Below are 71,830 nucleotides of genomic sequence, written 5' to 3' on the forward strand. Positions count from 1 at the left end.
CTGTCCTCGCGTTTAAACCGCTACCTAAATGCTAGATTATTTGCAAAACAAACAAAACATACAGATTTGCTTTTTTGTTGCAAACTTTCGCCCACGAAAATCACTTCCTCCCGACTAGCTGCCCCTGGGTCTCCGAGGATTCTCGTATAAGCTGCATTCTTAGCTTTAAACCCTGTGCCATATGTACATGTAGTTTTTGTTCAAATTCGCATGGCGTAACCGCGTGAGAAAATACGATAATGATCCTTCTTGCGCTTTTTAAAGTAAAATTACTTTCTCTACCTCTACTTGCATTGCTTGCTCAATTACAGATGTGATAATCCTTGTTGCTTGCTTGAATTTGACGTCTGAAATTTCCTTGGCGGATCCTTTATAGAAAGAAAACAAAAATGTTTCAATCACCAAATGTAATGAGACAAGGACAACATTGTAATAAAAGACTTAATTAACTGTTTTGAGATGTGATGGGTTAGCAATTTAAATGTGTCTCAGTTTTATACGTCCTGTCTACGATGTCAGATCTATAATTTGGTTATTTCGTGTGCTAGTTTTAAAAAGAACTGGTTATTGTGTCAAATGAACAGGGCAATGGCAAAGCCTTTCTGCTCCTTCTTGCTTTTTTGTCTAAGGTCGCGTTAGATTGATCACATTCCGGATTAAACGTAATAACCTCTTTGTTTCTCTCATTGAGTAACCTTTTAAACGTCTTCTTGCGCACGATATTCAAGGCCATTTTGTATCCCGGTAATTCCAAAACTTCTTATGAACGGTTTTTTCCAATCATTGTATGTATTGCTATCGTAGAATAGGGCCAATCGATCGCATACTAAGCTAAGGTTGCGTTGGATTAATCCTTTTCCGGAATAAGAATAAGCCGAATAGATGTTAGGTTTTTCTTTTAAAATAAATCTGGGAAGACATTATTGCAAACTTTCGCTAATAAACAATAACTTAGACGCCATTTTGTATCCCAGTAACTCCAAAAACTTCTTATGGGGGATTTCTAGAAATCATTGTATACCTATTTCTGAATAGGACCAAGCGAACGCACAATAACTGATTTGGCTTAAATACCCCAATAATGACTCACCAAAGAGTAGTTATAGATTCATCTATTATAAATAACCAACTCACCTCTAGTAATATCTAGGTTAAGACGCCTTTCGTGACTTCTCATCCCTCGTCTGAAATTTACCGCTGAAGATATAGAGTTAAATAGAGGATCAGTGACTGGAAGTGAAGTTAAGGGACAGTTCTGGAACACATGGTTCTCGTTACTCTCCTTTGGAGGTAAAGTTGAAGTCGTGGGCAGTCAGGCCAAAATTAAAAGCAAAATCTGGTTTTCATGACACACAAAAAATAGAAGTATTGCTACACCCCCTGGATGAGATTAGATTCTATAGCAGACTTATCCCATACATTTTGTTTGATTTCAGGTAACGCTTTGCTGACCTGGTACCAATTTATATACCTGGGACAGACGATGTGGAGAAAAGGAACGACCGCGACAATAAAGAACCCCTAAAAGGTACCAGAATTCTGTTTTGTGGGCGTGGTCCGAACAATTTTTTTACCCATAAGAAGTACCAACGCTAAGACAATACACTAATTGACAGTTGACTGACGTTAACTACTCTCATATTTTTCGGTTCAATACCCTAAAAGGTACCACCATACCTCTAGCGGAAGTCATTATACATTTTCAGAACCCTAAGGGGAACCAAACCGTCACTTTTATATGGAGTCCCTTCCCAGCCCAGCCCCTTCCCCCCCAAGCCTCCGCACACGCCAACTACAAGGTCGGGTCTAAGAAAGAGGGTGTGCCAAAATGTTATTCCATAATATAATACTCCTCTAACATATTTTATTTTATTTTATAAGTCTCACCTCTTTAACTTTAATGGTCAGGCTTGATCATTCCTTGTCAAAGACTTGACTTTAAGACGCACTGGAGATAAATAAGACAGTTACGTTAAGATATGCTGGGTAACTGCCTTTTAAATTTAGATACATCAGAGAAGATAGGAAAACTTCAAATCTGATCAGAAACTCCCCCTCCCCCTTCAGCAATGGCAAAAACATCATCATCATCAACAACAACAACAACAATAACAACATTAACATAATAATATTTAAGCGGGGAGCCCATTTCATTTAAGTACTCTACAATGGGTCCAACAACAGATCGGCAGACAACTTGATACAGAAATTACTACGATTCTGCTATCACTATGCAGATGCTAAAAAAGCTCACCTTCGGCTGTAAATTAGTCTGTTTTCATGGTCGTTGCGTTGAAGTTCTGTTAAATCTTCGGTCCATTGCATTCATATCGGTAGTTCTAGAGTTTGTCATCGAGATAAGCGGTACTCATTGCTGCAATAAAATATAGCCCACCACAAACGTCTTGCTTAGCAAGAAATCAGTGAACAACACTACTGTAGTAGGGACAAACTATAGTTTCGTAATGTGGTTCCGACTGTTTAAATTGTGAATCCTTCACTGAAAACCCAATGATCATGCTGTATTAAGCTCTTTCTTGTGGTACTCTTTAACATGCTACAAATGTGGTTTTGTCACAGTCTTATATAATACTTTCATTCGCTTTGCTGCTGGGTAAATACGCAAACATTAACTAGTTCCGAGCTCTGGATGGCTCTTAATTATCAGAGCTACATTTAGTAGAACATCATCTTGCATCACAATTAAGTTCTATAAATTCTAAGTTAGGAAAATAGACTGATAACATAAATTACCTGGAGACTCGCTGGAGTAGGAGGAGGTTGTTTTCAAAATTAAATTTCAAAGGCGACGAGGATTCTTCAGCGACCACAACCCAGCCTCCACGTGTTCAAATTTTTAGAGTTTCTTCGATGTACGACGAAGATTTTGTCCTTACGTACTTTTCTCGGTGTTTTCTGCCACCACACGGGACATTATCAGCCATTTAGCGTGGTAAAAACTCCGAAGAAAAGGCAGGAAAACTCCCTTCACTGAGAAATATTTCGTTCTTCGCATAAACGGTCACCGGATTAAGTCGAAGGTGAGAGATACATTTTAGCATATAATTTGCAATTCAGATCAACTTCCAATAATTTTCGCCTTGGTTTCCGAGATATTATTTATCAAATTTCAAAAATGTGCGGAAAGGTACAATTGGAAAATTTCTGTACCTCACGATAAATTATATTTGCAGTAAATTAAGACTGTCTCAACTCAGGCAGCTGAATATTAATCCCTGGAAAATAAAAGAAATTCAACGTTTAAAATGTCAAATAAATACTGTCTCCTTGCCGAGACAAGGAAGCATCGTTGCGAAATTACAATTCACCAAATTATTCCTGTTTGCTGTTAAGCTTCTTGAAACACAACAGTGTGGATCATCAACGCATTTGCTCACAAATGCCTGGAAAATAGTTTCCGAAGCATTGAAGTTCTCGAGCCTTAAATTTCGCAGCGATATTCTCAAAGCAACGATCGACAGTTAGAATTTCTCAGTAAGGATATTAGAGGATATAGAATCAGTCCCTCTAGTCAACTGAAGGCAGGCTCCAATTAAAGGCCTGATCAAAAGATTCAACAGAATGCGTCTTGCAATGAAGGCAATACACGTTCACGGCGGAGTTGATACCCCCTCGGGGCGGGGGGAGGGGTGGTGGGGGGTACTTGACTCATGTTTGGGTACTTGGTGCCACTGGAGGTTTGAAACCCTGACCCTGTTCAGGACAAAAATAACCTTAAATACCCACCCTGTGTAGAACAACCTACGGCCTTTATTTTAAGACCCTTTTTAAATACTGAAAGTAATAGCGCTAATATCGTGTCCTGCAAATGATCTAATGTTGACTGATGGCCTGCAAAATAATACGGAAGAACGTCTCCCATTTTGGATCGCTAAATACCCGACGACAGTCTTACAGCCATGACCTGTCTAGACCCTTATTAGGATAGACTCGCTTGAAATTATATACCCTGTTCAGGGCAGAAGGACCAAAACCCATACCCCATCCAGCGGCACGTCCCCGTATAGGCCATATAGGGGAGTTCCCCCACGGGAGCTGATGGGGACCTGGATCTAATCTGAGGCGAGGCACAGGATGTTGGCCAATACAGGGGAAAAGGGTTCGAATCCCCACATGGGACGAAAAGGAATAAGCCACACTTCACAGTAAAAATTAGTTGCCCACAAAGAGTGGGAGCCTGTGTCCATTCTTGATAATACTCTGTCTTTTTTCTTCAGAATTGTTGTGCGATTTTTATCAAAATAACGACGTGGAATTTAGGTGAAGTTTAAAAGTTGCATGCTTGCCATTGTGCATGCGATGTTTCAACTTTAACGTTCAGTGCCTACGTGTTTCCACATTTGCAAACGCAGACAAAAAGACTCAAGACAATTGTTTGCAAGCTTAGGTTTGCTTTGAGAAGGCTCCATATGCGAAAGATAAGTTTGTAAACTGCAAAAACGGTTTGCTGTTATATTGTGAAATAGAGCTAATACTTTGACAAACTGTTTTCTTATCTCTTAACCCACGCGAAAATGTACTTGCTCAAGTAGTATCACAATTATTTAATGAAAAACGCAAACTGCAATTTATCAACAAGAGTTTGTAACGTTAGTTTGCTGCCTCATGGCACTTTTACATCATCTTTACTTTAGTCCATTAGAAATTATTAAAAAGCAACTTGAGTTCGACATACCTCAGTTTTAACTTCCACTTTCTTCTTCTCTTTCCCCTTGAAAGAATAGAAAACGCTCCTCTCTTCTCTGTTATGCTTCTTCTCTCTTCTTCCCTCTTCGGAAAAATACAGCTGAATCAAGTGAGTTTTGCTTTGCAACTGAAACCTTCCTTTGTGACGTAACAAAGGAAGAGAAACGTACGCGCGTAAATCAGCCAATCAGATTCTTTTGTTGCCACGTGATGTGAGCGCGCGTGCTGTAGTTTGAATTTGCGCCCACGTCGTTGACAAATATACAACCTTTTGACAAACTTTTTTACCATGTTTGCACAAAACAAGCAACAAGGCGCTTCCAAACTGTAAGGTGATGTTACACTGATGACCACATTTAAGGTTTTTATATAGAGCTAGAACGCATGATGATTGAATTTCATTTTTCTTCCTGGACTTTAAACCCAACAGTACGGCGTCAGTTTCTGGATAGTTCGGCCAGATTACACACACTAAATGAACAGAAATCATTGCGAATTTATTTAAAAAACGCGAACTGTCATTTTTAAGTTTCGTTTTCGTTGGCGACGTTGTCGTCGTCGTCGTCATCTCTACTTAACGTCCCAGTATTGTTACATAGCACGCGGATAATTTTTAACGAAGCACTTTGTTACGGTAAGAATTGCAAGCTTTGCAACGCGTTGCCACAATAAAATCTTGTATGAAAAGTTATGGGCGTGTTATGTTATAGTACATTACTTTAAGTTTGTTTTGTAAGGGCGTATTAAAGGAGTCACGACGTGGAAAACTCAAGTTTTCAAATTCGTCCACGTTAACTTACAGTTACACTAGATATGCGATGATTCTGTAACATGTGGTACCAAAACAATTTACACATTGCTAAGGTGATTCTGACGAACAAACGTTTTACACCACTATACGTTGTTATGGAGATCCTGAAAAAAACATACGATATTTATACCCTAAATATTGATATGTTGCTATGGTGATCGTGGCAGGCAAGCATTTTACACCATAAATATTTTCGTGTTGCTATGGTAAGCGGCATAAAAGAAAAGACTAAAGCCTTACGCCATAAACATAATGTCAAGGTTACTTCGTCTGGAACAATCAATTTGCTTAGCAACTATTTTTTTATTTAATACGAAAGAGTCTGTTGCTAGGGCTAAAGCACAAATAGCAGTCTTGCTGTTGCTAGGCGTTTCCTAGTTAAAAGGGACCGCTGACATTAAATTCAGGTAAGAAGACAAATGAGATTTCAGAGGACAACTATTAGGAGTTGCTTCAGATCGAAATTTCGTCCCTTGGTTGGAGGTGAAGGGCCTTGAAATGGTTCTCGAGAACTTCATTTTACGGAAGCGAAGGAAGATTTGCCCTCACCTGCTATTTGAAAGTTGTGCATCAAACCAAAATACTTTTGAATCGGAGCCCGGGGTTAGAGGACAACGTGAAACACGAACAACTGCGAATGAACCGGCACAGAAATTTAACGAAAGCCACTTGGTACTTCTGGAACAGATCAAAGTAAGCAGTGCTTTAGCAAAGGCAAACGCAGCAGCAACCTCGAAAAAGCGAAGAAGAACCCCTACAGTGGAGGAGATGAAGATTCGAAGGGGGAAGGTTGTACGCACTCTGAATCAGAGGAGGGACGCCATTTGCAAAGAAATTGAGAGGAGCTGGTTTGTTGAAGGAGCGTATCTGGAGAAACATCGACATAATCTACAAGTGACTCACAAACTTGAACAACAGGGACTAATGTGGCTGTAATCGAAATACAAATTCGAATTTAGCAAGAAATTCAGCGGAATCGATTGGTCTTTGTGAGTATTAGCGAGCGCAGCGCTTTTTCTTGGAAATGATGCGAGTGCTGATTTTATTTTTAGTTAATTAATTTTGTATTAATTGCCATCTATGGTAACTAGCCTACGTTGCCATCCGTTTAGAGAAGAAGTATCACAGCTTACATCAAATAGCCAGCGAACGCTTTACTCTGATGCTGTTTACCAGTCTCGCAGAGTATGGCACGTGCGCTCGTGAGTATCGTTCGTTCGCGCACGTTTTGTGTGCAGGCCAAACTTTCCATGGTGAACGTCAAATTTAGTTTACTGAAGGCCCTTGCTGGAAAATATCCCTTACTGCATACCTTTCAGAATGTTAAATTTCCACTCTACATAAGTATATGTTGAACTAGAAATACGCTAATCGCAAAACCTCGCGAAGCTAGGGCTGGGTGGACAGTTGATTCGAAGTGATGTTGTCTTTTGTCTTTGCTCTGTGGTTTCCTCTTGTTTCCTTTTTCTTTGCTGCTCGCGCTGAGTTTCGTTGTTTGATCTCCCTGAGCGAATCTGTCTTGTCCCTTGTGCGTCCTACTGAGGCTCATTTGCATCACAGTTTGGTCGTGTTTCACCAATAGTAAACATTTTTCACTGCTCGACGAATAAACACGTTCAAATACTCAATGAATAAACATGAGTTGCGTCTGATGCCAGCCTGTCTTCCAACCTGCCGCTGCCTAGCAACCTTCCCTTTGTCTGACGTCATTCAAACTTTGTTTATACTGTTGCCAGGCAACTGCACGGACACTTTCAACGATACATAGAAATATATTTTTCGCTCGAATTCGCGTAGCTTAGCTCCACTCAGGCCCGACAAATTTATTATACTCGCTACGCTTGGACCTTCGGCCCTCGCTAAGCGAAGAAAAAGGTTGTCCTACATTACAAAGAAAATGATTAGAATAAAACTTTAAATAAAAAATGCATTTTTTTTACGTTACATGTAAACGAAAATATAAATATCGTTCTATCGCAGGGACTAAGAATCTTCAGATGCGATTTAATACAGTAGTTTAGCAACCCGCAAGTTTCAGTGCACGCGGGTAACTTCGACGATCATCCTGCACGCTGTGCACGTGAGTAAAATGTCTTTGCACGCGTGAAATATCGTCAAGCCCTGCCATACTCTGAAGACTGGGCTGTTAATTTTTATTTTAATTTATTTTAATTTAATTTTTCCTCCGTTTCCTTATTATATAAGAATTTTGACGATTACAAGAATACAAGACTAAGAACCACAGGGGGGGGGGGGGGGGATAGAGAAGGGCAAAAATAAATGTAAACTAATTATGTGCCCTTTGGGTTAATTACAGTTCTTAATATAGAAGGGAAAAACCTACATAAGAGAGGAAACGAGAAAACCAAAAGATAAAAAGTATTATAAGATGTGTAAGGCAGATCTTAAGATAATACTCAAAGAGTGCTCGTTTGAATAAATCTTTAGTTGGAATTTTACGAATAGATAGAGGAATATCATTCCAATAATTATTAACAATTATTCACCGAAGTGGAAGTGAATAATGATGGATATTTACCTCGCCGCTTCGCGGCTCGGTTAATTGTTTTAGTATATACCACACAAGCTGAATAACTAGTGGACCAAAAAATTATTTTACTTCTGACAATATACCGACAAATGGTATGAAATTGTCAAATCTCGCTCGCCACGCGGTAAGTGATTTCTTATTGTAGAAAGTTCCATCTCGCTTTCTTGCAGACAAACAAACCTTTTGGAGACACTTGTTTAGTTCACACAGTTTCATTTCCTCAATTTTTCTGTAAAATTCGTTTTGTTGTTGAAACCATGCTGAAAATATTAGATGTTTTATTGTTTTCATTGTAATTTTAGTGCTCGGCAGTTTCCGTAAACAAGGGATTATAGAATATGAGGTTCAAGATTAAATAACTTACCATTTAATGCCGCCAACCAAACTTTGTTGCCATTAATGTCTTTTATTTTTAACAGCCGCCTTGTTTATCGTGATAATTTCCTCTTAAGTAACCGTGGCGAAACGGGAAGCCATCTTGTTTCTCTTCTGCTGCTCGAAGGTGAATAGTACTTGGCTAATCACCTCCGAGCTAGCCAATCAGCGCGCTTGAAAAGTAGTATTCACTTGTGCGGTATATATGTACTAACATCCAATAACTGTTGAGAAGAATTTCGTTATATTTATTTTGTAAGAACTAGGATTTAAGTGCTGCAAGGAAGTACGAGGAAGACGACTGGGCTGTTGCTCAAAACAAGCCTCGCTACTGAAACAATAGACATTTTACTAACAAACAAGAGACATTTAACTAACAATAGACCCAAGGACTTTTGACTAACAAAAGACGGATCGAAACGCACCAATCACTTTTTACAGTCTTCACAGCCAATAACATCACGGCTTACTGACAAATGACCAATAACATCTCGACTTCGTTGACCAATCAGGTTAACAACCAAGGACATATGTACCACCTACTAACGTTCCACAATTCACTTGACTCTGAAGATGACTGTCGAAACGTCAGTCAATGTCACCTCAAACAGTCCTTCTCAGGACTACACTCACCTGGATGATCATAATTTACGTACTTATGAAATGACTCCTGGGTTCAAACCAGTTACAGTTTTGAAACATATCTACAGGCAAATCGGAAAGGTTATTTTCAGATGCCTGTTCACCGTTTTGCTACAGTTTAAAACGATATTTTACCTTTATTGAGTATCATGAAATGTTCGGGTTTTACAAATTTCGAATAGTTAGTTTTTAAAGGAACTGCGGTGGTGTTTCCTTGGGGAGGAGAAACGAATGTTTGTTTTATCAACAGAGTTGATAACTGAAGCTAAATCGGCCACCGTAAAGAAATTCGAGTGCTGACGTTTCGAGCCTTGGGCCTTTCGTCAGAGCGAATCAAGGAATGGTGGGTTGATTGTGTTCAGTGAGTATTAGCGCTGCGCTATTGGTGTAAGCATGGAAACGTGGAAAACAAGAATAAAGCATTCGTTGATTTAGTGGGGATTAAGAGCGCCGATTTGGAAGATGAATTTTTAGTACTGTGTCAAAAAGCTTCAAATGTGAGATGCAGAATTGCAAAATGCAATTTATTTTTCGGGGAAAAGACGCTTTTTTGTTTTTTTCTTTTGTTGTTGTTCGTTTTGTACGTGTAAGTTGAAGTTGATGATAGGAAACCTGTCAAACCGGTTTGTGGAGTTCAAATACTGTGAAATATTAGTACTAATTATTGCCTGTTATTTGTACTGTATTGATTGACGTTGAATGACAAAAAGAGGTTATTCAAATACAATCTAGATTACTGCTGTATATATTCTTAAACAGTCCCTCTTACTTTAGTAGTTTTTTACTTAGATTTACCAAACCTTTTACCTTGTGTATATTACTGATGTACTTGTATTTCTACCTAGCTGACGATTTTGAGAAGATGAGAGCATGATAGCCATAAGCCCCATGTTACATTTTCAGGCGGCCCTGCCACTACTTCATTCTTGTAAATATTTGACAATTATCGCGCGGAATATCGCTTGATACTTAGCCGACGAGGCCGTAGGCCGGTTGACTAACATCAGGGGATATTCCGAAAGATTTGAGCAAGATTGAACAGGATAATTGTTTTATTATTCAACGCATTGATAATAAAGTACAATATTATTTCAGAAAAGCTGGAAATATTTTTTTGCCATTTTTCTCCCCAACACACGAAATTCCCCGGTTTCGATAACTCTGAGAGAATAAAAGTTATGAAACTATGATGATAACACTTGGATGGATCACGGTACGTCCAAAGATCTTTCCTTTGAGATCCGCATCAGATAATGATCCCGCCATATGACCTGGGAAGTACGACATTTTTTCCAACGGCGGCCATCTTGAATCCACCATCTTGGATTTCCCCAAAACTTCAGGGAACCAGCAAAATTGACCGAAACATAAGCAAGAGTAAAAGAAAAACACTGTAATTATCAAAAACACGAAAACTCTTGTAAGAAAGCTCATTTATCTTCATTGAAGATTAACAGAAAGGTTCCTATTTCTGAAAAAACTGCTTGTCCAGATTTGGGCACCATGGTAACATCAAACTCACTGAGCATTGATTTTCAACCAACACCAAATTGGTGCCAGGCAAATTTCTGAAAATGTCACGAAGTTTGGTGGCGATTGCTAAAATATTAGAAAAAGTTTTAAACGTTCAAAGTCGGCGAGGGCATAATCCGCCCCTGCCTGGTCTAGAGGGGGTTAAAGAGTTGTAAAAATTGACAGTGAAACGAAAGGAGAGCAATTGTTCTGAAAGATCAGCAATAAAAACTGAGCAGAAATTCCTCTCATATTTTATATGTGAAAATTGTTTTCAGTGAAAGGATAAGGACTTGAATTTTCTGGAGGTTCTTCCTGTGTGTCGCTTTCATTGAGTTTCTTAAGTCTGGCCAACTGCTGTAAAATGGAAGGGCATTTTCCGGTCAAACCGGGCCGACTACCAAGAATAACATAACATAACACAACTTTTTTTATTTAGATAGCGCAAAATACATGGGTATATGATCTAATGCGCTTTACATTACAATGCCTATAATACTACAATGTTACATCTTATAAATAGTAAATAGTTCCTTTTCCCAATTTCCCACACGAGTGAAAATCTACTTAAGAGAAGTAGGTCAACAAACCCGTTTGTCAAAATGGAACGGCAAATTTCGGACTGACTGGTCTGACCAGTCAAAGTGGACCTCGTTCAAAAGTGGTCTCTTTTTTCCAGAAGTTTCCCAGCTGGACCGAACAGTTCCATTTGATTTCTAACTGAAATTTCCGGAATTTTTGGTATAAGGGAAAGCACCCTTCAATTTCGGAAATACTGGTCTTGGGCGATGTAGACTAACCCTAAACCCTAACCCTTATGCAACTCGCGCCAAACTGCCCTGTATTTCTTTACAAATCGTTATAACTTAACAGTCGACTGTAACGATTCGAATTTACCAAGTTCATCATAGGAACGATCTATGGTCGGATTGGGTGCAACCTCTGGCTCAATATGGCGCTACCGAAAGAGTACTGCTATTCATTCATTGGTCGAAGCAACAAGCTAACATTCAGTTGATCCATAAAAGGGTAAGGGTGATTTCACGGTTAGCGAAATATGTTTTTCCAATATTTCGAAAGGCACGGCCTTTCTTCTTCAGGGTATTCCAGAAACGGCCCTTGCTACGGAAAACATTACCATATCGACAAGTACATCGTAAAGGTTATTTTCAGATTCCTGTACGCGGATTTTACCTTTATTAAGTATCATGCAATGTTCGGATGTTACAATAATACAATAGCCCCAAGAAAGAAAATGAAATTTGAGAATGATGTATTATTCAGAGAGACAGGCATACTCGGAAAAAATGCGAGTGCTCCTATCGGAAATCGAATTTAAGAGCTTCCGATTACTAGTTCGGATGCCATACCACTGCTCCATGTTCTAACCTAGTTAAATTTAAAATAATATAAAAGTTGCCTATTAAAAGTTGGCGATAAAAGTTGCGTATTCCTTTACCGTTATCGACAAGTATACGTAAATTCAGCCTTTGGGCTGCAATGTATTTATTTAATAAACTATCTATCTATCTATCTATCTAGGTTATTTTCAGATTCCTGCACGCGGATTTTACCTTTATTAAGTATCATGCAATGTTCGGATGTTACAATAATACAATAGCCCCAAAATCGGGCGTTCACGCCAAGAAAGAAAATGAAATTTGAGAATGATGTATTATTCAGAGAGACAGGCATACTCGGAAAAAAATCCGAGTGCTCCTATCGGAAGTCGAATTTAAGAACTTCCGATTACTAGTTCGGATGCCATACCACTGCTCCACGTTCTAACCTAGTTAAATTTAAAATAATATAAAAGTTGCCGATAAAAGTTGCGTATTCCTTTACCATTATGTACAAGTACATACGTAAATTCAGCCTTTGGGCTGCAATGTATTTATTTAATAAACCATCTATCTATCGATCTAGGTTATTTTCAGATTCCTGTTTACGGATTTTACCTTTATTAAGTATCATGCAATGTTCGGATGGTTGTTTGTATGTTGCTTGCTTTTTTGTGTGTGCTTTTTTTTTGTTGTTTTTTATTTATTTTTCTCTTTGTTCTTCTTTTATTAAGCTTGTCCTGTTTAGATCTCTTGCTTGGTTCAGTATATCTTTAACATCCCTTAATTTACACAAATGTAATTCTCTCCTGTACATTAATCCTAGGCTCTATAAACATCTCCTACATCTTCTAATATTCAATAAAGCTCAGTGTCATTTCCTTGTTTACTTTAAAGTAGGTGGTGGTCAACTAGAAAGCCTTTGCTACTTTGACCACCACACACATTTTATAATTTGTTCTGTATTTATTTTTATCTTGTAATTATCTGTTGTAATACTTTACTTTCTATGTTAATGTTGTGTAAATAGTGTGAAATAAATGAACCTTGAACCTTGAACCTTGTACGATAGCCCCAAAATTGCGCGTTCACGACAAGAAAGAAAATGAAATTTGAGAATGATGTATTATTCAGAGCGACTGGCATACACGAAAAAAAATCCAAGTGCTCCTATTGGAAGTCGAATCTAAGAACTTCTGATTACTAGTTCAGATGCTATACCACTGCTCCATGTTCTAACCCAGTTAAATTGCGATAAAAGTTGCGTATTTCTTTTTTGTTAGCAACTCTAATTTAGTAACATTGCCAATGTCGGTAGAACTGAGTTGAGTAACTTAAGATCGACCAGTGACTGAATAAGCAAGCAACACTGGTTCGTTTAATGACTCAGTTACAAATAATTTTGCCAACAAAAACGAAAGAACAACGAAGAAGTCACAAATATCACATGCAGATTCACATTCAACAACATACGTTTTTTCATTGTCTTAACTTAAACACCGTTCCTACCTATTCTGTTGGAGGATTGTTCGGCTACATTGTACAAATTGAACGAATTGGCCATGATTTGCACTTAGTGTAAAAATTAGTTCTGGCGCGAAAGTAAATGCACTAAAGGTCTGGAAACCATTGTTATGCAAATAGCTAGGCCTCAAGTATTTAAACACTCGCTTCTCAATCAAGCGGGACCACCTTAAGATGTGTCAAGAGTGTGGATAAGCCTACAGAATTTTAAGTCGTACATTTCCAGCGATCGTTTGCTAAAGTTTTTCATAACCATTTCAGTTTTCAAACAATATTGTCCTTTACCTTTCAGTTTGATTGTTGCTGTTAAGAGCAACCGGTGCAAGAATAAAACGCTATCCACATATCAATCACGCCCAGTAGCCATCTCATCAAGTAACGCTTCGCAATGAAAGCGCAAATCAGGCCACTTGGGAAGTTTGGAGAGCACTCAAGACAGTCAAGAAGCTAGAGGGTTACGTATCTTTCGCGCTGTCCAAACTTTCCGCGTGCTTCATATCTCGATGAACGCAAACTGACGCATGAACCAATTGTTAAAAATTTTCGCGACCGTCTAATCGCGCGATCATTACGCGATTTTAATTCAAATATAATGCGCGCAACACAGCGCTTGCGGAGATAAAATGTTCACGATGTAAATGTTCATCGGAACAGTCCCTATTGTTATCGAATGGACATGGAGCTCCAAACAAGGCTTAAAACATTTTAAAATGGAGAAACTCCAAAATTAAATTTCAGTATCAATAGATTTAGGAAAACTGGACCAATCGTTAATGTGCAGAATTACAGTATGCGCATCTATATTTATAACAGGTCTACTCGAGTTTGTAGGAAGAGTGAAGTCTGAAGAGTGGCTTTGACCTGTTGCAAGCATAGAATGGAAACCCTCCGGCTGGGAACTTGGCTGATTCCTATTCCATTGCCTTCTCCTTCTCACTATAGCCCGCCCTGGATGTTCTGTTGCTTCCTCTTTGGGTGGGGAGGGTAGGTGGCTTAAATCATCAGTTTGTCCTTCAGCGCATACCTCCGGCATTACATATTGGCTAGGCCTCTGCATTTCCTGGTGTTGCTGTTGCATTTGCAATGCATGTGTGTGGCGGGTTGTGCGTTCCCTTCGTTGTTGATAAGGCTAGGAAAGATAGGGACATGATGTCAGAGGAAAAAAAAGACTGTTTACACAAAGCTTGTTTAGAGTTAACCTGAGCTCATGGCCACCTTGATGTCATATTTTACCCACCCTAACCTAACTACTGACAGAAGTAAGAAGATTTTTCATGATACAGGAGTCTACTTCACAGCCGAACTGTTCGAAGTTTGTGATAGGATTGTTTTAAAATAATATTATTTTATCTTACCTGTTCTTGTGTCTGGTGCAAAAGTTGAGCGCGCCTTAAACGGGCAGGTTTCTTCATTGGTTGCTGCTCTTGGCCTGATATTGCTTTGGCTTTCAGTTGCATTTCTCCCTCAGATGTAGTTCCATTACTTTCCAGCTTTGCCTGATAAATGAAATGCTTGTTTTAACATAAACCCCAAACCTCGACTCTTCAGGGACCGGCACTAATTAAATTGGGAACTTTTCTTTCACTTTCCACATTTTGCAAGTGATTAAAGCGATTCCATAAATAAAAAGTCAATGAACCTTTTTTTTAACAGCTATGAGCTAAATATAACTTATAATTTAACAAATGGATTCCATTGGCTGTTCGTAAGTACTCTGATAACGAACCGATGATGTCAAAACGTGGTAAGAACAAAGAAGTACGCAACACACACTATCAAATGGTCGACAATAGTTTTGTGCAATCCGTCGTATAAAAACTAAAATAAAGGGGTACGTAGGGCTGTGGTTACTATTGACTGCTGGCCTGTGACAACAATATTAAAAAACGTAACCTTGGCTGAGAGGTATCTATTACTAACAGAAAGTTATTTCTAGAAATGAAATCTCTCATAGCACAATAATACTGACAGTAAAATGCCTTATGGTTGCTAAGAAATGAAACTCAGTAATGAAATGAAAGGGTAATTTAAACGTCTTCAGTCTTCCACCGAAACGCGTAACCAAAACCGTAATCTTCAGTAACAGTAAGTGTGTTAATTCTATCGTGCGCGCGCCAGTGACTCAAGAAGTTACGGTATATGTGATGAGTGATGAGGACAAACAGAGTTACCTTCAAATCCCTCAGCAGCTGAGCTAATTGTCTTTCGGTTTCTCTTATTTCCCTCTGAATTTCTTCTTGTTCGGCGGGAGTTAACACAAACTAGGGGCGAAAGAAAATAGAAATGGTTAGTCAAGAATGAGTAAAACGTTTGTAAAAACACCATTTATCTTTCCCATGCAAGTTCGCATACTAGTGTTTGCGGTTGAGGATCCTTTGGTGAAAAACTATAGGAAACTGGCTTGCAAAAATAATTTGACGTTAACAAACAGCCATCATCACCAACTTGGAAAAGACCTCAGAGTTGAGATCATCGAGCGTACTTTCCCAATTACACAGTAATTATTGTATAAAACTCAGCCACTGGATGATGATATTTGCGCGCTGAAACTATTGGTACTCAAACACCGGACAGTATTTGCTGTCTACCTTATCTTCTGACACTTTCCTGTGAAAAGCATTTTGTTGGCAAGCTCAGTGCTGCTCTTGTCTGCCTGAATGATTGTCTCATGTTCCTTATTCACTTTCCACATTTGGCAAGTGATTAAAGTGATTCCATGAACAAAAAGTCAATGAAACGTTTTTTTTTAACAGCTATGAGTTACGTGTAGTATATGATTTAACAAATGGATTCCATTAAATGTTCGTCAGTACTCTGATAACCCATCGATGATGTCAAAACGTGGTAAGAACAAGGAAGTACGCTACACACCTTATCAAAATAGTTTTATGCAGTGCGTCGTATAAAAACTAAAATAAAGGCGTACGTAAGGCTGAAATCTCTCATAGCACAATAACACTGACAGTAAAATGCCTTATGGTTGCTAAGAAATGAAACAGTAATGAAATGAAAGGGTAATTTAAACGTCTTCAGTCTTCTACCGAAACGCCTAAGCAAAACCGTAATCTTCAATAACAGTAAGTGCGTTATGTAGACCGGAAGTAGTTGTAAGCTCAACACCAGGTTGAGGCTATGTATTGCACCATATTGAGTTCTCACACGAGGCCATGTTGAGATGTGGAAGTTTTCGTCGTGTACGAATAAAAGTTGACTTCCAGTTGATGTATTCGATGTTTTAATCCACAGAAAAACATGGCCAAGCTCGCAACACCTTATTCACTTTCCACATTTTGGAAGTGATTAAAGTGATTCCATGAACAAAAAGTCAAGGAACCTTTTTTTTAACAGCTATGAGTTACATTTAGTATATGATTTAACAAATGGATTCCATTGGCTGTGAGTGTTGTCCAATACACACAAACCGAATCCAATGGAATGGATTGGCAGTCAGTATACCATTGGTGAAGTGCATCTCATTAAGGGGACCTAGGTTCGGTTTGAGTATAGCTTGGTTCCGGTCGTCCATTGGTACCAATGGTACGATTGGTACCAATGGAGTGAGTTGGCATTCCATTGGTACACCATTGGTGAAATGCATCTCATTAAGGGGACTTAGACTATTTTCCTAATGGATCGGTTTGAGTGCAGTGGGATTCCGTTTGTCCATTTGTACCAATGGTACGATTGGTACCAATAGAGTGACTTGGCATTCCATTGGTACACCATTGGTGAATTGCATCTCATTAAGGGGACTTAGACTATTTTCTCTACGGTTCGGTTTGAGTATAGCTGGGTTCCCGTCGTCCATTGGTACCAATGGTACGATTGGTACCAGTGGAGTGAGTTGGCATTCCATTGGTACACCATTGGTGAAATGCATCTCATTAGGGGAACTTACACTATTTTCCTAATGGATCAGGTTGAGTACGGTGGGATTCCCGTCGTCCATTGGTACCAATACGCATGAATATAACTCGTTCTTTAATCCATAAACCGAAACAAGCGCGATACGCATGAATACAACTCGTTCTTTAATCAATGAACCGTAACAAGCGTGCTACGCATGAATATTACCGGTACTCGTTCTTTAATCAATGAACCGAAACAAGCGCGCTACACATAAATCAAAATCGTTCTTTAATCCATGAACCGAAACAAGCGCGCTACACATAAATTTACCTCGTTCTTTAATCCCAGAGCCGAAACAAACGAGGAACACATGAATATAATTCGCCCTTTAATCCATGAACCCAAACAAGCGCGCTACGCATGAATATAACTCGTTCTTTAATCTATGAACCGAAACAAGCGCGCTACACATGATTATACTAAAGAAAGAGGTATATTCATGTGTAGCGCGCTTGTTTGGGTTCATGGATTAAAGAGCGAATTATTTTCATGTGTTGCTCGTTTGTTTCGGCTCTGGGATTAAAGAACGAGGTATATTCATGTGTAGCACGCTTGTTTCCGTTCATGGATTAAAGAACAAGTTATATTTATGCGTAGCGTGCTTGTTTCGGGTCATGGATTAAAGAACGAGTTATATTCATGCGTAGCGCGTTTGTTTTGGGTCATGGATTAAAAAACGAGGTATATTCATGTGTATCGCGCTTGTTTCGGCTCATGGATTATAGAACGAGGTATATTCATGTGTAGCGCGCTTGTTTCGGCTCATCGATTAAAGAACGAGGTATCTTCATGTGAAGCGCGCTTGTTTTGGCTCATGGATTAAAGAACAAGATATATTTATGTGTAGCATGCTTCTTTCGGCTCGTGGATTTAGGAACGAGCTATATTCATGTGTAGTGCGCTAATGTTTCATGTTGTTTCGGCTCATGCATTAAAGAATGAGGTATTTCGCTAATAGATCAAGGAAGATTCAAGCCATGACGTTCGTCTTGAGATGCAGATTCCAATGGTGAACCAATCGACTGACTACTTCTCCATTTATACCAATGGTACCAATCGACAATTCGTTTTCGTTCGGCAGTACACGTATTAATGAGATGCAGGTTACAAATGGTATACCGATCGACTGAGGAGCTTACCATCGTTCCAATGGTACGAATCGTAAGGCTTCTTTGACAAATCGTAATCTTTTACCAATGGTACGATTGGTGAGTGTCTTTTGACGAATCGTAACCTTTTGTGTATCCGACATGAGTGATTCCAATGGTTAACCAATCGACTGACTATTTTTCCATTTGTACCAATGGTGCCAATGGTACCAATCGACCATTCGTTTTCGCACGGCTTACAAGTGTTAATGAGATGCATTTCACCAATGGAATTCCGAGAAATCGTAATCTTTAACCAATGGTACAATGGTAAGGGTGTTTTGACGATTCGTATCCGTTTGTGTATATTGGACATGAGTGTTGGCTGTTCGTCAGTACTCTGATAACGGACCGTCGTGATGTCAAAACGTGGTAAGAACAAAGAAGTACGCTACACACAGTATCAAATGGTCGACAATAGTTTTATGCAGTCCGTCGTATAAAAACTAAAATAAAGGGGTACGTAGAGCTGTAGTTACTCTAATCACTTTCACTGCCGGCCTATGACAACAATATTAAAAAACCTGACCTTGGCTGAGAGGTATCTATAACTTACAGAAAGTTACTCCTAGAAATGAAATCTCACATAGCACAATAATACTGACAGTAAAATGCCATATGGTTGTTAAGAAATGAAACTCAGTAACGAAATGAAAGGGTAATTTAAACGTCTTCAGTCTTCCACCGAAACGCGTAACCAAAACCGTAATCTTCAGTAACAGTAAGTGTGTTAATTCTATCGTGCGCGCGCCAGTGACTCAAGAAGGTACAGTACATGTGATGAGGATAAATAGAGTCACCTTCAAATCCCTCAGCAGCTGAGCTAATTTTCTTATTTCCCTCTGAATTTCTTCTTGTTCGGCGGGAGTTAACACAAACTAGGGGCGAAAGAAAATAGAAATGGTTAGTCAAGAATGAGTAAAAAGTTTGTAAAAACACCATTTTGCTTTCCCTGTTAACGATAACGCAATATGCCGACGTTGAATGCAAGTTCGTATACTAGTGTTTGCGGTCGAGGAACCTTTGTTGAAATACTATAGGCACCTGGCTTGCAAAAACAATTTGACGTCAACAAGCTGACATCATTACCAACTTGGAAAAGAGCTCGGGATCGACACTATCGAGCGTACTTCCTAATCTCTGAGCCGATTATTACTAGTAAACATAGTAATTATTGTATAAAACTCAGCTAGTGGATGGTGATATTTGTGCGCTGAAACTATTGGTCACGCTTAAACACGGGACAGTATTTGCCATGCACCTACCTTATCTTCTGAAACTGTCGTGTGAAAAGCATTTTGTTGGTAGGTTGGTGCTGCTCTTGTCTTTCTGAATGGTTGTCGCACGTTTCTTTTAAGCCGCCGTGGAGACCGTCTGGCGTCTTTTTTTGGTGGAGTAGGTGCCTGCCCTTTAGAACTTTCGTTTGATCCGTCTGGGCGTGTCTCCAATCCACGTGTACAAACCTTTTGTTGTCGCGGTTGAACTTGTGATCCACAATCAGATTTCTTTGTTGTGTGCCTTCGGTTGGGCGATTTAGCCTAAGAAAATTAAAAACGTAAAAGGCATCAGTAGGTTGACAATTCAATGTGTTTGTTTTATCTAAGCGAAACAAACACTGGTCACAATACAATTGAAATTATTAGTATACTTGTTTGTCTGGGTCCAGTTGTTCAAAGGCCGGATAACTTTATCCCGTGGATTAGTCGCTATCCGTCAGTTTCAATCTGTGCAAAGATTTCAGTATTTCCTCTACTAGAAGCGAATATGCACACTCTAACCACAGTCGGAAAACCTTGGACAACGTTTTACGTGAAGTATATTTTAGACCCTGAATAGTGCCTTATCCAGCGGATAAAGTTATCCGGCCTTTGAACAATAGGGGCCTGGTTTTTAAAGTGCTACTGTGATCAAAACTTTACATTTCTTATTATCTTCGGTATTCCAAAGTATAGTAGGAAAGTACTACTCATACCAAAGCTTAAGTTGTAATTCCGTCGGGAAGCTCGATTATTTCAAGCACAGTTTTCATATTCGGTTTGCCGCCATTACTCAATTCAAAAATGTCCGCGAACTGCGAACCACACGGAGAGTTGGGCCGAGCAGAATGTGACGTCATCTTATCCCTTTACTTCGCTGATAATCATCTCCATTGTCTTCAAAACTACCACTCACGTTAGAACACAAATCCAAGCCATATTCGCAAAAAATAGACAAAGAACTTGAGCATTTCGACTGCTTTTTCTCGCTTTTCGATTCCGCGAAGATGATTCGATGACGTCACGAGAGGCAAGCGGCTGCACAAAAATTTGTCGGCTCAAGTACTTGCTGTTCGAGCAATGGCGGACGCATTTTCAGTCAGCATTTTGTTGGGATAATTTGGCAGGTTGGTCTGGATTATATTTTCCTTGCATTTAAGGTCTAAAGATTATCTTGAAGCCCAAATAGTTTGTTAAAAAATTATCGATTTTCGTCGCAGTAGCACTGAATGTGGGGAAACAGTTAGACTTAATTATGTTTCAAAATCTCTGTGGTCTTATAATCTTTAAAATTGACTGGGAAATGAGCCGGTTGCCTTCCTCTCCGGTCATTCCGTCGTAGTTAGCCGCAGTGCGGCAGAAGTCTTCAATTTCCGTTTACCTGTGATCGGACTAGTTGAAGTTGAATGCAAAAAAAGTTACCTTTGGTAACTGAAAACTTCTTTTTTAGTTCTAGCTTCCCTCCAGTTACTAAAAGTAAAATACTAAGAACTCGAAGAAAGTTGGTGTCCTACGTGTGTCTGAGTTGGTACATACTGCATCTGTTGTTGACCTGGCAAGGCCTGGCCGGCCTGGTTTGTCTCTTGTTCGACGCTCTCGGCGTTATTCTCACGGCCTGATAACTAAAAGTAAAAACATAAAACTTTAACCTCTCTCTCTCTCTCTCTCTCTCTCTCTCTCTCTCTCTCTCTCTCTCTCTCTGCCTTCTGATGCTTGACACTGTTCAAAGAAACGCGCTAAAACGTCTCACCGATCTGTTCAGGATACGATCGGTGGTGAGAAAAACTCCTGTGAAAATTTTAAACATAGACATGATAGACACTTATTGCTGAGTTGAAAGCATCGTTATGGACCCTATGCAAAAATGGCTGACACTTTAATATTCTTTTCTTTGTAAATGGTCTGGATGATAGCAGGCAAGTAAATATTTTTAAGAAATGGACAACAACTTTAAGTTTAAAACAAGACATGTTTCGATCGTTCAACGATCATCTTCAGTTGTGAATTCGTTTGCAAGTTCGGTTGAATTAATACAAGCAATGACATACAAGTTAAAAGATACAATTCAAAATTTCGAAAAAAGTAACGTACAAATTTAAGATGCGCGAGACATGGAATAACACTTGCGCGAGCTCTACACTAAATACAACGAAAAAAATTGTAAAACTTGAAATAATTACAATGGTTATAACACAAAATGTTATGAAAACAAAAATATAAATATATAGATAAAATAAACTTAAAGATTAATATCAGAACGAGAGAATTAAGTCAGCATGTTTCAGCTGCTTATTTAAAGTGGGATTCTCCCATTTGATGAGTATTGCCTCCTTAGCTTCAACATAAGTTGTAGTTTGTTGGGTGCAAAATCCACGATGGAAAAGCAAGTCTTGTTAGCATTCAAATTAGCCTTACTAAACTCGTTCTTGAGTTCAAAAATGAAAAGAATATTTCACTTTGAACGAGCCCAGTCAGGCAATTTGGATCCATACAAAAGAATATCCAAATAGTCAGCCATGTTTGCATAGGGTCTATAATTTGGTTGCACATCAATGAAAACTAATTTTCAAAATAATAATTTTTTACACTTAGTGTCGCTTTCATACAGTGAGTGTCAAAGCAACTCGGAAATGGCTTGTTGTGTGAAACGACATTCTCGATCCTTGGCTCGCTTTCACTGTCCAAGTAAACGTGTAAAAATATTTAGTGCGCGTTTCCACAAGAAAAGCACATTTTCGAAACTTACTGAGTAGGACCTGAAACTTACTCCATTTCCCCCTTTATTTCTGAGATGATCTTTTGCTTTTCTAGCGATTTGTTGTTTTCGATACTCCTGCAGTTTCTTTGGTGTAACTATTTCGTCTTGATTAGCAAGCAAGCGATGTGGTCCTGATAGATTAACCTGCTTCATTTTGTTTTCAAGTTCAAGCAGCGTGCAATGTTCTGATTTGAATTTTTGTTCTTCTTCTTTCTTTGGCAGCGGGAAATTCTTCTGCTTTTTCTCCAGAACCGGCAACCTATTCTTGGTTTGATCATTTCCTGCCTGTGCAGAATCATGCACTTCCTCTTGCTCTTTATGCTATGCCGGGTGGACCAACAAAGGAAAACAATTAGTCAATCATAAAATGACACGAGACGGCAATCAGTTCTTAAATGTGCTGCTGTGGTGTTACTGTTGTCAAACTGACATTTATTTTTCATCTCTTTGAGAAAATTCCTGTAAGAATATGCAGTGGATCATTTTTTTAGGCTAACTTAAAGTGAAATTGTCATGGGGATGTTGATCTCTTTGTTCTCAAACTCATTAATAATTCATCAAGAGAAAACAAAGAAAATCACTACCGTGACCCTGGTTTGAATATGTGATCCTAATTACCATAAAATTTTGCCAACTTAGCCTTGAATTTCTCCAAGAATTATTGACCAGTTGAGAAGCCAAATCAAACACTCGAAAGTTTGTTTCATCAGATATCGAAACACCTCGAAGTCGTTTAAAAAAACTCGGCTGCACCTCGTTTTTTCAACCTACTTCTCCGTGTTTGGATATCTGATGAAACACGCTTTCTCGTGTTTGATATATTACGTGAAAATGGCTTAACAATGCCTTCATTTACTTACAACAACAGCAAAACTTTATTATATCACCAAGAGAGAAAGAAATCAACTGAACTCTTAATAGGAGCAACTCAACATCTGTTCTTAAGCATTTCTGGAAATGAAAAATGTACGAGACGGTACAACTTGAATTAAATTAGCCTAACTTTTTTCAAGTGGTAACACATTCTGACGTAGTCTATCTACGGCCAGAGACACAGCAGAATTAGCTTTAAACCTCAAACTACAGGTAAGTCTTTGGTACTATTCAATTAGCTACCAGGCTTGCAAAAGACCGTGAGAAAAAGCGGGAGACTTCTGTTGTCGCCTTATGTGGCACTAAGCGATGATGATGATGATGATGATGGGGTACTCTATCGCTAAAAAAAGTACCCAGGGTTCCTTTCTAAATTATCGCTTAGTTTTCGCTTCACGGTCTTTGAATGTTGTGGGTCAGGCAATTCCAGCCGTGACCATCTTCCCCAGGCATTTATAATTTTGTTCATCCCCATGGTAAAGCATTTGTCATCAGAAGACTGACAGAGGGTGGAGTATTTTTGTCGTTTTTTCCTACAGTAGGAAATTGCAGAGTTTCTGCTCGTTAACATACTATGTTTACTTCATTTATGTTATAGTCGTAAAATGTTTACTGTGGTATTCCAAATTAAGATACCGTGTTGAAGTAAGGAAATATTAAGAGCTCTGTTTTGACGATTTTATACAATTAAATACTGATTCAATCAGTTACTTTCCTACTTGGAATTGAAATTTTTGGGGGCTTTGGACCTGACCCTCGCGTGGAGCATCTGTATCCTTTTCTAAGCTAAACTTTGTGTTTTTTTTGGCAAAACTGTGAAGTCTGTTTGACTATACCGTGGGGCATTTGCAGCTGTCCAAAGCGAAAATGACAGATGCCCGGGGAGGCTGGTCACGTATACTTTGATCGCCGTTAATTGCTGACGATCACCCGTTGCCTTTCCATACCACCACGCAGGTCTGGTAGGCAGTTGATGATCGTTAACGATTAGAGGTTTAAGTAGCTAAATTTGTACCTCCTTAGGATCTTCATTCTGATGATAGTCTTGATTGGCAACATTCGGAAGTGTTACTTGTTCCCCCGGCATTTTCTTCACCTCTCTTACTTTCCTGATTGTCCCATCAGACTGAAAATAAATTGGAGCATGCAGATAATTTAGGATCCAAGGACATTAGAAAACTGAAACTGTTTGTTTTTCCCATAGCTGTAGCCGTCGTGGTTTCTCACGGTACCTCTCTGAATTGGACGCTTTGTGAAAATCGTGATAAGTGGTTGCTTAAAACTTTGCAACATATCAAGACATCAAGTTCAAGTGTAGCAGCGTACGAGAAAAACGGTTCGGCATACCGAATACCGCACCCTAGATGACAAAACTGCTGGTATCGTAAAGAACGTGAAAAGAGGCACTTTAAATAATAACTGCTAAATGATTTCAATCCTACCAGGTCAAACTCTTCCGGTCCGAAATCTGCAGGCAGGTGCAAATTATATTGATTTCCTCTACTTGACTTTGCCATGTGGACTAATGGTGGGCGTCAGTTTTCCAAGATTGCTCAGCTTTCGCAAAGACTTTACCTAAATACGTAGAATGGACAATTAATGTGTATAACTTTTAAAACGTGATGGATTTATAAGCTTTTGTAACATTGTAGCGTTCATCAACCGCATTTTTATACGTAAATTGTAAACAATGGTCGACATTCATTATAAACAGTTACTTAACAATTATTGCACGAAGTTGAGCATGATAGCGAGAATTATTAAGGCTGAGGTTTGTATTATCTACCGAGGCCGAAAGCTTTGACAATTCTAGCTGTCGTGCAAAAAACGAATTCAAAAATTGTTTTATTATGCACACGCATGACCTTATGTTAACCAAAAAGGACACAAGAAACAAACATGCACTGAACGACACATCAACTTGCTGAAGAAAAGCCTTTTGTCAACTTAAGTACGCTCTAAAAGTTTCCAGACCAATCTTACTTTGTACGAGATCACCAGAAAGCTAAGTGGGAGATTCCAGAATACGTGTAAGCCAGTGAGAAACGAGGCAGGCGTGTTGCTTAGGACAGTAGAGAAGGAGATGCACCGGTAGGGGGAGCACTTCCAAAGAGTGCTTAACCATGAAGAGCCGCTCAACCCGCCAGAGGTGAAGCCAAGTGACGAACTTAACATCAGGACAGGTCACATCACACGTATTGAAATCAAGAATGCGATAAAGATGTTAAAAAACGGGAAGGCTGCAGGAGGTGACAATATTCCACCAGAGGCAATTAAGGCGGGAGGGAATACATTAGAGGAGGTTCTTCTGAACCTCTTCAACAGGATATGGAGCGAGGAGAAGATACCAGAGGAGTGGAGGAAAGGTCTGGTAATCAAGCTGCCCAAGAAAGGTGATCTGAGTTGCTGTAAAAACTGGCGTGGCATCGTGTTGCTGAACATGGCAAGTAAGGTGTTTTGCAGAGTGATCCTAGAGCGCATCAATACTGCGCTGGATGGAAAGCTGAGAGAGGAACAGGCGGGCTTCCGAGCGGGCCGAAGCTGTACGGATCAAATAGCAACACTGCGCATTATTGTAGAGCAGAGTATCGAGTGGCAGTCCTCCTTGTACATCATCTTTATAGATTTCGAAAAGGCCTTCGATATTATCAGCAGAGATGTTCTGTGGAGGTTGTTGCCGCATTATGGGATGCCTGACAAGATAGCCACCATCATCACAGTTCTCTATGAGGGTTTCTCCGCACAGGTGATACATAATGGCCAGAAGACTCAACCATTGAATATGAGGACTGGGGTAAGGCAAGGCTGCCTGCTATCTCCCTTGCTGTTTCTGGTCGCCCTGGATTGGGTGACGAGGACAGCCTTTGACAGGAAGAGAGGAATCCAGTGGACCTTTACGACATCGTTAGAAGACCTGGACTTTGCCGATGATCTGGCCCTACTGTCGCACAGAATACAGGATATGAGGGATAAGACACGGGCCTTGGAGGTACAAAGTGCGAAGGTAGGCCTGAAGATCAATGCCACCAAGACAAGGCTGATGCGTATTGGTACCAAACGTGGCGATGGTGTATCGGTCGCTGGGGTGCGGGTTGACGAATTGAAGTGGACGAGTTCACATACCTTGGGAGCATTGTAAGCAAGAAGGGAGGCATTAATGATGACATTCAGGCACGAATTGGAAAGGCAAGACAGGCATTTGCGATGCTAAGACCAATATGGCGATCCACGGCACTAACAACCAAGACGCCAAGCTGAGAGTCTTTGGGTCAAATGTAAAGGCGGTGCTCTTGTTTGGTTCTGAAACTTGGAGGCTGACGAAGGGACTGGAGCAGAAGCTGCAAGTGCTCATCAATAAGAGCCTGAGGAACATTTTGTGGATTTGGTGGCCTAGAAAATTCAGCAGCAAGGAGCTTTGGAGACAAACGACCGATAGAGGAAGAAATAAGACAGCGAGCTTGGTGTTGGATCGGCCACACACGCTGAGGAGACCAGATGGACATGTATTCAAGAGGGCACTGGAGTGGAACCCGTACAGGGGAATCGAAAGAGAGGAAGACCCCAGAACATCTGGAGACGCACAAGAATGGCAGAGTTGGCGGAGAAACATCTTACGTGTAACGAGGCAAAAGGCACTGCACAAAATAGGGTTAGGTGGCGCGCTAGTTGAGGACCTATGTTTCACATAGGAACAAAGAGGATTAAGTAAGTAAGTACAGGTGGAAACGTTTTTTTTCCCGTCGCCATGGAGCTAATGAAATAGTTTGAGTCACAAAAATAGCATGATGTCTTTTCGGCATCCCCTTGCGTTACCCTACTTATCGTCATACCGGGAAATATTTTACGATAACTGTAATAGCCACACACATTCAGGCCAGACTCACGTTTTCTATTCTGGTTATGTAATGTCAATAAGTGTAAGATTACATTTGAATTGTCCTCGTCTAATCAAGAAAAAATATGGAAAGAGAAACAGATTAGTAAAAATTGAAATCAAAACTTTATTTTTTTGTGAAGTTGATTTCCAGTAGCGACCTTTCTCCTCGCATAATGCTTCCACAATCAGTCAAACTAAGCGTGATTTTTTCGCCACAGGAACTTTCCAATTTCCACCGTTTAAAATGTCCAGTACTTCTTAGAAGTTATTCCTTCGATTTATCGCTTTAAAGGGGTTAGTTTTCTTTCTGAAAACGGCATATTTGAATCTAAAACATGTAAACAACATGGCCGCGAGTTTGAAAGACAAGTGGCTATGTGACGTCACACAGATAGGGATGAGTCGATCCCGTCCCTCTCTATCCAGATAATTGATTCTGATTGGGCCTTTATTGTTGAAGACAATGAGAACAACAGAGGGCAAATATATCCCTTCTAGGAGAGAACAAAATTTAATTCAGGTTCAATAAGTTTATTCATTGCAATTTGTGACTACGAAGAAAAAAAACCGGAGCGCGACCGAAATTTTGACACGGTCTGTCCTGAGGGCATCCGGCATAAAAGATTTTTTCAGTCTTTTCCCTCAAAGAACCTTTAGTTTGGTTTGACAGTTTTCCTTTCTCTTGCTCTCTCTCTTTTTTTGGCAGTTTTGAATGTTCGAATGGTCGAAACGCCGTACTTTATAAATGCAAAATACCTATCAGGGAAATCTCTTGCGAGAAAATATGCCTGACAAAATAATATGATTTACACCAAGGTAAACATATTACACAAATTAGTAACACTAGATTTTAATCCAGTATAACTCAGAACGAGCGAGGGATGAAATAACACTCTTCCTGAAATATGATAACATGTCACAGTTTCCTTTATTAATCTGTATTGATTACCTTTATTAATCTGTATTGATTACCTAGGTATTGGCAAAACAATTTTGAATTTTCGAAATTCCGTAATTATATTATCGTGCGGAGATTAGAACCAAAATCCATTGCCGTCTTGCATCATCGACTGGTCAGGCGTCCAAACGGTCGAAAACCGTGAAAAAGCATATGTTACAACTAGCAATAAACTAAAATAACATTTAATGTTACGTTGCTTCTGGAGTGGAAGTCAAAGTGTTGATGATTCCGCAATCGTGCGTGTTTCGTTTGCAGAAACCGTTGCTAGGTGATGCGTTCATGCGGAGTTTATGAAGGATCAGGAACCGGAAAAAATGAAAGACGAAATGATTGTATTTTGTGGGCCTTACATATGAATAAAGCGCAAGGAAATGCTAATCAAGTTAATTGTCGAAGGCTTAGCAAGCCCTGAAGTAGACTTGTTCGTTAAAACGGACAAAGTCTATCACTCACGGTGCTCAAGAGGCAGATTCAGCGAATGGCAGGCTTATTTTGCAGAACTCGCCGAATGCCCAACACCGAATCCATAATAGTCCTATAATGTCGGATGTCTGCCATACAACAACTAAAAGCTAACCGTCTGTACAATCAAGCACTGATTAAGTTATGGCAGACATGGCATAAAAGGACTTCGATGGATTCGGCGTTCGGAGTTTGGCATTCGGTGATCTGCAAAATACCCCGCCGCTCACTGTAGGGAATTTCGCGTATGTGCTTTTGTGGGTAACTGTACTGGTTAAGTATCCTCACACTCAATTACGAGCATCCCAAATCTTCCAGATATAATATTTATACAAAACACTGATCGCCCGGCTTTTCGATTCGCTTATTAGGTAAACCAAATAAGCAAGCTTATTTATATATTGTTTCCATAAACACAAGTCAGTTCTCTTGCAATCATTCACGCTTCGGTTGAACTTTCGTCGTTTCGCTGTATTTCTGCCTGTATTTGCTCTAATATTTACAATTCAAGGAAATATATCGTAAAATAAGTTAATTTACCTTAATAATTACAAAGAGATACCTTTTTTGCTAACTTATTAAGCCGCCATACAATGGGACAGTATCCATTAGCGGACTCCGGTGAGCACCGTCACAAGCAGATAGCATACGGATATCCGCAATACGGATAACAATAGCATATCAATTCCTTTTCGACGTTGATTCTGTCCGGGATAACTATTTCAGGCAAACGTTTAAAAAAGTAGTACCATGAAAATACATCGACCTACCTATTTTATAGAGATCACGAGGCTGACTTCATGTACTCAACGTCCCGCAACGTATGTTGTGTTGGCAGTTGAGTCGGTCATGATGGCATGAGCCGAGTGGCGAATGTACGTTTGCAGAGGAAAAACCAATCACATATTTTTCGTATTTTTAAGCGCAGTGTTCAGCAATTTGAAGAGGGAAAACAAAATGGCGAAACGTAGTGTTTAAGTCCAGCAACTTTGAAGTAGGGTTTTTTCCCGAAATTCCGTACTACTGTCTGTATCCAATCATAGACATACGGACATCAATGACATCATATAGTCAATCAGAGGGTCATTGATTATGGCCGATGATCCGCCAATCAGTAATCGATGACCAATCGATAGACCATAAAATGTTTAGCCGTCACATCGATCTGAGGTCCGATTTGTCATTGATGACATCATTTATTACTAACCGATATCATCGCGTATCAGTGACATCAGTATGCACGATTTTAGCTTTGTTTGTTCAGCAGAACAAACTTGATGGCACTGTCAAAATCTGTTTCCGAATTAAAAGATTCTCCTCGGACTCCTCGTTGCTGTTTGATGTTGAACCAAACCTTCTCTGATTGGTTTTGACAACTCTAACTCTTTCAGAACCCCTTATGGTCCTTGCAGAGGTCAGTTCAATCAAACTTCGCCAGTGAACTGAACACCATCCGACCACCATCAGCCAGCCTGTGAGAACAGACGCATTTTTAATACAATGTTAAACAATCATGTCTCGAGGTTTGAGTCAGTATGCCGGTTCATGTAATAAGATTGAATCCCGTCGTCTTCCACGAACAGATGACATCGTTTCTGTCGACGGATTTAAGAAGGAACGGATCTTCATTTTCCAGCACTTCCCTGGGGCTCCCTTCCCCAAGTATTCCTCCTTTTACCATATTTTACGCAGACCATAAAATCGATGATTCTCTTTACTGAATATCCTAGATTGTTCGCTGAAGACGGAGACTACGTAAAGACTCTCACGGCTTAAACTGACAGGGACTTTGAAAGCAATGTTCAAATCCCCCCCCCCCCCCCCCATTTGTTTTCAAGGATATTTTCAGTCTTGAAAGAAGTTTTTTATTCAGACTAGGAAAAAGAAAAATCTGAGTTCTATCAACAAAAGTCCAGTCAAAACTATGACCCGGCTTCCGATTAATAGTTCGGATTCTCAGCCACTTAGCTTGGTAAGAGACTTGCCGGCCGGGAGCTAGCCATTAAACTATACAGCTAGGCGCACGTGACAACTCACGCTGCTAGGACTGATTTGAATGTCGATGAGTGGCCAGTACATGAATGAAATGATGATTTTTTTTCTTTTTCAGTTATTGACACGGTCAATTAAAGGCATACTCGGAAAATGAAATTTCTTTCACGTATATACCACTCATCGACATTTAAATTCTAGATGCGTTCATGATGTTTGTCACATGAACCCAATTTAATGGCCTAGCTCCCCGACGAAATTTTCATAAAATTTTTCCAGTAAGTGACCGGAGAAAATGTACGGTATTTAAATGATTCCCAAAAGGTAGATATCCTTGGTGAATCAAGCTTGCTCAGTTGATCCCTCCTCCGCATGGTACGTACACAGTCACACTGACAACAACGATCAATTAATGGTTTTGTGCATTTCGTGCCGCCCTAATCTGAGGCCCTCCAAGGGGGGTTCTGGTGTCGCTTGTCGCGTGTTTTCGAGCTTGCTTGTCGCCTGTTTCGTTCGAAAAAATGTCGCTGTCGAATTTTCGCTAGAACACCAAATGTCGCTGTAGGTACTTAAACTTTCGCGATGCGGTACCATTGAAATACATATGAAAATATTTGCACTTAGTTGATTGTCGTTGATCAAATTTGCTGCCTGCACTGATAGTTTTAAATTATGATACTGACTGCAGATACCAGGGGCACCCAACGGATCGTATCGGTAAATTATCTGTTCGGAAGGTCCTTAATCCCCTACAATTTTCTAAAGGGAATTTTCACTTTGAACTTTCGTGATATGGAAAACTTTAGGCCTAGTGTTTTCGGATTGATAAAAATGTCGTTTCGAGTGCCGAAAAAAGGTCAGCTAAGATTTTCGGAAAGGAAATAAGGCCTAAGGTTTTCGGGAAATGGACAAAGATGCCCTAGTAATTTCGAAAAGACTCAAGTTGCCCTAGAATGACCGAACAGATAAAAATATTATAGCGCGACCTGAAATGAACCAACAAAGCTTTAAAGGCACTCCAGATAGCCTAAAATAGCGTTTCAAAGGATCTGAGAGAAAACTGTCGTTGGGTGCCCCTGAGATACTGGTATGCTGCCTAATTTTCATATAGTCAATGTCAGTCAAGGCTACTAAGTCTTACACAGTTATTACGCATGGTCATACATAGGCAACACTCTATGGCTTACTACATGCTGATGGTTTGAACAAAGAATCAAAGGAAAATGTTAATTATCGTATGTACAGTGAAAAATGTGTCACTTTGTGCCCCTGCAATTAACTGACCATTTACAAATTTGAAGCAAGTATATGAAATCGGCGTCAAGCGCGGGAAAACGCATGCAAGCAAGTCACGATTGGTTTTGGTTTTACTTCTTACTGGTTGAGAACAGTGGCGCAAGTTTTCTTTACCAATCATGTAGTGTAACAATGCAAAACCAAATTTCAAGTCCAATCTGGTCGGTGGACGGATATTTCTTCCTCTGTGGGAGGTGGAGATGGTCGACAAGATCACAGAGTCAGTACAGACAACACCGTTTAGACCGTCGTCGGTGAAATCGGCATCCTCCACAAATGGATCTGTCACACATTCATCACCTTCAATGCATGGTTCCCTTGCCTCTCTAAAAACACTGACCACTTTGTAAATTTCCTCTGGTAGTATTATTTCCTCGCTAGCCGGTGGTGTAAAGGCATCAAGGACCAATCCCACAGCTTCCTTAGGTAAGTCGACTTGATCTTTTCTTTCAAAAAGAAATATATTTTGCTCAGAGGGAATAAAGATATTGATCTTTGGCATATGCGATCTATGCTGATCTTGGTGGATATCTTGAGCAGCAACTCCAAGATAAAAAGGTGTGGAACTGGTAACTGATCTTTCAGCAATACCGACGAGGCTTGGTTTTATAATAGCCAGAATAGTTTGCGTCGAAAATAACACGTCAGCATTGGAGTTCAAGCTGTCTTGCCTTGAGGTAGAGGTCGCACCGGGGAGAACGAACGACTGCGGATTGGTATAAGAGTACAGTGGAAGTGGTATAAGAGTACAGTGGAAGAGTTCCAACGTTGTCCTTCTTGGATTGGTTTCTTACGGTCAGTTGTACAACTAGTTGGCCGTAATTATCACGCCAGTCACGCAGAATCTTCTGGTCTCCAGCTAGTGCGCATGGATTTTGTAGGGAGTTGCAGGATGATTGGGACATCAGTAAATTGAAGACTGCCACCGTCAAGGAGCTCATAGAACGATGAGAAGGCAGTGAAGTAATGAAAGCCACATTTCGTCAACTGTTCGACGTTCTCTTTCATCGTTGGACCAAAGAGGTGTGCATATTCAAGAACCGTTGGCGTAGGGTTCCTTGATCGCATCTTACTGAAAATGTGCTCCACGACAAGTGTTAGTAAAGATGCAAGTCGCACATTAGTAACGTAGTAGGCATTGATATAGTTCAGGATTCAGGATTTGATATAGTTCAGCATTTCAAGGGATTCCAGTATGATTTTCACACTCTGAATGCTCTTTGAAGAGGGTGTACCTCGGGGACCTTGTACAGTAGACGCTCGAGAAAGCGATTCCGCTGTTTGTCACTCCCATGTGCTTAACAAGGATGAGACATCACGGAAAGCTGCTATGGCTTGAGAGATAGTGTAGACATCGGGAGAGATCCCAGGCAAATGAATACTGAATGTTCTACCAACAGTATCAGTTTGTTTTAGGTAGAGGGAAATTGCTGATGTAGGGGTAACAATGCAGACGCATCCCACAGTGGTATCAGCGACGTACAACAGAAACAGCTGTGGGCTGTTCGAAGGAGCAAGAACTTGAGGAACCATCTTAAGATTAATTAACTCCCGAGCCAGCAATATCTCTCACACTGTCGTTGGACAACAAGCGCAATTTACGGGCATCTCTGTCCGTGAATGTCACGTTTCCGTTCTCAGCAACTTGCGATTCCGTGGATGCTCTGGTAGTTGGTAGCTGATAGTTGTTTGACACTAAAGCTGTGTTAAAAAGTGTTGACAGGCCAGCGCGACTCCGGCAGTGTGCAAAGAAATTTCTTATAAAGCCTTCAACGGTACCTTTGCTCTGCTTAATGATTTTAATCTTGATCATGAAGAGAAAAACTCAAATACAGTCGAACCTCCCTTTGCGACCACTTCTCATTAGCGACCACTTTTCCAAAATACCAAAAGTTTTCAAGTCAAATCACTATAGATGGAACCTGTCGTAGGCGACCACCTCTCGTAAGCGACCACTTTTAGAGGTGATTGTTTAAAATTTTCAATTGTTTTAACCTCCCGTAGGCGACCACTTGACACACAATCTGCTGTCTCTCTCAAATTGAAATTGAAAACTTTGTCGCTGTAACGTATTGGTCACATCATTACAGTAGACGCCATAAATCTCACAGTCGGAGCTACCGGACGGTAGCTGAGTCTGAATAGACTGCAAGCAGTCCCTTTCTGGATAGTCGAGAGGTCACGCGAAATAGCCGAGCGCGAAAAAAAAAAAAAAAACCAGAGGGAATGAGCAGAGGGGGGCTTGGGGAGGGGCGGAAAAAAGCCCCAGTCTCTTCTCGTTTATTTTCTCCTCGCTCCAGTCTCGCTGTACTATGAGCACACCATCTCGACTGACCAGAAAGGGACTGCTTGCAGTCTAGAGTCTGAACAAATGAGGTCTTTTATAGGTGGTCCAATAGCGCGAGAGAATTTTCGATCATAGTTTCAGCTAAGGTGAGGAGTTGTCGCTCTCCCTAAATAATAAATGCATTGTCGCTGTCACATATTGTCGCGCTTTTTACGTCCGTTCCTGTCGGCTGTCGCTGTTTTGGGAAAAGATTGTCGCCACATTTTGAGGTCATGTCGCTTGTCGGCAAAACCCCTTGGAGGGCCTCTAATCTGGGATCAGGTGGGTTTTTTTCTGAGAGGCTGAGAAGGAAAAAAAAGACGAAATGAGATGTATGATGATATGTACTCTTCGGGTAACATAAAAGGCACGCTTTTCTGTTGCTTAGCTCAGTACATCGTGGACAAGTCCACACAGTTTTTTGATATTTTCATACCATAAGCATTAAATAAATCAGGGTAACAGCCGGTCCTTCAGCACGATACCAGTATGTGGTCTGGCTCATGGACTATAAACAGGGGCTCCCGACGACAATTTTCTCTCAGATCCTTTGAAACGTTATTTTAGGCTACTGGAGTTGCTTTAAAGCTCTATCGGTTCATTTGAGGCAGCGCTATAATATTTTTATCTGTTCGGTCATTCTAGGGGAATTTGAGTCTTTTCGAAATTAGAAGGGCATTTTTGTCCATTTCCCGAAAACCTTAGGTCTTATTTCCTTTCCGAAAATCTTAGCTGGCCTTTTTTCGAAAACAATATTTTTATCAGTCCGAAAGCACTAGGCCTTAAATTTCCCATATCACGAAAGTTCGTGGTGAAAATTCCCTTTAGACAATTGTAGGGGATTAAGGGCCCTCCGAACAGATAATTTACCGAAGCGATCCGTTGGGTGCCCCTTGTATAAAGAACACTAGCTATGTATATAGTTTTCGTACGCTTGTATTTTGGTGAGAAAAGCCGCGTGCTGTCCGTGTTGAAAGCCGCTCAGGGCCACCGCTCAAGCAGATCGAGATTGTCGCCAAAGTCGACAGGCATTGAACGCGTAAAATGGAAGGAAGAAATACACTGACGGTGTTCCGTGTTCTTTCGCATATTGTTCTTTGGCGGTCCGAAATCATTTGGCTGTTAAAATCGTTGCGCCACGGGTGCTAGATAGTTGGATGCCCTAATTAAACAATTAATAAATTCAAAAATTAATCTCCTCAATGGAAATCCTGCATATGTGGCGTATTGTAGTAGCGAGGTGCGTGCATGGGCTATCGAGGCTAACATGAGTAAGGTCAAAACTTTTTTCTTTTTCTTTTTTTATCTTTAGAAGCAAACCACTCCAAATTAAAGGATCCAAACAATTGTCAAATTTTGAACTTTCCTAAAAATTGCAAAAATATTCGTGGAGCTCAATCTCGTAGAAGGGAAAAGCTAAAAATCCGTTAGCGGCGAAGGAAGCAGAAAAATTGAGACCACTGGCCTTTATGGCTTTCTTGTTAAATATGATTTATATTTCGAGTCCTAGGTTAGGCCAACCGCACAAAATGCGAACAATATTATTATGACATTTATTACCAAGGGAAATAAATAATTTTATGCAGCCTACGTCGCGTATCATTATCCCGGATGCATATACAGCTGTATGGGTCACATCCAGGGCTTCAATAGGATTATGTTTAAGCATCTAAGCATGCGGTAACTGGCTTCTTTCATTACAGCTTCAGTGAAGGGCAAACATCCACCCCCCCCCCCCCCCCCCATAATTACCCCTCCCATGTTTGGTGCATTCGCGTCGGTACATGGTATCATAATTAGGTCAAGTCAGGCGTGTTCGCCCTCACCTTTGCTGGGAAAAGGTTCTCATTTCCACATATTTTGTAAGTTGATGTTATATTTATCAGTAAACGGCCACTTAACTGTGTGGCCAAGTTATGGCAAATGTTACGTCAGTCCAGTCCTCTCCAGTCCTCTTCCCAGCAAACGAGCTCAGCCTCAACAATGCACACCGTTAAGTACTTTCCTTAGTAAGCGAGCAAGGGGCATAAAATGTTTTATACTTTGCAAGTCACACTCATTTGCTCATGGCATATATCCAGGAATCCTTGTAGCGTGGTTTGATGCGAGTACTGCATTATGGTTACCACTATTCACTTGGACATTCATGATCGAGTTGGTTCACAGGAGCCTTTGATTCTGAAGGGTCTTCAAGGTCATTAAGTACTCTACGGAGAGAAGGAACAAAAGCGGAAGACTCTTGATACCAGTGTAATCTTGTGTAGACAGATGCTGTCTAACGATATAGTGTAGGATCAGGATGGATCGGAGAAATCTTTGTATTTTAGAAGGCGTGCTTGGTGACCAAAATATTTTAATTTAGGTTTTTTATTTGTATTAAAAGATAATTTAAGGGGACACCGATACAAGGCTCCGAAAAAAAAACAAAATAGCACGATAGTATATGTCATGTTTAGTGTGAAGTTGAAAAATGCTACTCTGTCATGTCTGTAAACGTTTGTTTACGTGTTCAAGCCGGTTATTGGTCGTTTTTATACTAGAGGACGCATTATCTGTCTGGACGAACTATCTTACGTTGTTCGTCTTGAACGACGCACAACGAAAAATAGTTCGTCCAGAAGATAATGCGTCTTGTGCCCGTCTTTACCAGCATTCGGAAAAGTTTGTCCTTGCTCAAAGTAGTTTTGTGATAATTCAAACTGACTAACTAGCTCACTACCACGTATGGTTTTATCTTTGGTTCTCTGCTCTCATAGAGTGAGAAGATGTGGATACGGGATCACTCAATTAAAAACAACAGTTGCTAGGTAAAAATAATTGTGACATTAGTAAGATAATCTTACTGGTGGGAAAAAATACCTCTGTCATGAAAATAATTTAAAGAAAAATAAAAAGGTTTCGTCTGCACTTTAGCTTTTTACTTCTATTACAGTTCAAATTCATAGTCTTTACCAGATGCCAACAGTATGGCGTGACCTAGCTAATTCTCGAAATACCAGAAACATCAGCAATCTTAAGGAGGTCATCTGGAATGCCCTCATTTGCACAGTAAACGTTGTATTACTTTATATGGAGACAGTCGAAACAGTCGTCTTTCGGCATGGTTGCACTGCATCGTGTTTAACCATTGCGCCATTGGCCACAAATCATCATGCCAAAAATAAATCTACGCAATCCAAAATCCGCATCATGCACACATACGCAATAGGAAATGAACTCAGCTGCTATTCACGAGTTTCATGCAGGATTCAATTTCCCCCGGGCCGGCATCAGACCTATTTCAGATCCATCCGGGGCCTGCCCGCAATATCGCGGGGGTTCCTTCTGTTTTCCCCGTCAGTAGCATGCACAGCTGGCCATCGTGCTGTGCATCAAATCAACACGCGCTGGGCTCGTGTAAATCGAACCACCGATAGCTATTTTGGTGCACATCTGTAATGCTCTATAGATTTTCGATTTCAGGGAAACAGAAACTTAGCTATCGAAAATGCGGATGCATCATGTTTATAGGGAAATAGAGTTACGAAATCTCCATGTTTAGAAATGCTTTGGAGTCTCGTCGTTCTAACCAAATTTAGTTCACATTGTCTGTATGAAAATAATTAACTAAGCTCATTGGATTAATCTTATCCTGCACCCATAGGCTGTAGCTATAAAGGCCTTTAGTAGAGATGGTTACATTAAAAGTAGGATGAAAGCTAGCATTCTGATCTGTTGATAATTAATCAAGGACGGGGATGAAAGTCAGGTTTCGATCTTGGAATTGCCAAACAAAGTCTCAACGGCGTCTTTCATCCTTCGGTTATGATCCTCGATGGAATTGCGGAAGTGGGTCGAGACATAGTGTATAGTTAGGTTCTAGACCTTGTATAGTAAGAACCGCACAGGAAATGATCATGAGGAAATAGTAGCAAGCTGAAATACATAGAAGGGTTTTAAATACTGCTTGAGCATATTTGGAAATTGAAACTAAAATTTGACACGCTTCAGACCTTCTGAAAGGTGTCTTGTTTACAACGATGGCTTGTTTATACCTTACCTAGAATGCCAAGTGACCTAATTGATCGGCTGCGTTCTATCAATCGCTGTCAACGGTTCTCACCGAGTCGAATTGAATTTCATACAATTGCGTTGTAATCAACCGTTTTTTTATTTTTACAAAGCTGAGGTAAAGGACTTGAAATAGTATTTCGATGATAGTTCAAACACTCGTTCACTCAAAATTCTTGGTCCCGTGTCACATTTGTCTTTGAACCAGAATCTGCAAGCCGGGAAATTAAACTGCGTATCCCATCCTCTTCAGTACAAGAATAATCTGCAACACATATGTACCATTACTGCACATGGACAAAACAAAACTGAAGTAAAATAATAAAAAGGAAATGAAGAAATATAAATAAATATTAGACTCGTAATAATCAAAGACTAGGACTGAGTGCGTTCGATGATCTCGATCCCAGGCTCTTTGCCAAGTTGGTGATGATGTCATTCGCCTCTGCAAAATCTGCGGGGGATGCCGGATATTCGTTCAAAGATCCATTCGTCCCATGCAATCCAATCTGTATAAGGAGTGCGTTCTGTCTACGTCGAATGCAAAAATGAAAGAACGAACAAGGAGGTAAGACTGGCTTTGGACGTATTGATCAGTTCGTATAGTTCGTGAGTTGGCCACGAGTATGCAAGGTCGACGCTGAACAAAGCGTATTTGTTTGTTCGAGTTACCAATCATAACGGATTCTACAGCAGCTGTTGGTGCTGACCACAGCTAATCTAACAAACGTCAGTCACCTTATAATGTAAACGCATGGATCATTGTGGGGACTGAATAATTATTGCTCTTATCCGACAGCTGTTCCAGTTTTACAAACAATGAAATTTGCCATCTCTTTTCCAGACTTAAAATCAAAGCCTTAAAATCAAAGTTGAGGTCATTTTAATGATCAAAAAAGGACGCAACAGACACAATTGATGAAAAACAAACAAACAAACATATCGAAGAGACCCTGATAACTTGAAATCACATAAAATAGTCCGAAAGTCTTTCTTAACTACGAAACTGTATTCGGTTCACACTGACTCAATTTATGACGAATCTGAGCTATAAATATATGTTATTGATCTAGCTTGTTCGGTCCGCATTGAGAAAATATTGTTCAGGATCAAGTTCTCTTTTTGCAAGCCTGTTTTGGGACCGAGCCGAAAGCGAAGTCCACAAAAAGAACGAGACCAATATTTACCCAATTACGGACCAAACAAGCTACCGTCCAATAAGGTTTTTATTTAAGGCTTTCTCATTGTTGCTTTCAAGTCTGCGTGAAACTTGTTTATGTTCTTAACTTGCTTAGAATGGATAATATAATCGGTCGCTTTCGTCGCTAGTACAACTCCGACATAACGGTTTGCATTGAACAGTTCCTACTCCAAAAGCTTAATTTAAAACATTTTTGCTTTGTTTTTGTCAAAATTGAAACCCTTCTTGGCCTTTCAAGCGTACGTTGTAACGCAAGCGGTTGATCTTTACGGTTAGCCGTCGGTATAGGAAAATTTGGACCGCTCAGGGAGCCAATCAGATTGCTTCTATTCAGTGCAGACCACTGTGTTCAGCTAACTTGTGCTAGTGAAGTTTTGCGTCCTTATCTGTACGATTACCTACAAACAAAGCTGAAATAGCTGTAAGCTAGTTTACAGATATATGCCACGATAAATAAACTGAGACAATTAAAATTAAAAATATTTTCAACTCCAGTACTGATTAAAAACGTCATGTAATCAGCATAAAATCGTCCACCAAGCGGAGATGACTAAGAAAAAGTCGAAACCAATCTGGATATTGACAGTCCTTATTCCTTAATGAACTGTTTTTAGCCAATACTTTCGATAATATGAAGTGCATAGAACGTTGAAATTTGAGACGCTTGATACGATTGGTTGTTATTTTAGGCGCCAAACGTAATGCTCGAAAAATAGGGGCGGCTAATTATTTTTGACAGCAGGAAATTGTCATGTCCCCAGATTATTGGCATCGCTGACTCTTGTCATGGGCTTCCTGTTTGAATCGCGTGGGATTTTTACTACCCGGGGAAACCTATAAGATAGGACAATAACTGATCACATCTATGGGAAACATCGAGGAAAGGAAAATTATAATAGACGAGGAAAGTGTCTCTAATCTAACAAGAGGTCCCCTTTACTTCGGAGGTTCCTGAAAAGGTGACAAATCCTAAAAAATTTCCCCCAACTAAATGTACCTTCGAGGGCTGCATTTTTCTTCTCATATATGCGTTGTTTGGACTTGGAGGGCGCGACTCGAAATCAAACTATTATATATGTACCCCGATTTACTGCACATGCTAAGCCGGTCGTGATACTTCAGCAAACTGCTGGTCCTATGACTATCAAAAGAGGGGAAACCCTTAGAGGCACACACCTGAGAAAACATGATCTTGGAATATGAAAAGTCCTGTTAAAATGAACTTTTCGATGTGCTAGTACGTTGCGTTGTTTAGTTAAAAGGCTGTAAAACGTGAGTTTAACTACAAAAATTCCCTGGATTATTTAGGGGAACTAAATTTCCACGAAGTTTTTCGTTTTTGCTTTACTTATTTATATATTTTGATTTTCAAAAAAAAAAAAAAAAAAAGACACGAATATGTGCATGCGGACTGGTATTGTTTTCGACGTTATGGGTGATTAATTCAAGCTAATCCATGTCAGGAAAACATAGTACCTACACTGTACCTACGTCAAAAAACTAAACTGACGTTCTTGATAATAATTATTTGAAATTTGAACAAAACAAGAAACCTTGTTGAAGGAACAAAAAATAACTGACTGATCTCTCCAAAATCGCGAGGATAAAGGATGTCTGTATACAGGAATACTCAGGCCTGAGCCGTGAGAGCCGAGCGACTGCTTCACTCCGCTTCATTCTAAGATAACCGCTGCTATTCAGGGACAGAGCGTTTCTTTCTGGTAACTTTTTTTCAGCATGTGCGCAGTCGTTCACCGTCTGTATTTCGTGTAGTTGGACGCTAAAAAAGCCAACTTCGTGAGATAAAGAGACGCGAACGACTTCGTACATACTAAAAAACTGAAAAAACTTTCCAGACAGAAACGCTCTTCTAGCAGGATGACGGAGGGGAAAACGCCGGGGAGGTTTTATACTTTGAAGACAACGTACACAGGCCTCGACACGAGGGGTAGCCGCATTTCCAGTTTTGCGTTCTTAGCCCGGGTTATGATAGCTCGCAAGTGGGGTATAGGTCGAAAATTAAGAAAAATTGGCGAGCCGGGCGAGCGGAGCGCGGTTCGGTCCTGTTTACAAGCAGTTTGGGTCATGCGCTTCACTCATGAATGCTAAAGTCCAAAAACCCGATATTAACAAAGGATTTGGTTTTTGAACCGTTTTGTAGTGAAATAGGGTATCGGATTTTAACCGTCTTGGTATGAAAGTCTGAAAATGGGTTTGGATTCTAAAAGCCGGGTCGGAAAAGAATACCGAAAAATTAGATGTGGGTCTCAGTTGGATTAGGGTTTGGAAAACCGAGCCTCCTCGTACTCCACCAAAAATTCAGAGGAGTACCCCCTCACCAGGCAAAAACCTAACATGAGCAAACCTGGCAAAATCTAATCATTTTCCGATATTATTTATGTATTTTAGACCGCTTTAGACGGATGAGCGGCAGGTTAAAAAGGCGTCAATAGACAAATATTATACCAGATTCATAAAAATCCCCTGTCCTCCTGAGTCTGAATGCTTCACGCGGTTTCATAGCTTTATATAACCCGCCGGTCCACGCTACTCCAGTATGGTCTACGTTTATTCCTTCTATAGCGATGATTTACATGTAGCATTGAATAAGCTGGTACAAGGCTGGTACTAAAAGTCATTAAAGCCGGTAGTAAAATATACTGGATGATGTATTGAGTGCCCCCACGGGTGTTAACTGTCGGGGATTTTTCCCGACCGCAGGGAATTATTATAACAATGACGAGCGACAATGACGCGAAAATAAGGGAAAATACCTCCCACAGCCCCAATAATAAGCGCGGTTCGCGTTCATTTCGCCACAAGTTTGAAAAGATTTACGTGCATTGTCGACGATAGTGTTCGTTACTATGATGTTGACTGATCATGGAGCTTTAGATTCTGTGAAGGCAGAAAATTCTCGCCTTCGCAACGCGTTGTTGGTGATGGTCACCGACAGAAAGAAAATGGCGTCGAAACTTACGGGCGTTCAAAACCTAGGACATCAGTTACAAAAGAAGGAGCAAGAAATTAAGTCTCTTTTAGAAAGGAATGAACGGTTGGAAGGTTCTTTAGCGAGAGCAGAGAACAGAATAACACAACTAAGTCTACTAGCGGGAAACGGACAACAAGCGCTCGCTAGTCAAGGCGCCATTGTTACGCCAGGAGTTTCGAAAAAAGTTCTGGAGGCTCTTACTAGGGAAAACACTAAACTTAAGCAGGCATTGGATCATTTAACGGGTAAAGGACCAAGTGGAGTAGACTTAGCAGTGGTATGTATTAAAATTTTGCTTTCTTGATGAAGATTTTCATGAATATCTGATAACGAAGACGAATTAAGTTGAAGTCTGTGAGGCGAAGAACGGAACTTGTTGTTCTGCATCATCATCATGACAATTTTTATTGAATCAGTGATCTAAGCAGCATGAAACAAGCAAGTTTGTGCGTTTTTTCTTTCGAAGTAAATTTCAAGATCGAAATATTCTTTATCATTTTCTTTCGTTTGCATCGTAATAGCTTTTTATAATTCAGGGATTTTTCCCACATCCCGCCCAAGCAACCATTGGTGACCTCGAGCGACCGCGTCACAGTTGATTTTGTGCACGCATTCAAAATATGCTTCGTCGTGCGTTTTTTTTTTTTTTGTTTTCGCGTCCTTATCTTGAATTATATTTCGCTAAGCTTTCCGCGTGGGAATAAAATAATTTCCAACACAAAGAAATGTCTAGAATACGACGCCTTTCTGAGTATTTGGCAAACTGTCGTTTCGAAACCGAAAGTAATTTGAATAATGTATTGTCCAAATAAGTAGGGGATTCCCCGTTCATTTTCCTGCAATCTTATTGGTTGTTAACCAGTGATCTCAGCCTAATACCGCACGTACACGTTGAGACCAGTTTCACTTTTCACGGAACTTCTTAAATTGCAGATTATCAAGAACTTTCAATTAATTATTTAATTGTCAAAGAATATCAATAACATTTTTTTGTCTGTTTTTGGTAAGATTGGGACACCCAGTTCTAAGGTCAACTGCTTTGAACAGACTTAAGGCTTGCTATTTACATTGTAGCCTTGTGAAAAATATGAAACATTCTTTTTCCTTTTGATCAGTTTCAAGAACTGTGGCTAGCGGATTTACAAAATATAAAAGCCGAGCTGTTATTTGTTTCACAGAAAAACTGATAGAGGCCTACAGTAGAAAACTGAAAGCAAATTTGCTTTGCATAGCAATTGGTTCTGATGCAATGTGAACTTTTAGGTGATAACAAACAGGGAATTTACCATGGAAGTTAAAAGATGCTGAAGGAAGCTTTAACATGAAACTACAGAGATAATAATAATGAAAGACAGATCTCCACCAATATTTATAATGGTGCTTAACATTCAAAATCTAATGAGGTATTTTCAAGCAAAATGTTGAGAGACGGAGATAAATAATCCATGAAACATCAAAGACAGATAGTCAACATAATAAATTACCAAGTACTGAAAACAGATGATATTTGAGGTTCTCTTGACAGCAGACATTTAATATCGCTCAAAATAAGCATGCCACTTAGGGACGGTGCCTCCCTGCCTCTTAATGCAAATTGAGTTTTTCCCCCGCCTACTAATTGAAGGGTTTTTCGTGTGGTTTTTGGCTATTGCGGGAAAACAAGATCAAAAGCAAGTGTTGTTGAAAACTAAAGAGAAAATTGGCGTAACCACACATTTTTCAGAGACAATGAAGCTTTACATGTTGTTTGGAAAAAAATTCCATATATGTTGCACTTGCATGTACACTGTTTACAACATCACCATTAATTTGTTCAGGTGTCGCTGGATTTCTGTTCTACACTAATACATGTACTGCAATGTATTGTATTTGCGTTGTGAAGTGTAAATAAAGTTAAGTGTGAATTAAGTTTTAATTGAAGCTCATGGAACATTTTTTTCCCAACCTTTGTGCATAGGAAAACAGAGAACTTCATGAAATAATAATGACTCTGAGGGATGAGAGAGATATGAAGAGTAACGAGGTTAATGAACTTAAGAGTGTCTTGGCTGCTGTTGAAAATCCAAATACCGATATGCTGCAGAACCAGGTCTTGCGTCTTACAACACAAGTGACAAAGTTGGAAAGGAACCTTAATGCCAAGCAGGTGTTTTGTGAAACCATTGTAACAGAGAATGAGACGCTAAAGGCAGAGCTGCGGTCAGTTAAGGATGAAAAGATCATGAAAGTAAGAGACATGAAGAAAGAGCTTGGTGAGCTGATAAGGACACAGCCAGAGGTCAGGGAAATCATGAGCCATGTCTACGACAACCAGGATGGTCTCCCTGAGGTAATAATTTAGCTGATGTGACAATCCTTGTCTTTGGATTCTTTTCTTAATTACAAGTCTGCTTGCTTGTAAAGAAGGAGATAAGTCAAAGCTGAACAAGTGCAGTTTTGAACTGTAACAAAACATTCTCAACTAAAATCTTATCTTATTTTCTTTGTTTCTGGTGTTATTCTTTTACATGCAATAAAAGGTCATGCATTGAAAAAAAATTCCTTTTATATTTCTGGTTTTACAGGAATCTACAACTTCAGAGGAGGTGACTAAACTCAGGGAGGAGAAGGAGAAAATTTTCGAGGAATTGCAGGCTGCAAGACAAGAGATTGATCACATGCGAGAAGCATTTAATCAAAGAACAGAAGAATTGGCTAATGCAAAGGTTATCATTGAACAGATTGAAAATGCACAACGGAGTTCTGTAAGTAGAGCTTGAGTGTTAATTTAGTCACAGATGTGTTATGTCCCATACACCTAGCTAGTGGGTTACGATCTATCATCATACATTTGGTAAATGTTCTTTTGTCACGATTATGACTGTTGAATGTAGCTAATTGTGGGCATTCAATTTTTGCTGTTTAAGAATCTTCCCATACAAATTTCATTGTGTGTTAAGTAATTTTAACAACGAAAACAAAACAAAAAAGCAAAATAAATGTACAATGTACACCTGAAAGTTTCTTGTCATAATGAACTCTCACATAAAACAGTTTGTCCTGCTAAACGGTATATGTACATGTAAGTTGCAAATACGTTTTTTAAAGCACAGGTGTGCTCAAGCTAGGTGTTAGGTATCAGTTAGGGTAAAAAATAAAACTTACTGTAAATGAAAATTGTGCATGTAACATTCTGTTTATACAAATGTGGATCTTCTTTCCAATTGCATATTAATTTTATTTTAAAGTGAAATAATTATTGTTTTCCTATGACTCTTAGCATCAAGAAGAGCTTGACAGGCTACACCAGGAACTACAGCAATTGCAGAACAGCCTTGCAGCTGTAACAAGAGAGCGTGATGAAAAACAGCATCAGCTTGAGGAGCTGCAGTTTGAGAATGAACTCATGCAGACTACAGTAAGTACAGCCTTCCTTCCTTCAAGGAGCCATCTTCTTGGCATAGGTAGTTTTGAGCAAACATCCCTTAAAGAGACTGATTTGGAGCTATCCAGTAGTTTCTTTTTGAAGAATGGGTTCCAATCCTGTACAGCTGTAAATAGGACTGTCTTCCACACTCCTTGCCAGGCTCACCAAATGCATTTCCAATGTACATGTATAACAACCTCAAGTTCTGTACTCCTTGCACTATCCTTGGAGCATTGACATCAAAAGTCATGTTCAAAATTCACCAACTTAATTGTAATTGCAAGTACAGTGTAGTCTTGCATTCTCCATTCTGTACACTATAAGTGGGTGAAAGTTACATCTAAAGATTGACAATTTTTGACTGTCTCCATACAGAAAATTGCCTTTAAAATATCAAATGAATGGGTTCGTATTTCTAACTTTCTTACTTTATCACATTTTCAGCTTGCTGCCTACGAGAGTGATTTCAAGATGGAAAGAGAAGAGAAAAACAAGGCTATATCCAGCACAGAGAAACTCTTAAAAGAGCGGGATCATGTTGTTCAAAACTACGAACAACTCAAAAAGGAGCACATTGGATTGAGGCAGAACATTGAACGAATGTACTCACAGGCTCAACAGCAGCATACAGGACAGGTAAGTAAATCCCTGATGTGCAGGACAGCTTCTGTTATGACTTTACTACTACAAATGCATGGTGGCTGTGGCGGCTGATTATTAGAATTTAGACCTGGTCACCTCTCAAAATTGTGTCTTGACTGACAATAAGATTCTTCTAAAGAGAATTAGTAGATAGCATAATAGTGCCGTTGCTGAAAAAATCCATATGCGCCCCATGGAAGGTCATCTGAAATTCCTAGGGGATGGGGGTCTTAGAAGCTAAAATTTTAGAAACAAAGTAAGGAGGAAAACTGGAATTTCCTGGGTGATGGGGGTGCAAACAAAAAAACCTTCCATTTGGGAGAATAGATATTTTCTGGAACTGTGCGTTAAAGAAACTAAGAGAAAAGAGAATTTGAATAGGAACTGTTTCAGAATTGAAACCTGAATGATTGTGGCATGGATTTCTTTATTCTGATTTTTTGTTGTTGTTTCCAGGCTCAAGGCACATACAGACGTCAAACATCAGGCCGCTCATGTGCAACACAAATGCAGCAACAGCAGCAGCCCCTAATGAGGCCAAGGGGATATGGGATGGAGGCAGTCGCTGATGGAGCAGGTGGAGACATCACAGATTCCCCAGTCACACCACCAAAAGAAACACCCACGCCTTCTCCGCGACGCTATATGAGCCAAGGCAGCAAACTACAGTGCCCAAATTGCAGAAAGTTATTCCCGCATGACTTGCTGGAGAATCACATGAGGGATTGCACTGGTGATGATTAGCTGAGGCCAGATGACCAGAGCTTATTTGAAACCATTGGTATTAATGGGATTGCGATGGTTAACATCCATGCCAGGGGTTTTGAGCAAGCTCTGGTCATGGTGGTGCTCATTCAAGCTAATCAGAACCGCATGGTGCCTAGTCCCGGGTGAAGGTCACTCAATGGAGTGAATTGTGCAGCGCCATGTCATGCTATCTCCATAGCGTTGAAGAAGTACAAGTGAAATTATGAAGAGGTTTAAAAAATAACTGCATGAGAAAGAGCTTTTTGCAGATAATTTTGCTGACCAGCTTTTGTTGTAAGCATTTTTTTAAAGCTGAGGCCTGAATATTGTCCACTCTAGAGAGTAAAGTGACAATTTTTGCTTCCATAGTTGGTTGTCGTTCAGGGAAGATCAGTGGGACAAGATTTGCGGAAAAAATTAGTGGGTTTTACTTCAATGGAATGCATCCGATACTTAAAGAATACGAGGCTTTGAGGCTGAGTTTCCTATGAGTGACAGAAATAGCCATTGCTCATAGAAAATTTGAATACATGTATATGTAAGTTGTTTTAGTAGGCAAAAAAGATTGTATGCTCATAGGAAAACGTTGCAGTGTACATGAACCTGTATATTTGGCACATTAACATGTACATCAAAAACACATAAAACAAACTTCCAAAGATAGTACATGTATACACCATTGTCCATTGTACGCTTGAAGTGGATACATAATTACATGTATGTAGTCAGTGGCAAAGACAATGTGATGTGGCAACTTGTGCTAATGCCTGCTAATTGCATGTTAAGATACGAAGGCTCATACTTTTGGATGCATTTCATTGATTTAGCACTCACGAAAAAAATATTTAAAATAAGGAAAAAATCAGGAAGATGTGGCAATAATCAGAATGTTTTAAGTGGTCATGCTACTTGGTTCAAGGTAATATTCGTTTTGAATTATGATTGTACAAAAATTATACTTTTTTTTTTCCAATACCAAAGTATTATAGAAATGACAAAAAACATCCAAAATTTTGTAAATAATTGTCACCAAAAGGAAAATAGGTGGAAGTACTTCTAACTTGATGGTTTACATTTTGACTTGAGGATTCAACTGCTGGGAAGTCGTGGGAAGATTTGAAAATTGAGATGACTTAAACGTTTTTAAAATACATGATCGTTTGTTATCGTTGACTGTCAATCTGTATGTCAGAGTTGTACAGAAGTTAAGCTTCGTTTTGATGTAAATAATAACACACCATAGTAGCATGGCCACTTTAAAGACTCTGAATATTGTTTTTTATCCAGTGCATTGAGGAGTCGTAATGAATCTTTGAGAAGCAATACAGTCAAATGTGTATTGCTTTGCACAAAGAGGAAAATAGAACTCTTCAACTTGCACTGGAATCACACAATGTACATTCGTACATGCATACATTTACAGTTACTCAAACACTTTTGTGGCATCAATGGTATCTATATAGTATTATAGTGACAGAATACAAAAGTAGATTGAGAATGTGAAGTGCGTAAACTAGCGAACTGGTAGCCACATTGGCCAATTGAAAACAAAATATATATTAATAGGCAGGTTTGTTTGTATAACCTGTAGTTGTTTTTCTTTTCTCTTTCAATCATGTACAAATGTCTTAGGGTTAGGGTTTAAACATTCTTTAGATTAGTCGTGTTCCTGTTTTTGAAACGTGGGCTTAATTATGTTAGAGCACCGTTTGAAAGAATTACCATTGAACATGTAAATGATTATATATAATTCACACATTATAGTATTTAGTATGCATCATTGCATTTATCTGAACGGTAGCTAGTCTTCAATTTCGATATGTTTAAACAATTTCAAAGCTTAGATCATTAGTAAAGCTTGCAAACGTTTGTTGGATTTGCTTACCAAGTTTTCAATTTAAAATTAAATAAAAGATCTGAAACTATACTTTGGCTGCTTTGTTTAGTTTCGGATTTGCTTTTATTATCTTTCTTAATTACTTGCTTCTGGTTTGCAGAAAAAATAAATGGCGAATCCTTCGATGGATCACGAGAAGTTCCCCACTTCGCTGATGAAAGTAGACAACGCGAACGCGCACTGAAATAGCCCTCCGCGTGTAAAAGCGACTGCTGGTTAAGAGAGGAGGTTTAGTAGCCAATTTTCCAGCGCGTTCCCCTGTTCTCTACAATCGACTATCCTTGAGTGAAAGCATTAGTAAGGACTCTGTACGTGGACAAATTCTTCGAAGGTAAAGATGAACAACTACGGAACCGTTTTTCTGACGTGTCATCCACCAGCCGCATCTATACCAAAATAGAGTTACTTTGGGGCAGGTTGGATTTCGAGGGCAATTTTTTTTACTCTGTATTGCGCAAGCCCTTCATTTTAATGTTTCGCAAACCCTTTTTTTTGTTCCATTTTACTGTAGGAAGAACTGCCTTAGCTTTGCCGAGTCCAAGGCATCCGATGATTAACTGGCTAACTGATCTTGGTGAGAAAATGAGAAAGGATGCGAATGAAGCCCATCGTAGTTTTATGAGGTCGAAAAAAGGAGCAATATGTTACCTTACGAGTATCAGCCAGATCAGTATGCAAACGACCACGTGATCTAACCAGTGAAAATAAGAAACGGCTTACACGATTTGCCGCTCTTGGTATCTATTGCATGTTTTTCACCCTTGGAACCAGTTGCACACATTTCCCGCGCTTTGCACCAGTTGAACATCATTTCCCGCGCTTTGCAACAGTTGCACATCATTTCCCGCCCTTTGGATCAGTTGAACATCATTTCCCGCGCTTTGCATCAGTTGCACATCATTTCCCGCCCTTTGGATCAGTTGCACATAAATTCCCGCCCTTTGGATAAGTTGCACATCATTTCCCGCCCTTTGGATCAGTTGCACATCATTTCCCGCCCTTTGGATCAGTTGCACATCGTTTCCCGCCCTTTGGATAAGTTACACATCATTTCCCGCCCTTTGGATCAGTTGAACATCGTTTCCCGCGCTTTGCATCAGTTGCACATCATTTCCCGCCCTTTGGATCAGTTGCACATAAATTCCCGCCCTTTGGATAAGTTGCACATCATTTCCCGCCCTTTGGATAAGTTGCACATCATTTCCCGCCCTTTGGATCAGTTGCACATCGTTTCCCGCCCTTTGGATAAGTTACACATCATTTCCCGCCTTTTGGACCAGTTGCACATCATTTTCCGCCCTTTGGATCAGTTGCACATCATTTCCCGCCCTTTGGATCAGTTGCAAATCATTTCCCGCCCTTTGGATCAGTTGCACACCGTTTCCCGCGCCTTGCATCAGTTGCACATCGTTTCCCGCGTTTTACATCAGTTGCACATCGTTTCCCGCGCTTTGGATGAGTTGCACATCATTTACCGCGTTTTACATCAGTTGCACATCGTTTCCCGCGCTTTGCATGGAACTATGGAACCTTACCGGGGGAGTGCTGCAAGGCAATATCCCTAGGAAGTTTTATTTAAAGGATTCATGAATTGAATATAATTGAAGATATCGATTTTAGTAATTTGTTATGTAAGAATTTTTAGATGTTTTGATCGTTTTGTTGAGAATGGTTTAGTCTAGATCTTTAACGATCTTATCTTAGTCGAAACACTTGTGTAATTACATATCCTTTCCTTTATAATCAGCTAGTTTTGATTATATACACGACCTCACAAGCTACATGAACCTATTGTAGCTTAATCCTTATCGTGTCTAAATAAAGGTTTTGATTGATTGATTGCATCAATTGCACATGTTTGCTCGAGCTTGGTATCCCAGCTTGAGACGTTTTTTCCAGTGCTTGGACCCTTTAAACTTGCTTTTTTCCGCGCTGGACCCGTTGAACGTGTTTCCCTTCCTTGGTACCTGTTGCGCCTATTTCCCATACTTGAAGCCGTTGAACGTGTTTTTCCGGTTGGCATCCGCTTTACTACACATTTTCCAACCGGTTTGGTACCAACTGCATATGTTTTCCTGCGTCTAACAAGGGCCAGCAGTTGCGCATGTTTCCTGAGACTTGCTTTGCAATTGCACATGTCGGCGTCAAGTCTGATTAGTTACATTTGAAATTGACTTGGAACCCAGAATTCTGGTACCAGATGACGCCATCATAATAATGCCATTTTATCCACGGAACAACCTTTTCCCTGTGTCATACAACAATATCCCCGCTAACTTTTGAACACTTTAATGAATGGTGATGGTGTGGGAAAACACAAAAGCCGTAGAGGGTATAACCGGTGCTGCTGTGACCCACTCTACCCTCCCCCCCCCCCCCCCCCCCGTTTGCTCTTACCATTCACTTATCGTATGATCATCATACTGTGATCACCTGATGCTTAGCTAATTGAATAGTTTAGGCTATCTATTGGACACTTAGCCACGTTATTTATGCCGATGTTGTAATGTTTCAACCTACATACCTCAGCATTTCTGACCTGTATGACGATGTTGTTATGTTTAAAATTGATGACTCGACAATTGTTAAAACACAAGTTTTTTGAATAATCAGCGATAAAATATAGGATAATTTAACAACGTGCTCTGTACACGATTCATTAAGTTTTGGAACAATACTGCGGAGAAGTAACTCTTATTTCTCAAAACTGTTAAAGAATTAGCGCTCGAGCTATATACTGGAAATAAACAAAACGTCCACTATGAAAGGGTAAAGCTATGGTAGCCTGTAATTTGTATAAAATGCAAGCGCTATTTTAAGTATCTTGAAAATCTTGTAACGGTGTTTTTTTTCTTTCGCTACTTAATGAGGATTTAATTGGCGTCATTTTGAAACCACCCAGAAGCCTTTTTATTAACAGAAGCCTTAATATATCGGTTTAATTTTGCTTATACTCAAATACTCATCTCAGTGTGCTAAAAGCTAGCGATGAGTGTCTCCTGCCGTTGATGGACTGGGGCAGAGTGTATTACAACTTGAAAAAAGTTAGGCAAGCTTCGCATTTTGGTTTCCAAAATGCGCAAGAACAGAGCATAAGTTGTTCCGTTCAAGAACTGAGTTGAATTATTTCTCTCGATGGCCTAGCTAGGATTATTTTGTGGTAAGTAAACAAGTTGTTGGATCATTCTCACCAAAAAAGGTCATAATCCAATACCGGAAGTTTCACCATCACCATTATCATCATCGTCTTTTTTTTAATTCAGGGTATCACAATCATTTACCAGAATAAAGATCTCTCTGCGAGCCCTGCTAACTACGTCAATAATATAGCTTGAAATTACAACGTTTTTAAAATATACCCCAAAAATAATACTGTTGAGTGCTATTTCGGCCAAGCGAAGACCATGTGGCTCCAGTCATCTGATAAATTTAAAATTTCAGGACTGTTTCTCAAACAATATAAGCGAAATGCAGCTACGAAAAACGTGAGTGACAAAGACAGTAAACTATTCTGTCTGGTGCAATATTTAAGTGTAGCGTGAAACGATGACGTTGTATTTATAAGTGATGTGTCAGCTTTTCTATCCTTGTTCCTGGTTGAAGTACTTAATTTTGTTTCTACCCAGACAAAATTAGAACTTTTGTTGTAACAAATGAAAAATTGTTTTGAACATCTCAATCCCCTAAAAAATGTTCCAAGCCAACTGAACTCTACCAAGTGAACCAAGAGAGAAGACCATCTAATCCTCTCTTGACTCTTCTCACGTGACCCCCCCAAAAACATGGAATAAGGTATTATTATCGATCAAAATTATTAAAGCGTGAATGAGACTAAGCGAAGCGTTGCAACACTTTTAAATATTTTCGGTCTTATGTTGTAGTGCCGATGTTGTAGCAATATTGTAATTTTTTGTTTTAATTTTTGTCTAATACTAATACCCGCGAAGATTAGCTAATGCTATACGCGGGTTGTGTAAACTGTCTTTATATATTTGTTGAAAATAATAATAAAAGTGTAGAAACTGTGTGTGTATGGTTCATAAAACACATTTGTAGAACACCAAGCGACTCATCTTTTTTTTTTTTTTGCATTGACGAATCTAGGACACGATAATTCATAGCTATTTATTTTTTGGGCGTTTTTCAGGCGAGCGGAGGCAAGCGCGAGGTGAGCACGGAACGTGACTCGCGCTTGCCTCTATTCTCCTGAAAAACGCATAAAAATAACGCCTGTTCTGCAGGCTAGAGTCGAACTCCCCCATCACTTACCTGAAGGATCCGCTATTGTGCCAAGAGTTCAACGCATGAGTGAATGGTTATAGTTGTCCATATTAGTCAGAAATGCAGACGTATGTATAGCTTTGAACATCGAAATAAATGATGTTATACGGTTGTGTACAAGTATCGCCCAAAGTACTCCGTTAGGTAGAGCATTCATCTTGTTGTAGATGCAGCCCTCTTGTTGGTGCTGAAGCTGGGTAAACCATTAACAACAACAACGTTAGGGAGTGTTAGCAAGGACAACGGCGACGGCAAAGAAAATTTTAGTTCACTATTAAAATGAATTGGCGTTTTTTCAAACGTCGTTGCAATTATTCCAACTTGCTTTAAATGTCAAATGATGAAATTTCCTTGAGTAAATTTCTTGGGGACCGCACCCAAGTTTAGAAAGAGAGAGAAAGAAAAATTCTTCGTCGTGCCGGGTCCTTCATGAAACGTCCCATCGGGAAATTTCACGTTCTAGTCGTGCAGTGACGGCAAAGAAATGTACCAAAAAGTGTAATGCACGGGCAGGGATGTTGCTTTGGTTATTAAGCCTATTGTTTCGTTGTTGTTTTTGAAGTGTAGTTTTTGCAGCTCAAAACAGCAGGGCTGCAGATTACTACCCAGCCTGGGCCACTTTCAAACTCAGTGACCAGCGGTTTCTCTGAAATACTTGTTAAGTATTGTCAAATCGACTGTTTTTTTTTCTGATTTGTGCTTAGTTTCAGTAAAAATTTTCAATGTTTCATCAGTGAAAACCAGCTTTTAAATCAATGAATATTGAATCCCTGTTTAGACAATTTGGCCGGGCACGGAAAATAGGATGGTGACTTTTAAGAAACGGGCGCCGGCCACGTCATTTACCAACAATAGAGAGATTTAGCATCACGTCCTAGTAAGGCTAGTATGGCTTGCCGGGAAAATTATTGGGGAATTTGTTTTCAACAATTATATGTGTAAGAAAAAAGGAAGAAATACTTACGTAGTTCTCACGTAGACGGCAAATGCGAAATAGCCTGTTTTCACGTAGAAAGGGCAACCGGCAAACGGCAAACGCAAAAAATGGCGGGAAAATCGTGGTCACGTGGTTCCTTTTTATGCCGTTCACGTTTCACGTATACGCGATGCTCAGCAACGCAACGGCGACAGCAACGAGAACGCCACAAAACAATAGGTTTAATGAACAAAAACAATCGCCCTGCATGTGCGTTCTCTGTTTTTGTACATTCATTGCCGTCACCAGCAAAACAACAACTTGAAATGACCAAATTCAAGGTATTGTGAGCACATGACGGTGATTTTTCATTTTTCTTCCTTACGGCCGTTCGCCGTGAACGCCGTTCCTAACAATTTAGTTCCCGGATACTTCGCGCCCATATTGTACAAGTTGAACCGGAACTGGAATTATCGCGAAGTAGTTGAAGAACGCGAAGTCTTATTTTCAAGTGACGTTTTCGTTGCCGGACGCGTTGCCTTCGTCGTTGCTTAAGTTCCCAAATGTTCAGTATCTTGTACGCAATATAAGAGTGAACCTTTTTAATAACTTTTCTGATAAGGTATTTTCTATTTTTAAAGAAAAGAATTTTTTTATAAAAGCAAAATAACTTGATCTTATATTGCACTGATAGAATTCAACGACGGGTTTGCCGCAACGCCTGTAATTTAGCCCAGTCTTTCAGAAGAACTCTATGAGAGCAAGTGGGACAGTGAGCCCAATGGTCATATCTCTTGTTATCTTCAAGCTTTGGCCTCATAGATTCAAGGACTCTGGTGCAAAGATCTATTGCCTCTGGTCTTCTGTTTTGGGGAATCCTAGAAAGAAATACAAGATGTCGGTAAAAGAAGAATGTAGGGCAATAGCCTCCATTTGGCGCGAAAATATGCTCAGATATTTGTCCGCGGACATTATCTGTTCCGAGAAGCGAACAGCTAGGAAAACTGCGAGCTTCGAGGAACAGATAATGTCCAAGGACAAATATCTGAGCATATTTTTAAAGCCAAATGGAGGCTATTGTGGTTATTATCCTTCAAATATTTTTCGCAACATGTAGCAACGAGCTTGAGTATTTGAACATTTCGTTTAAGAACAGTTTACCGTCAAAAACTTTTAGAGCGTATGTTGTTTTCTGATACTACTTTATCGCCCAGCAGGTTTATCTCTCCTTCTGTCACAAAACTAAACCGTTCCCCCATCTTGACATTAATTTTAATTGTAAACAAGACGCGCCTTGAAGTTTTTGAAATTGGGGAATATCATCGGATATTCCCCAGTTTTAGCTGGGGTATATTCGGTCACGTGAGGCGTTTAGACCAATCGCGCGCGAGCGAAAAATATTTGGTGGATTATTATTTATAATTACAAATGAAAAGAAGGAAAGTTGTTACTCAAGTTTCACACACTAAGCGATTATCAGACTAAACATACTGCGCGTGTAGGTTATATTTTTTTAATCATATGTGGAAATGACGTTGAATTGACTAAAAAAGGTGTTACAGCAAATTAAATTCAACGGTGAACTATGTACAGACGCGTTATTGCGGCAAGGTAAAAGTGGTATTGTATTTGTGATACACAACTCATCAGTGCCATGATAGTATAGAGTGTTTTCATTCACGTGACTACCGGCCATATTGGTTTAGTGAAACAAAAGAAAATATTTGCATAAAAATAGAGTTCAATTCCCAGAGGTTTAGTTTGGGACACCAACATGGCCGCCATTTCTTTGTTTTCGGACACTAACATGGCCGCCGTGACGTCATGTGAAAACACTCTATATGGTAAAATTTGGAAAAGTGATACGGTGATTTAAAATAGCTCCCCCGCCTCTCTAGTTATGACCCCCCTAAAACGACGGCTTGGGAGGCTACTCATTCCTAAACTGTTGATCGCCCCCTCCCGCCCTCCCCCCCCCCCCCTCCCTTTCAATAAACGTTTACATGTATTATAGCTGTGACCGGACCTCAAGTTCCTTGCTTTCTTCGCCAAGAGAAATTTTAAAAACTTTATAATAAAAAGCTTCTTTTTTCCCATACCTGCGGACAATCAATTCACGTAGCCGAGGATTGTTTCTCATAGCATTCCTCACGGTTTCTTCCACGTCAATTTGTTTGTTCAAAGTTCTGATTTGTTGTTCCATTTGAGCTTTTTTCCTCAGTATATCCTCCCTCTCTGACTCCGACATAACGTGGTAAGGCCTCTTGTTTCTGTAGATATTGTAAAAGGTTATATGTAAGGGTATTAAAGTCCAGAAATTGTTTAACACCCCAAAACAGGGAGGAATCGTAAGTAATAGTAATAATAATAATAATAATAATAATAATAATAATAATAATAATAATAATAATAATAATAATAATAATAATAATAATAATAATAATTTTATATTTTTAGACTATGGCTTTATATATTTTTATATATTTTATATTTTTTATATATGTATATATATTTTATTGATTTATTCACGTGCTATTTTAAGTTTCGCTTGGCTCACAGGTTACGCTACGCGCCCTGTGGTGCTTTCTTATACTGTGCATACAGATAGTTTTACTGCGCATAATAATATGTATATATGTTTTATTGATTTTTTTATCGATATATTTTATTGATTTACTCACGTGCTATTTTAAGTTTCTATTTTAAGTTTCGCTTGGCCCACAGGTTATGCTATGCGCCCTATGTTGCTTTCTGACACTGTGCATACAGATAGTTTTACTGCGCATAATGATAATAATAACAATAATAATAATAATAATAATAATAATAATAATAATAATAATAATAATAATAATAATAATAATGCAAAAATTACAGAGAGATTTAGGGCTTGACGTTTCGGAGTCATCTTGACTCCATTATCAAGAGAAAAAATCAGTTTGTGAACGCGGATATTTAAATAGGCTAGAACTGACTTTTTTCTCTTGATAATGGAGTCAAGATGACTCCGAAACGTCGAGCCTTAAATCTCTCTGTAATTTTTGCATGTCTTTGCTTCAGCAAATCCCTTTTAATTAAAAATAATAATAATAATAATAATAATAATAATAATAATAATGGTTTATTAACAGTGTATCCATTGTACATGGCTCTTCACTTGTTAACTAACTAAAACTAGCTAATCACAATGATAAACAGAAATTAAAATAAAATTACAAAGTACAAATTACAAATGAGATCACGAATGACATGGATCTAAAACTGCAATACGAATGGACATGTATTTACGATATTAAAGGTATTTAAAATGACTTCAAAGCATTTGCTATTCAAAATTTACGTCAAATGGAGCACTGTTTTAGGACCAATTGTTGCTTTCCTAATTGTTCTTATTTGGCTTTAGGGTCCGTCTGAGGTGGACTGAACTGTCGAAGTCTGATATAGCGAGTACCACGTGGCTTGAGCTATGACGGTGCTCAATCGAGGATAAAATCCACTTTCTATTCAGTCATTATCCTAATTATTTACCCATTCGTAAGACTTTTAATTTATGATAAATGAATAGGTAATATTTTTCCAAACTTCAAACACTTACAAATCACATAATTTATTGTAGCATTAATGAACTCCTCCGATTATGTTGTTAATAAGCAGATAGTTAAGTTCATTTCTCACTGTTTTGATTTAAGAAACAATTTGTTACCAAATAATATAATCCGGGATGGAGTTTAATGCTCATCTCTACCTTTTTTTTAAATAAGTACTTTATATTTTATGTTTACATTAGTAAGCAGAACTTTACGATTCTTTTGACGCTTTTGTAATTCTGTAACAATTTATGTGGTCGTGCAAATAAACGTTTAAGATCAATTACGAAATAGAAAAATACATTTATACTAAGAACAATAGCCTATCTACATTTTATAAAAAGTGGACGAAGAATTTTCCTTTTTAAGTTAAGATTTGTGTTGTTTTGTAAAAGCAACTGTTTAAGGTGTTAGAACGTACTTAATTGTAAACGTACATGGTTATATTTATATTAAGTACTTGTATTCATGATCAATACTTATAATCATACATGCTATCAGCAGTTGCGCGGCTGTCTGGCCTTTTTATTTGCGCGTAAACAATTATTAACATTGTAATAAGTATTGGAAGTAATGTTAGTAATGTGAGTAACTTATGTAATGTATTTTGCAAACAGTGTTACGAATAAATGTTATTTATAATAAAAAAATAAACGTTATTATTGTCGTTGATGGCGCCATTTTGCTCCCCTTAAGGACAAAGCCTGCTTTTGTTACTGCACATACGTTTTGCGCATCTCGAGATACTCGGGTTTCTTATGGGTGGTGCCTACTAATACGGTGAGATTTTTGCGCGGTTTAAAACTATGTGGAGAAAGCAGAACTTAGTAAGTGATCTTGGTATCTGAGAAGAAAATGGGCGTAACCATGCACTTTTCATAGATAATAAAGCTTCAATTTGAATAAAACGCCATACATTCCTTTATATTTTACAGCTTTTTAGAATTATTGTTGCTTAATTATCTCTAAAAAAGATGCGCGGTTACCCCCAATTTTCTTTTTGGATTCCAATACCCCTGATAAGATCTGCTTTTCTCGCACAGTCATAAACCGCGTAAAAATTCTTCTGTATTTGTAGGCACCGTCCTAAATAACAGTGGCACCGTTGTTGTCCACTCAGCCTGCTGTATAATGGACACTGGCAACCCTGTAATCCACAGCCACCCATGGAGAGTACCTGAATAACTCACGGACAGCGGAGAAAGGACATGCACTGAATCCTGATTGCCCGTTCCGAATATTATAAAGGGACTGGGCCCTAGTTTTCACATCGTTCAAATTGCGTCGTATGAAGAAACGAACCCCATCACCAGAAAGACCGCATAAAAATTAGTAAGTTTACCAAGTTTGGTTATGTTTCATTGCGTAGTAACCAGGCTGTGACCTGTCAATGGTCGTCTAAATTACAGTATTGGAGACGAAGCTGTATATATATAAACGTAAAAATACATGTTTGAAGGTTATTTATGTTTCGTTGGAAAATAAACCTTTTTCGTTGGCTACAAGATTAAAGTAAATAAAATATTTAGTCGCTTGCGCCACATCCATCCCTTAAGGAGATTCTGCAACATGTAGGTGTAAAAGACAAGAAAGGCTGATTAAAGTAAGTTTCTTTTTAGAAGTACCAATCACTTTAAATTTGTTAGTGAATTTATATACCTTCGAACTTACTCTTTTGAACACAAAAAGAAAGACACAAATAAACTTTAGTCAAAATACCTTTTTCGCTCTTTTCTCCTTTCTTTAAAGGAACTCCAAGCGTTTCCCATCTTGCGCCACCAAAGTTTTCTCTCTTCGATTTCGTAAAAAGTGAAAAAGAAAATGATTTTGCCTCGTGACTGAAAAATCTTCCTTTGTGACATCACAGCGGTAATAAAACGCGCGCGCAACAAATTAGCCAATCAGATTTCCTTACTTTATTGCCATTAGGGCCGGAATTCCTCTTGGTCAGCACCAACGAAGTGGGTCTAAACTGAACAAACTTTCTTGAAGTTTCCTTAAAATGGGACTTCTTATTTAGAACTTGTCTATTGCCACCGTATTTTGATACTGACGCATAAAAATAATGTTCAACCCCAGGGCCTTCATTCATCCACGGTCGGCAAGAAGCCGGCATTGCGCATGCCCAAAAGAGCCGGAAGTACCTTAAAGTGTCTTGAGAACTGTGAACGTGTGAATGGCAATCTCCACCTCAGTTTGAATTAGCTAGATTCATTTAAGATGAAGCTACTTGACACTTGTACTCTTACACAATTTTTGATGAAAAGTGATTGCTTATTGTTACCTTTGCCGCGAGGCGACAAGTCTAGAAATGGCCGGTTGGCGTTCCAGTTGTTTCAGTTTTGTGTCGCGAATTTCTACAGGTACCCCAAGCTCCACAGGTACCCCTGGAGAATTTTAATATAAACTTAATAGCGGCTTTTTTAACCAGATGCACGTGACAGCTGTTGACGCATATATCTTTGTGTTTCTTTCTTTCTTTGGTACTTTGGGAGGACTGTATAGCAAAGGCTACCTCTAGCCTCTTGTTTCAGTCTTTATAACAAAAAACTATAGATTATTTACATTCAAAGAGTACTTCGTAAGTCCTTATTTAATTAGAAGCTTCAATTCTCGGTTCCTGCGCTCTTCTCTTTTGCCTATGACTGACTTGCGCAGTCAACTGAGTCAAGCCAGTGGGCTCTGGGGCCAGAATGGTTAGTTATATAACAGGGTATTATATAAACTTTACGTAACTGATGTCGAAGGCCCTCGATATTTTATTTTACAATAACTGTCCAAATTCCCGCGCGCTGATTGGCTCGTAGCTATTGTCTATTTAAGACTGAATTGGTTCATGCTTAGCGTGCGTATATCGAGTTATGGATGCACGCGGGAAGTTTGGAGAGCACGAGAAAAGCGTAAGAGTTGCTCGAGGCGTAGCCTTGAGCAACTCTAGCTTCTTGAGTGCTCTCCAAACTTCCCGCGTGTAAACGTGCAAACTTCCCGCGTGTAAACGATTCCTGGAAAACAGGTTTTGTTCCTGATTAATAACAAAAAACTCTGAAGAAAAAAAAAGGTGAAAGTGGTTTCTCATTTTGGTTTAATCTTAACGTTTCATTCACTTCGACAAGCTCTTATAAATATACATTTTTTATGGTGTTTCTCTCTGTAAAAAGTTTTTTATAACATAGCGCACGCATGCTTCCTTCATCTGACTTGCACGCGTCATCGGATGGCACACGGCCGTGCGTACGTTGAGAAATGTACCATGATGACGCCAATAGAAATTAGATTAGGATGCGCGCGCTATGTTATAAAAGAGTACAGACAATAAATATGACGTCAGATGTAACGCACGCGCTTTCTCAACGAAAAAAAAAATGGCCGATTCCGCTCGTAATTTTTTCATGTTATTGTAAATACCAAATCGACGGCAGTTTTCCATGGTCTATACTCTTATAGACCATAAAATGACGCCGTAAAATGTCCAAAACTTGGCAGTGAAACCACGAGCCTGCGGCTCGTGGTTCCACTTGAGTTTTGAACATTTTTTGACGTCATTTTATGGTCTATTTAACAATTAGACGGCGAGCTCGAGGTTTCTATCGGCTGCTATCAAAAGCTATAGAAACTGAGAGCGAGCTGTCTAATTGTTTTAGCATACTTCAGTGATTGATCTATGAAGCAAAATAATCTTTTTATTTCATAAATTTTGATATATTTGTGCAATGATGGATGCTAAATCGCGCGCGCTCTGACAAACTGCCGTCTATCGATCGATAGACGGCACCTGTGTAGCCAATCGGATTGCGCGTTACGCGATAGTCGGTCACTGAGGTATGCTTAAAGAGTATAGACCATAGAAAACTGCCGTCGATATGTTAAGCATATTTAGTTTCAAACCGTGGATGTTGGTGCCTCAAAGACAATGAAAGTTGTTTAATAATATTAGGCCCCATCTACACTGATGCGTTTTTGTTTTAAATTGCGTACTTTTCGATGCGTTTTCGCCTATCATCCACACTAAAACGCCCGAAAACGATGATGAAAACGGAGGCTTTCTAAAACGCTTTCAAAAGTGGAGACTTTTTAAAACGCTTCGTTTCTAGTGTGGACAGGTGAAAACGGTAACGTAAAAAGCGTCACATGCCATCGGTTCCAGTCCAAATCGGAACATCTGTCCAAGATGGCGGATGTTCTTGTGATGTTAACACATGCGCAATTCCAGGTCTTAGTCATCGTTTCATCGTTTTCGAGCATTTTAATGTGGATAGGTAAAAACGATTCGAAAACGCTAGCGTGGATGAAAATATTTTGCTTCGTTTTCGTCGAGATGAAAACGGATACTTTTAAAAACGCATTAGTATGGATGGGGCCTTAAAAAGTAAACATAACTACGATCAGGCTCTATTTCTGTTTCGCTCGAATAAGTATTTCCGCATGCAGGAAAACGGGAACTGAAAACGGAGGGACTTATTGCAGGTAGAGTATTAAAATCAAGAATTGGAATATAAGAGGGTTTTTATCACAGGAAACAGTTAATCAACGTAAAATTTTCTATTTCTAGGAATTTTCTGGAAAACGGGCACATTTGATGACAGGAAGAAGATGAAAGTTGCTTATTTGAGGAGAGGAATACTCTGTTTCCGCGAATATCCGTCCAAACCACTCACATTTCTTACGTCACGCGGTCTTTAGAGCCCAGTGCCCAGCGATAACAAAACGGTCACACTTAACGCATGCGTTGTGGTGCGGTGTATGCCACATATCATTATGGCCGCCAGTGTTCGCTAAATGTTTAGGTGTTGTGAGTTAATTCCTTTGTTTTGTAGGACTTTAGACAAGGTCGTGTTAGGAGACAAAAGTGATGGTGGATTGAGGAATATTGGCAATTTATCTGCGGGGATGTTTTATTCGATTCAAGTCGGGGATACCGTGTTTACGGTGTTAAAACGGTATCGACATCTTCAACCCATTGGCTCTGGCGCTCAAGGAATGGTTTGGTAAGTTAATACAAAAGTCTTGCCATTCCTGTCTTGATTATTTTGATTGCTTTTCTATAGCATAAAAATGCATCGTATTGTTTGAAAATCTAATTTCAATTTCTATTCGCGTTTCGGTAAAAGCCATCGAACATATGATCAACGTGTTCTGAAAAATTTTAAAATACATGCATTTCTCTAAGGTCGCGATCGTCTCGGGGTATATAGGATCTATGTTATTTAATTTGAGGATTGGAGGGTAAATAATTTATCTTTAAGAATGTGAAATATTTGTTCATTTGCTTAAATGCTAGGTCCATTTTTTGTACGAAATTCAATTTTTCTCCTTGATTTCGAATCCATTTCGAAACCATTCGTATCTTGAAAAATGTCAAAGTAAGGGTTTTTCCCCTTAAGAGAGGTAAGTTTCCCGTGTATAATTAGGTTAATTCCCCGTTTCAAACATCCGGAATGCTTTAACTAGACCTTTCGGTTTCATCGGCTGTGTAGGTGCAGCGAAACATTTGTCATGTTTTTCTAAAGATAATCATTTTACATATCAGGTTATTGGCTCGAAACTAAACTGATCTTGAAGTGCCCGTGAATTGATGTTTGGTTTAATTTAAAAGCTTGTCCGGTTGTTGTATTGTTTTGGAATTTATCAGGTCATATTAGTCAATCGTGGACCTCTGCACAAAAAGATAACAATCACGAACGTTTCTCTGCGATTGAATTTACGTTTCCTGATTATTATATTGAATCAAAACAAAATTGAATCCAAATGAAAAATTAATTTTAAAATAAGGTTCGTCTAGGACAGCTGGTGTTTATTTCCTAGATTTTAAGCTACCAACGGTGGCATGCTGTTAAAACCATAAGCTATCATAGTACACTTAAAGGGCCAGTATCACCTATCTTAGTGTCACTTTGAGTGGCCATTAAACATATTTGAATCCGTGGAATCATTAAAATAATGGTTCAGTTTTGTTAACAATAACCCTGCTAATGCACAGAGATTAGTAATTAGTTAAGTTTGGCTGCGGCCAATGGCTAGGATTGGAAATAGAAATAGATTGCAACCACTTTTTTTCAAGTTCTTCCTCTGTATTTTAGAGAAGTTGCTAAAAACTGATTAGTCAGTTCTTCCTTGCAGAAATCCCGTATATTTTCTTCCTGGAGTTTTAAGAGCAATTTCATGTTGGCAAAAGTTTTTTCTCGTCAAATTTTTTAGCAGTCTTGGCCAAAATACAGCAAAATCACTGTGTCAGTGTACCTTTAAAATGTGGTCTTCTTTTTGTCTGAAAAAGAAATTGTCAATAAAGGGCACTGTAATGTAAATTGTGTTTCTAAACAAAGTGGAGAATTGCTTGATATTTTGGACTTTCTTCAACATTTCCAAAAAGATTTGGAAAAAATGCAGATGATCCATAAGTAAATGTACATGTAAATGACTGCAAATCTTGTTCAGATTTCTTGAAAATAAAAATTCTAAATACAAAGTCTCCAGGGATTTATAGGAGGTACAGTGTAGCCACTTTAATTTTGTCCCAGGGAAGCTTTTGCCCGGGTGGGTCCTAAAATAGTACTTTGTTGTGCCAACGTTCATTATATTTTACAAAGTTCAGTACAGGAGTAGTCTGCATTTGTAAATTTGCCAAAGGGTGGCTGTCTAAATCAACCTTTTGGGCAGTAATATCCTGTGGTAGTCAGTCTTTTAGCCAGAATTGAAAAGTGGGCACCTGTGAGGCATGTCTCCCTTAAAATATTAGCATTAGCCCCGCAAGTTAAAATGCTAAGTTAGGAGGTAAACATAGTATAATCAGCCTGATTACAGATTAGGACACTTCTCTCCACCGGCTAATGTGCCGATTTTGTTCTGTTGTTTCGTGACAAGCCATATAACGTCAAATAACTCATTAATATTTTCTATCGGAAACTCTTTGAAATGATTGGTTTTCTTCAGCAAAAACAGTGTAAAGTATTTTAAGCAGAAAGCGTGATCTAATTAGCAAATCACTCTCTTGGAATGAATACCCCCGTGGATCGCTGGTTTCGTTGTCTCAACAAACAAAGGTTTCTTTTGTTTGTCGATTTACAAAAGATTTCCACAAGGCACCGTCAGGTTTTTCGCATATGTTTTTTCTCGAAAATGAAGCAGAAACCAGCGAAAAAAAAAAAAAATAAAGAGCAATTTTTTTAAACTAAAATGGAGTCCACATGCCAAAATTCAGCCAATTCTGAGCAATTTGAAATTTCAAGACTACAAATCGTTGCATACGATAGTTTCGCTTTCAGCCCTTCGTTTATCATAAAAAAAATGGGTGGAATTTCATAGATTTTCTTTAATGGTCATAATTATATACAGTAGGGTGTGTGGAGAATGGTTTGCTTTCGTAGGTGAACATCTGTTCAGAAAGACATTACCTGCATCAGGAATTCGGTTTAATTTATTGTGAAGCACAAGTACCATTTTCTTTGGCAAAAGTTCACCTGAAACTTTCACAATGTTGAAAAACTAGTGCAAAAAAAGGCCAATGCTACTCACAAATTGCAGTAATACTGGAAGTTTCCGTTTCTTAAAAATTTTGACGGTTTAAATACAGCTGTACAGTATTCAGCTCAAGAAACACTGCATTCAGAACAGTTCAAACTGACAGTGTTAAGCTTGTAACACAAAATTGTCATTTTCAAAAGGCCATAACATGGTGTAGAAATGCAGGAGACAAAGTTTAACTATTTTACTTTAATTTTCTCTTTTGGTGCCACTGTAATAATAATTCTGTATGGTGCAATTCCACCGACCGGTTAGCTCAGTTGGTAGAGTACCGGACTACCGTGCGAGAGGTCGTGGGTTCAAACCCCCGGCTTGACCACCACTCAGGGTCTTGAAATAGCTGAGGAGAAAGTGCTGCCTTTGTAATGACATATGCAAATGGTTAAACTTTCTGGTCTTCTCATATAAAGACGATAAACCTTAGGTCCCGTCTCACAACTCTTGTTCGTAATAACTCTGTGGGACGTTAAAGAACCCACTCACTGTTCGTAAAGAGTAGGGGACGTTGTTCCCAGTGTTGTGGTCTGGACTGTGTGTATTGGTCTGGGAGGGTGGGGTGAGATCACATATGGACTGAGGCGGCAGCCAGAGGCACCTTGTACATGTACGTATATGCTGATGTCCGATCTCACCCTCTGGATATGATTGGTTATTGATTGTAAAGTCACACGTATGTTGTGACTGATTTAATAAAGACTTCAAAGTCTTCAAATTCTCAATTTGGAGTTTGAGGATCATGAAGTCCTGGTGGTTAAGGATAAGATAAAAGCCATTGTGAAATACTTTGACCTTGTTTTCAGTTTTTGTAAAGAGAAAATTAATTTCACTTCATTGCTTGCCAATTCCAAGTTTAGAATAACCTTGGTTGCCCATTGGCTTCCTAATATCCTGTATCAATATCTTGTTTAATCAGCTTTGTTTCACCTGTCTTTTATCGGGTCGAGGTGTTACGAGTGCTGAAAAGACCACATGCATATTATCGTAGCCTCTTTCTCCACTACATGTAGATAATAAATTTTTACAACATTGATACAGGGAACTGAAAAGTTACCTGAAATGAAATGTTAATGACATGAAATCTTAGAAAGAGAAAGTTTGTTGGGGCCACTAAATTTGTATAGAACACCACTTACCCAAGTCACATGTCATTTCTTCAAATCAAATCTCAGGAATTAAAATGTCCAATGTACTTACAAAAATAAAAAAAAAATTGGGTGTTACTGTACATGTCTACAGAATATTTCAGGATTTTCATTTTCCCTCAAAAAAAGCACCCATCTATGTTACATCTCACTGTAGAGCTCTGTAATACTGTGTTTCCCTGTTCTATCCATCATTATAAAAACGGGATCATTGTATAATGCGATTCCAGAATTTTGATTGGCTAAGCGGCCATGGTAGTTGAGCCATTATACTATGGCTGAGAAATAGCGACTGTCGTCTAGTTTTTCCTGCAAGCAAAATCAGCAAGATAATAAACAACAATAATAGTCTGAAATGTCAGCCGTCTCCTCCCCCTAACCCACAGGGGGCGCGGTAACAAAGGCAGCATTTCAGTTTATACGGGATACTACTTCTGTGAGTAATACTACAATACTTCTTGGAATGATTGTTTTTAATGAAACAATTATTCCACTTTGACGGTTATTGGATGTGAGATGATTATAGCCAACTCGGCACCACGCACCTCATTGACTAACTATCATCTCATATCCAATGCGCACTTGCGGAATAATTGTCAATTATTCATGTACTGCATATGATTTGATCTTAAACTTTTTTCCTTAGCTCTGCGTTAGACACTGTCACAGGAGAAAAAGTGGCAATCAAGAAACTCTGCAGACCTTTTCAAAATGTCACTCACGCCAAGAGAGCCTTCAGGGAACTAGTACTTTTAAAAATGGTCAATCATAAAAACGTGAGTATTCCCTGCAGATAACCGCTTTTTACACCAATCTTTTTTCTGAGGTCTCATTATCTGGTAAACAACAGGAAGAAACAAGAGTTCCGGGGACGCGACTTATTTTAAATTTGAAAGTCATATTCTTTTGTACTTGTACACAGATCTGGAGGTCCCTATTGAGTATTGTACTGCACACATCCTTTGTAAGCATGTACATGTATTTTACACAAGTACAGTCTAAATCATGTCACCTTGTGAGTACTTAAATTCTCACACACTGATTGCCATTTGTCTGCTACACAAGAATGCAACAGCATCATATTGACAACTCAACATCTCCACAAAGATTACAGACTCACTGACAGACTGGCATGGGGTTGGGAGGGTGGGGAAGCTGTTGCTTCTTATGGAAAGAAAACAAAAACTGAATCACATGACCGAATATGACATCTGATATCCTGACTCAGCCCAACCCCCCATTCAGTGTGTGAGAACTTCATTTCTTGCCTCTTTCACAAGCTCAGTCGGCAAGAAAAACATTATTATTACGTGGCAGCTGAAGGAAGTTACTGTACACTACTGTCTAGCGTGTGTAGCTGTGATAGAAATATCTCAGATTTTGAACTAGTATTCTCTTTGTTTTCTCAGATTATTGGCCTTCTCAATGTTTTCACACCTGACAGATCCTATGAAGAGTTTCAAGACCTGTGAGTACCTTAAATTGCAGTGTTTTGTGCAGATTTTGCACAAGTTTGGCTTGTTCTGACAGATTACCAACAGTTTCTTTTAACACAAGAAATGTCACCCAAGGCAATGTTTTGTGCACAATATTCTGTACAGTGCAAGTTGTACATACAAAATTGCATGATTGTAGATTATGTCTGGGTTAAATTTTATCAAAAGAGGGGAATGATTATGACGGCATGTAAGTTATGAATTCAAAGAAGTTTTAACGCTGTACAATGCTACATGTAAGAAGGTTTAAATTACAAGGTTTAAATTATTGTTACAGGAAGAAGATCTCAATTTTTACCTTCTGCATCCTGTAAAGTAACTAAATATATAACAATTGTTTTGACTGACTACTGCAAAGTGTTAGTAATGTGCAAATTTGTTTCATATGTACAACCTGCACAAAATATAAATGTACAAATTTTACAAGCCAGCTAGATAAATTCATGAATGATAACCTGACCAGTCTTTTTTGTGGGAACACTGAAACTTGGCAACCTCAGGGTATAATAAAAACTGTACCCATGGAATTATTAATTTTTTTCATGAGATGAATCCATTGATTTTAGACCAGTGTACTCACCTGATAACATAGTTACTCTAATTTTGGCATGAAATGCTATGGACTCCCACTTCGTAGAAAGTTCATAGTAAAATTTAATACTGGAAAACAGGAAGTCTTGGATCAGATTAAAACATGAGCTGAGCTAGCTATGAAGTTGAAATAATGTCATTTTACATGTAGTTTATTGTTGGAGTTTTTATTATTTTGTAAATTTGTAGGTCTTTTTAATTTGGTTGTTTATCTGTCTATTCTAATTTATGTTAAAAAGACTAGAAATGTAAACGAAACTCACTTCAATCTTTTACATGTACAAGTCATGTAGTTATTGCAAAGAACAAAACATTGCCAATTCCAATAAAACTGCTGCAGAATACTGTGCTAATGGAACTGCAGCTGTATATCTTTTCAAATCAACAACAACAACAACAGCAACAATCTTTATTCGTGCCCAGAAATTGTACAGTGTTACATAAATTCAAGAAAGAAAAATTACTAAGGAAGAGGGCACAGCCACTTAGAAATAGCAAGCTAATCGAGCTTAGTGGCTGGGCCAAGCGGAAAAATTTGCAAATACCCACATTAAAATAGAACTAAGGACACGATTTACCATTCACACACACTCACGCACACACAAAAATAACAATAAACGAAAGGAAGTGCACACGCAAAAACTGGAAAATAAAGTACATCAATGAGCCAGTCAGTAGTTGGAGATAAGCGATTCTTGTAAGAGGACTTTGAAACAGGTACAACCCTTGGATTTTAATGACTCTTCAATGGAATTCCAAACTTTAGCTCCAAAAAAAACGAATGTTAAATTTGCATAATTGGTCCTCGCTTTAGCCAGATAGTATGCGATCATACATACAATACAGTGTATCTCATCTATATCTTATTGAGCTTCATACAATGCAGATACAGCTGCAGTGTGTTATTGAACCCCCTGGCTTGTAAGCATGTCAGAATCGCATGGTATAATAATATTGATGCCGTTTTTGTTTCTTCTTTAGATATCTTGTAACAGAGTTGATGGATGCAAGCTTAGTTCAAGTGATTCAAATGGATCTGGACCATGAGCGGCTTTCGTATTTAATGTACCAGATGCTGTGTGGCGTTAAAGTAAGGCTTGGATCATGCTTGTTTCAATTAGTTGGAAGAAATCCCTTTAATTTAAAAAAACTGTACATGGATGTAGGCCTTTGCCATAAAACGTTTTTTTCTCTTTACCCAAAAGACTCATTAATTAATTGTTAAATTGAAAAATTAAAGGAAAGTGTCTTATTCATTGCCTAGCTGAAAAGTTATTTTAGATTATAATGTCACTGTTCCATTTGGAGTATCTAAACACACAAGCTTTAATGAAACGTAGAGTAATAAACTAAAGTAAGGACCACTAGACACGTTTGACATGAATTTGGGGAACACCGCTCTGCGATTGGCGTGACTGGCGACTTCTATTACGTGATCATTATAAAGCCTCACTCCCCTGGCACTTCCAGCTGGACCTAGGTGAAAAACAACAAAACACAACAACACACTGCAACAACAGTACAGCTAGGCCAACAGCGCCACTCCAAGAAGAGCATTGATTTCATTTGGCAGGTCCCAAAACTAGTCAAGAGTACTACGAGCTGCCATCTAGGCCAGCAATGTGCAAACCTAATTAACTGAATGACCTATCATGCCTCACCTACATGTATCTCACCAGCGCTGATGGGTCAGACCAGAGTATTGGCAAGTCAATATTACCAAAAGTCAGTGAAATGAACTAGAGAACTTAGCTTGGGGAAGTCGCCACACAGACTTAACCGAAGCGCAAACGCCAATAGGCATCCCCAAGTTTATTTGTTATAATCACAGATCAAACTCCAAAGGGAACCTCCAAAGATCAACCTCCAAAGGGAGGGAGGGAGGGTACACTGTGTAACAGTGGATAAAACAATGTTGTAACCAAGTGTGAATTAGAACCTTCTATCACTCATTTAAAGCTAGACAACATTCAATGGCCAGGGTTGTACTATGCTTATGATGGACTTTACATCATAGCAAATGAGACATGAATGCACCATTCACTAGTTTATCCATACAGAAAAAGCGAACTACATGTAACTTGTCTCCAGATGATGTCGCAACATAATATTATTACAATGTGACTATTGACAAACCCGACAATGATACAGTGTTAAGTCTAAAGCACAGTACATAGAGATGCCCTTAGGGCTAAGGGTGTCACATTCCTTTAAAAAAATTCAGTCCCAACCTGTGACTTGACTATTCTGCAGCACTGAAACTGTGTGCTCATTTATTCCTTTATCTAGCACCTTCATGATGCTGGCATCATTCATAGGGTAAGTGATAAGACTTTTCTATAGGGAAAAGCCCTGCTGGAAAGGGGGGGGGATGGGGGGTAACTGGCCTTAAGTGGATACCCCAGGGGTGTGTCATGCAGGCCACCAAACCCAACCCTGATCAGGACAATCAATTTACGCTTGGAACCCTTCTCTGTTTTTCCCTGTTTATGAATTGAATTGAGAAAAAAGAGGAGTCACTGTTTTCAACATTGTTGCAGTTTGATGCAAAGTTCAAGGTTGGGCTGCAGGAAATGTCAGGGAAGACAGGGAAATATTATTTCCCTGTATCCAGATACATGTGGGCATGTACATGTTGGAAACCCATACCCTCTTTATGCGTAACTACTGTAGAGTAAAAACCATACCCTGAGAATGATGTGTTATCCAGTAAATGACACAGGCATACTCGGAAAAAAAAATCCGAGTGCTCCTATCAGGAGTTGAGCCTATAGTAAGACCTTCAGAGCAGAGGCTATAGCAGAGGCTATTAATTACAGTATATCCATGCTATTTCTAGTAATCTGAACCTAATAATATTATGTACACTGTATGTAGTCGGTTAATCTTGGGGAAACAATTGATGGTCAAGATGATAGCATGTTAGTTCTGTCAAATTTTCATCTCATTCTAACCATTGTGTTATTAAAAATTAATGTTGCTTGGACAAGACAATGTGTTTCAACAAATTTGTCTCTCTTCACACAGGTATTCCATCTATCATG

The 71,830-nt window shown here is 39.2% G+C and overlaps 4 protein-coding genes across 6 annotated transcripts in view; 2 read left to right on the forward strand and 2 right to left on the reverse strand.

The window, feature by feature from the left end:
- Positions 1 to 12,159: 12,159 nt before the first annotated feature.
- On the reverse strand, positions 12,160 to 29,735 carry LOC146454379 (uncharacterized). 2 transcript variants are annotated; one of them, XM_085095460.1, is made up of 9 exons: positions 27,291 to 28,106; positions 24,849 to 24,981; positions 24,422 to 24,532; positions 22,543 to 22,854; positions 21,290 to 21,397; positions 19,983 to 20,057; positions 15,634 to 15,723; positions 14,818 to 14,958; positions 12,160 to 14,591 (listed from the first exon to the last, which is right to left on the reverse strand). In XM_085095460.1, the coding sequence occupies exons 2-9, from the start codon at positions 24,921 to 24,923 to the stop codon at positions 14,190 to 14,192; spliced, it is 1,314 nt and encodes a 437-aa protein (XP_084951586.1). In that variant the 5' UTR covers positions 24,924 to 24,981; positions 27,291 to 28,106; the 3' UTR covers positions 12,160 to 14,189. The 2 variants fall into 2 exon arrangements, with proteins under 2 accessions (XP_084951586.1, XP_084951587.1); XM_085095461.1 differs by lacking the exons at positions 14,818 to 14,958; positions 27,291 to 28,106 and adding an exon at positions 29,477 to 29,735.
- A 12,635-nt stretch (positions 29,736 to 42,370) lies between these two features.
- LOC146454380 (uncharacterized) lies at positions 42,371 to 48,208 on the forward strand. The gene is made up of 6 exons (XM_085095470.1): positions 42,371 to 42,840; positions 44,521 to 44,892; positions 45,128 to 45,307; positions 45,823 to 45,960; positions 46,414 to 46,605; positions 47,068 to 48,208. Exons 1-6 carry the CDS (start codon positions 42,439 to 42,441, stop codon positions 47,353 to 47,355), a joined length of 1,572 nt encoding a protein of 523 aa, XP_084951596.1. The 5' UTR covers positions 42,371 to 42,438; the 3' UTR covers positions 47,356 to 48,208.
- Positions 48,209 to 55,039: 6,831 nt separating this feature from the next.
- On the reverse strand, positions 55,040 to 59,913 carry LOC146454381 (uncharacterized). The gene is made up of 3 exons (XM_085095533.1): positions 59,759 to 59,913; positions 56,552 to 56,722; positions 55,040 to 55,330 (listed from the first exon to the last, which is right to left on the reverse strand). Exons 1-3 carry the CDS (start codon positions 59,899 to 59,901, stop codon positions 55,150 to 55,152), a joined length of 495 nt encoding a protein of 164 aa, XP_084951659.1. The 5' UTR covers positions 59,902 to 59,913; the 3' UTR covers positions 55,040 to 55,149.
- A 2,850-nt stretch (positions 59,914 to 62,763) lies between these two features.
- The window catches only part of LOC146454382 (stress-activated protein kinase JNK-like), a 25,330-nt gene continuing 16,263 nt past the window's right edge, over positions 62,764 to 71,830 (forward strand). Inside the window, exons 1-5 of one of the 2 annotated variants that reach the window (XM_085095444.1) lie at positions 62,764 to 63,024; positions 67,346 to 67,475; positions 68,109 to 68,167; positions 69,768 to 69,876; positions 71,076 to 71,105. In XM_085095444.1, the coding sequence (XP_084951570.1) occupies positions 62,816 to 63,024; positions 67,346 to 67,475; positions 68,109 to 68,167; positions 69,768 to 69,876; positions 71,076 to 71,105 (537 nt within the window). In that variant the 5' untranslated portion in view covers positions 62,764 to 62,815. The remainder of the gene's footprint in view (positions 63,025 to 67,345; positions 67,476 to 68,108; positions 68,168 to 69,767; positions 69,877 to 71,075; positions 71,106 to 71,830) is intronic. The other variant, XM_085095445.1, reaches the window with a different exon arrangement.

The sequence above is a fragment of the Pavona decussata genome, unplaced genomic scaffold (genome assembly GCF_977016875.1).
Source record: "Pavona decussata unplaced genomic scaffold, jaPavDecu1.1 SCAFFOLD_302, whole genome shotgun sequence".
NCBI classification, from domain to species: Eukaryota; Metazoa; Cnidaria; class Anthozoa; order Scleractinia; family Agariciidae; genus Pavona; species Pavona decussata.

What these genes read in the sequence shown, in the direction of transcription:
- LOC146454379 (XM_085095460.1), bottom strand. Translation starts at nt 24,923, where the DNA reads ATGGCAAAGTCAAGTAGAGGAAATCAATATAATTTGCACCTGCCTGCA. An exon ending in GACCGGAAGAGTTTGACCTG is followed by an intron (nt 24,533 to 24,848) that starts GTAGGATTGAAA and finishes ATTTATTTTCAG; the next exon opens with TCTGATGGGACAATCAGGAA. An exon ending in ATGTACCAACTCAGACACAC is followed by an intron (nt 20,058 to 21,289) that starts GTAGGACACCAA and finishes TAATTTTCTTAG; the next exon opens with GCTAAATCGCCCAACCGAAG.
- LOC146454380 (XM_085095470.1), top strand. Translation starts at nt 42,439, where the DNA reads ATGATGTTGACTGATCATGGAGCTTTAGATTCTGTGAAGGCAGAAAAT. An exon ending in ACCAGGATGGTCTCCCTGAG is followed by an intron (nt 44,893 to 45,127) that starts GTAATAATTTAG and finishes CTGGTTTTACAG; the next exon opens with GAATCTACAACTTCAGAGGA. An exon ending in AACAGCAGCATACAGGACAG is followed by an intron (nt 46,606 to 47,067) that starts GTAAGTAAATCC and finishes TGTTGTTTCCAG; the next exon opens with GCTCAAGGCACATACAGACG.
- LOC146454381 (XM_085095533.1), bottom strand. Translation starts at nt 59,901, where the DNA reads ATGTCACAAAGGAAGATTTTTCAGTCACGAGGCAAAATCATTTTCTTT. An exon ending in AGGAGAAAAGAGCGAAAAAG is followed by an intron (nt 56,723 to 59,758) that starts GTATTTTGACTA and finishes CAATATCTACAG; the next exon opens with AAACAAGAGGCCTTACCACG. An exon ending in CGTGAATTGATTGTCCGCAG is followed by an intron (nt 55,331 to 56,551) that starts GTATGGGAAAAA and finishes ATTTCTTTCTAG; the next exon opens with GATTCCCCAAAACAGAAGAC.